Below are 65,463 nucleotides of genomic sequence, written 5' to 3'. Positions count from 1 at the left end.
CACTTGGCTCTACTCCGATTAGTCCTTATGGGCTCATTAATTTTCTTTTGAACATTCACCCTTCAAGTTGATTTGTGGTTGAATCCTCCCTCGGCATGATAGGCTTAAGAGCCCAATAGGTCTGCTGGAAAGTGAGCAAACAGAAAGAAAAGAAAAAAAAAAACCAGAAATTATCACAGTACCAAACCATGAAATTAACCATAAATTATCGGTAAATTTTGTTCGTAAATCCTATTGGCACTTGTTCTTAATCTTACCACAGTTTATCCCTTCGAATAAAAATCAAAACAATTAAAACAATCAGGGCCGGCTCAGAGAATTTGGGAACCCTAGGCGAACCTTCGAATTGGGGCCCTAATGTTCTATGATTCCCGATTCTTTATACATTGATATGTATAAAAGGAATTCACTAAATACATAAAAAAAAAAAGTTCTATTTCCACATCAAATATCATTAAAATTAATATAAAAAGTAGATAAATATACATATATTACACTTCTTATGTTTTTAGACACAAATGTACTAAATGTTTGCAGTTAAGAGTCTAAGATTAAGAGTGAAGATGAATAAAACTAGATGATCAAGAGAGTAAAGAACAATAAAACTTGATTGACAAGTATAATAACTTCAACAATGCCAATTGTTTCTTTTTGTTTGTTTTTCTAAAATCAGCGTCACACTAATGAATCGAATATTAAAAATAATCCATTGAATAAAAATTTATTGAAAAGCAACATATAAATTCATAGTCTTGATTACCTTAAAGTACAATCTTCAAGATCATATAATAGTTGATTTAAACATTCGATTGAAAGGAGAGTATGGAAAGTTGAAAGAAAAAAAGATTGCAAGGGGACTTGAGTGAATTGGGAGTTGGATAGATGGATTAAGAGTAAATTTGAAAAAACTGACTAAAAAGGCGGCTCCATGTTTCGAACTCAACACCCCAAAAAACAAGGAAGCCGAATATTTCCGCTACACTAACAAATAAATTATGATATTTTTTACGTTTTCTGTATTTATATATTAATTGCATGATATAAAAAAATTGGGGGCTCCTCCAAAATGAGAACCTTAGGCGGACGCCTACTTGGGCTACCCTCAAGGCCGGCCCTAAAAACAATCAAGACTTAGATAAAAGTATCACTTCTTGTATATGTAATTAATTTTGTTGGTGAAACATCAGAGGTGGAACTCTCCCTCCGACTAAATTATACATAACCTCATAAGTTAATTTGAAGTTAGCCATTAGGTGTTCCTAAGATATCATGGTTAACTTTTAGGGTTTTGAATAGTTCTAGATATATAGAGTTTCGAACAGCTGAAATGCTTATTACGTTGTGGAGTCACCAACTCTACTTCCCCTTAACACCTCTCCACCAGCTATCCACTAGTATTATTGTTGTACTAAAAAATAGAGTAAATTACATTTCAATCCTCAACTTTAGGTTGCGGAACAATCTTGTACTGCATATTTTAAACATTTTAATGTTATACATCAATTTAATAGACGGAAAAACTTTACATGAAATTATAAGTAATTAATTGAATTACTCTCTATATTATCATTCAATTTTATAATGTAAACTCAACTTTCTTAATTTGTAATTACAGCTTCCTTACCGATAGTTGAAGGTGGGGAAATTATGGTCCCAGATTTGTATTGTTTTTTACCATTATTCTTTAAGTATTCCAAAATCTAGACTGCATGCAAAAAGTAAAGAAAAAAATAAGGAAAAAGATTTTTTTTTCCTTCTGTGAACCGACAAATGCAGTGTCGTTTGTTATGGTAGAGGCCTACATCATAATATATTGTGGCTGACTGTTGGTGGTGAGGTAGTCTCCATCGGGACAAGTATCTCTCTCGAGCCTCTCGATTGAATTCTGAATCGATCATATTATTATTACACATTAACAAATTAAATGTGAAATGGACCTGTCCTAAAGTATGAGTAGTATTGAAATGCACATGTTACGCCTGCAGGCAAACACCCACCCATCACCGAAACACACAGACCAACCCACAGGGAGAGAGAGAGAGAGAGAGAGATATGCATGCATGCATGCATTGGGAAATGCTCATCTCTGATCGATCGATCGACCAGATTTATATCAGAGCATTACTTTTATTTATTTTATTTTTCTTCATCACTTTCCATATCCGGATTAAAGTTCCCAAACCCCATGTCCGATTCCCCCACTTCCCTTCTTTCTTTGCATGTCTATCATTCAATGTTGCAACCTTCTTACTTTGCGGGAGTAACTTCAATTCATGGTAAAAATCACATTTTGTTCAACAATAAGTAGAAAGAAAATAAATTTTGGAAGTTACGTAAAATTGTGCTTATCTCTCTCGTCACGTATATATTAAACACTTAAAAATCTCTTGATGTTGTTGTGGTTATCTAATTATGATAGCTTTAGCACTAAGTAAGACAGTTAAGAATAAAATAAAGAAGAATTTTCATAATTTGCGAGAGGTGCTTTGTGTTAAAGAGATTTTTCCTATACCCAATTCAAAAGCTCAATGACGAACACCCAAACAATTAGTATTTGTCATGTATTTAAAAAATAAACCGTATATTCAATAGAAACACTCATCACTTGATGCTTCGGTGACAAGAGAATATCTCACCACTAACCTAGTCGAGTTTTTATCCGAGGGTTACTGGATATTGATAGACGACTACAGAATCATCATGTAGCTATAGAGTGGGTCCAGGGCTGCTCTGCAAATGACCCGACCCCGCCATGCAGGCCCCATGAATGAATGCCACTTCTCCGTCACTTTCCCCAACCAAACGGTCAAATTTTACTTTGGCAAAGGGAAGGAGAGAGGAAGATTGCATATATATAAAGCTGGCATATATTTCCAAGCATCCTGAGCACAAGTAAGGTATGTTTCCAATACAAGAAATAATGATATCCCCATCAGACCCGGTGCCAGACCCCATCAGGAAGCAGCAGCCGAGTAAGCATCACACTTGGTTGTCAAGACAATTCTGGCACAATATTAATTCAAACCCAAAGCCAAATGGAAAAGTCTCCTTCCATTATTATAGCTTTTGCTGTGCGAGAGAAGTCACCATTGTCATCATCGACGTTAACAGAGATAAACTTATATAACACGAGAAAATGTTTTTACTAATATTTCGTATCAATGATAGAATGATACAATGTTATTATATATGTAAACAATGCCTTACATATTGTCTTTGTATTATTGATATAAAATATTACAATAACGATGTATTCGTGTCATGAAAATCGTTCTTCTACGTCTCATGCATGCATTAGCAAAACATGAGTTTTGGTTTTATATATTGGTGAAAGAGACGGATGGAAGGGAGACAAATTCAAAGGGTTGGTTTTATATGTTTGTCAGGGTGATGAATGAGATTCCCAAAAAAAATGGAAAACAAAGCTGTAAAGATAGAGAAAGAGAGCGAGAGATTCTTCATAATGTGAGAGTTCAAAAGGGTCGAGATCACATGTAGAATATAAACAAGTTGAATGGAAGAAAGAAAAGAAAAAGGGGAAAACAAAGATAAAGAAAACTTCCATCTCCACAAGTCAAGGTTGCAAAAACAATTTGATCCACAAAAGGTGATGAAGCACAAACACACATGATTCCCATGTACTTATCTTTATTTTTCTCCCTTCTTTTTAAACTAATTTGTATAGAATCCTTATCATAATATCACGCCTAAAGTAATCTTACTCTCAAAATTAATTTTTTCTTAGATTGAAGGTTCGAATTCTAAATGTAATCTACTCTTACTCGTCACCCTACTCACCTTGACCGCTAAGCTAATCTGAGAGGCTACTTTTGGCCCTTGGACTTAGTGTATCTTTTGTTTCAAGAAAGCAATCAAAATGTAATGATATTGGTTGTATTTTTTTCACTTTTGATGCATGCTTTTTGGATTTGGGTAGTGGTTAAGCCAAAGTATGGTCGATCGATGCAGTTGGGTTGGCAATAATAGAGCTACAATGAAAGAGAAAGATGAGGGAAGGTGGGCAGGGAATCACTCTCTCTATATGCTTCTTTTTCTGTTGTTTTCCATCTAATGACTATGTCCTTGTTCATGAGATGGCATCTTTCTCTTTCTATTTCATCAAGTTTCGGAGCGATTGTTTAATTGTATGATCGAATTCTAGGCGAATAGAATAGAACTTTTTCCTAACTTTATAGCATTTTTATTTTTGAATATTAGATAATAACGAAATAAATATAATGAGTACTAGATCAAGCTAGGTTTTCCAAATTAATTAGTAAGAGCAAAATGGAGATAGATGTTCAAACAAAAACAATATTATGTTGTAAGAGAATTCGGAATCAAAACTGTGAATTTGAATCTGTATTATTTACCTTGTTTCTATTTTTATTTTTTTAACAAACGATATTCTCTTTGTTAAGAGGTGCGGGAGTAGACTAAGTCTCATAATGGGCTAGCAATAATGTGGTTCAAATTCGCCTTTGACAAGAATTGAACTTAAGACCTCTTACTTACAAGTGAAAAAAAAATATCACTAAATCGTAGTATTAAGTGACACCTTGTTTCTATTTGAACGTTTGGTTTGTTAAGTAAAAAAGTTATAAGTTACAGAGAGAAACCTCTATCACAATAAATACAACATCCATATGATGGCCCATATTTATGATCGAATCAACTACAAACTTTGTCTCCCAAGTTATGCGATCAACCAAAATTTGATGGAATGATCTACCAAGGTGACGATTATCCTGAAAAACAGTCTTCAATCAACAGGAAGGAAAATACTTTCCTAATATAATGCAGAAATAACTAGTTTTGAGTCTCCTTCTACACACATATCTCTGTAGTCTCCTTCTACACACATATCTCTTGTATTCTTTTCATTAGCTATTTGTGGTCCAACATTTTTAATTAAAATTAAACTCTAGTGGTTAAGCAGCCTGAATTATGGCAGAGAAAACTTGGAGAGATCGAAGAAGATTAGGATGCCATGCCATGCTGTATCTATCATTACTATTAATGCCTTGTGACTCTGTCTGTACGGCCTGCCCTGCTACGAAAGAGATTACTATTACTAAATAATATTATTACCCATGTGGGTGGGTGTGAAACTATTTAATTAAGACTGATTAACTCGTTTTATAATCGTACTAAACAAGGTTAATTAATTGTTAATACTACTGTACTTATTTAAAAAAAAAACCAACAGATTAGATTAGAGAAAAGTTTATCAATAATGTCAGATTATGCCTCCTCAAATCCTCCGCAGATGAAGATTATGTGCAGGATCAAGGTGTGGAACCCTAGCTAGTTGGCCACTTTAGTTAATTAACTTTCCGGCAAAGTTTTTGGTCACTAATTAAATGACAGATATGTTTGTCATTTTGTCTCCTTGATTGAAACTACCTTTCCATCCATTTGCTTAAGTACTTACTTAGAAAATGTTACAAACTATCTAATTAGAATTATCTTCTTTTGGTGATTTGGTGGTTCATAAATTATAGTCGTTCACCATTTAATTTGGCATCAAGAATGAAGATTAAAACACTAAAAAGACGTCCACTGTTAATATTGAATTCATAAGTGAATGGCTATTTATATCTAATTTCTTGGTGACTTGAAGAACATTTTTTATTCAGTTCATGATTAAGAAAAAAAAAAAAGAACATATAGTCGCTTAGTCGTGACACATTTTACATTGAATATGTCGTTCTATAATTTATAACCATGGTTGGCTATAATGAATACAATTGTCACCCGTTGTCTTCTTAAAATGTAGAATAAAAAAACATTTATTTAATTTTTTATTTGAAAGGTACATCTTTAATATCTTGCTACAACATCAAATTCTGAACATGTGAGGCAAATGCCGCTTTAACGCAATAACAGAAAATAATTGTATTTATAAATTTTGTGCAGACTCAATTTTCACCGATATCTTTTCGTGTTAATAACTAACAATTTAATTCACTAATACTATCGTTTGTAAAATAAATAAAAAATTTATTAACAAGAGAGAGGAGTAGGGCATGCCCGCATGGGCTAAGATAACTCAAGAAGGGATAGATGCATGTGGAGACAAATTATTGTGTATTTTGGATACTAATTGAGGATTAGTTCAATGACCACCGAGTTTATAGAATATTAATTATAAATATTTATATATTACATGCATGTTTCCTAGCTACGTGTTGATTTCCTATATCTAAACTAGAAGCTAGTAGCTATCTCTTCGTATATATTAGCATGCTAGGGTTTTGTAACATTTACACATTTAATTTTTTTTGCCTAATTTAGAAGAAAGGTGGCAATGGCATGATCTAGGTGATGTGGAGGAAGAGTAGGGCGTGAGATAAATTGGTAAGCAAAACCCATCAACTTTGAATCAGAGTTTATCTTTTTATTATAAACAATCTGACGAGAGATTCTCTCTTGCAACTATTTTATATTTTCAGTTGTGTCAACTAGTCACATAATTAAATATGCCACAAGATAACATTTCCTTTTCTCGGTACTTATTTTATGGTTGTAGCTTGAATAAAAATGAAGTATGAATTGTCATTTCACGTGGCAGGGTGACTAATTCGAAAGAACCAATTAGAATTTAAACATACAATGCGTTACATAATCTGAAAGAATGAAACATAAGTAAATACTAGATACTCATAAACTCAATAAAGAAAATAAACTAATTTTTGCAAGATATGGTATGTTTTAACCACATATCTTATGACGTGAAATGAATCTTAGCAGCCAAGTTATTGTCACCCTTTTCTAAATTAACAAAACTTGACTACCGATTAACAATTATGCGGGAAATAACACCCAAGCAATTAAAGTGTAACCTGGATAAGTCTAAAACGGAACAAATTTTGTCCACTAGTTTCTACCAATCTTATACTAATTTTATCAGATGGAGCATCAACTTTGAAAAATCTGAAGAATTAGTTGGGAATGATTGTCACGCTGTCAAATTTAGCTTTGGTCAAGATCCATGCTTAAAATGGACGGGAAATAAGAAAGGTATTTACTAAATACAGCTTAATGATTAGAAACGGAAAATTATTTCTAATTGGTTTGTTAATTCTTGTTTGCCACTCAGTACTACGGTCTAGTAGTATTATTCTTCACTTATAAGTGAGAGGTCTTAGGTTCAAATCTCGTGGATGACGAATTCAATACCAAATTAGGTTGTTCGTCCACGTCCGTAGCAGTTTTGTTCCTTTAGATTTAAGATTATTGTGGTGACCAAACGATCAAATATTAATCCGACGACGGAGCAAAAAATAAAATTACAAACGTTAAATAAATATTCATTTTGATTGAAGATCCAACAGTGGAGAAGAAAGCAAAATAACAAAATTTAAATGAGTATTAATTCTCATCGATAGTTAAATTAAGATTAAAAGGTTATTAACCACGATTTCCTTGGATCATAAGATTCCAGAGGACGGGAGTGATACCATTAATCCATGGCTATTAGATAATCTAAAAAATAATGTCACATGTTTCACATAAAGAATGCGAGACGTACTAAGCGACAAATAATTCGGTTGTTTTTGTTGGTTACGGAACCAATAATTTGATGCATGCACTAACATTTGTAGAAAATGAACATTTGAACATCAATAATACTTATCCAGTTTATCCTCAAAAGGCAAAAAGTCTCCGAAAACAAAAACCATGAAATCATATCATCATCTATCAAGTTATCATCTATCAAGTTGATGTATATATATAAAGTCCAGGGGGACGGGACAGAGTTTTTTGGGTGCAACGGCTCCTTTTCTTTAGCGAGAGTTAATATCTTGTACATAATTGTTGACAAAAAGCTAATTTGGTCTCGTTTTTTTACAATATATATATGGTAAGTTTATTGGTCGTTGTCAAATTTTAAAAATTAATGTTCGGGAGTATTACATATTGTTAGGTATAACTGGTTTGTATATACCAAACTGATAAATTAGAGGAGGCCCCTAAAGCTTAAAATGTACCCTATACCTATAGAGACGTCAACATTACACGATTTATCAAACGAAGTCTTGTTCGTTTCTCAAATTTGTTATACAATTTAAGATATTCGAATCCCAATGCTTTAATGTAAGGACTTATGTGGAGTCCTATCATATTATATTATGCAAGTATGGTCACTTTGATTTTAAGAGTCTGAATAATTTTTTTCGTAACGTATGTTAACAAAGATAAATGCATCTAATTATAAACATAATTTTCATTCATAAGTAAAGCGAACGTCAATTAACATTTTGTATACATATACAATACAAAGACGAACAAAAGTAAAATATCGTCAACATTGCTTATACTTCATGAAAACCTTGACACACAAGTACAATTACCGTTAGTATGACAATTACCGCATATGCGTTGACACCATAAACGTTTTCGAATGAAAATTAAGAGTCACTTGTACAAATTCAGATGAAGTTGATTCACAACGCTTCACAATTACCCGCATACGCATTGACAACACAGAGTCACATACATGCCCTCATCAAGACTAAAATGAATTGGACGGGTGTGATGAGTCGATTAGGGAGGTTGCAGGAGAGTGAGTGTGGAGGAGCAAGCAGCTAGCAAAACCCTCTTGTGCCCTTTTATGGGTTTGGAAAATGCCAGGAGGATCCTTGTCTTTTTCTTCAATCATATACGTTTATCGTATATTGTGTGATTAGAAATTATTGTAAATTTTTTTATTTAAAATTAAATATAAATAGTATTTGATAAAAATTAACTGCACGATACACGATCTTTGAAATTCTCATAAAAAGGATTCGGGAAGAATCCTCTTTTTGGAAAATACACTGTAATAAAATGAGGATAGTGTCCAAGTGGCAGAAACAGTCCAAAGCCGAACCAAACAAAACCAAGCGTATCCATGCGATGCGCCTGAGCCTACTGTGTAGGCCGTAGTTTCTCCCCTAAAGTAAAAAAAAAAAAGAAGAAAACTGCCAAATGGGCCCACCCTCGCAGGCGTACCACCCGTACTCCCCCAGCGCCTTAATTAAATTAATTTAATCTCCGAAATCAAATCAAAATTATTTTTTATTTCTTTAAACTTTATTGCTTGACAAAAGTCAGTTCGGTAGTCCACGCTGGCTCCTCGCACGTGTTCGGAGGGATGAGCAATTGTCGTGTTCCCTGCCTAACCAACCCCACACGTCTGCAGTTACGGTTGTGAATTCACTAAATATATAGAGTAGGATTTTTTTTTCTCTTTTTTTTCTTTTTTTCTTTCATTTTCTTTTATTTGAACCGTTACAGTTAAAATATTTTAATATTTTATATTAATTTTTTTATACAAAAAGAAAGATAAAATAAAGAATATGATAGTAGGGGATGAAAAGAGGAGGGATAATAATTTTAATCTCTACTAATTAATAAAACATTCATTTTCAATCAAAATTTTATGAAATTACCAATTTAACCCTGTAATTAAAACAGAACATGAATAAGAAATATATGACAGAAATGTAATTTCACATAATCAAATTTTGCTTTTATTTTCAAAATCTCATCTACATGTAATTCTAACATATCTCTAATTAAAAAATAAAAAAAAAACTTCTCACTCTCATATTCTCTACACTCCCTTCCTCTCTCCTATTTCAAAAACAAAAATATAAAAAATTTTCTCACATACTTTGTGTGTGTCTATATGCTAGTTCCGAATATATAAGTAAAAGGAGACAGGCTCGGCATGGTGACTTGGCGCTTTGGAGAGTAGCTGTGCGTACGTGGCGCCCCTGCAGGCCTCAGCGGGCAAACTGCCGCGTGGCAGATGTCCACAATGTTAGTTGTCATCACTCTCTCTCTACTTTCTCTCTCCTCTTTATTTCACTTGATTAATCACGGGAAATAAATAGTAATTAATTATTTAACAAAAAAGAAATAAATAGTAATTAATTATTTATGTGCGGAGGACGAAAAACAGAAAGCCGCGGCGCTGGCGTTCCGTATATGCCCCTCAGTTATCGCTGAAATTGCGGACTGACCGGATCACTGTTACTGTGTCGGTTGCAAATTAGGAGTCAAGTAAAATTGTAAAAATAAAACAAGCAGAATACGGGAAGGGTCTTTGTGGTAACGGGTATCCAACATAGACAAAACGGTCAAACCACCATAATTTCTCTCTCTCCACTTTTTTATCTTTTTAATATTTTATAATTTAATTTTGTATTTTTTCTAAACCAATCCAAACCCTAAATAAACCCCACCGTCCAGCCTTGCCAGTTGCCACCTCTATTGCATGCCCTTTTGTTCATTTCCTCCTCTCACTCTCTTGTTCTCTCCCTCGCCTTAAAAGGCACCAAAAGCCCCTTTAAAATAAAAATCCAAACAAGAACCACTACCAAACTCCATAACGCTTCGCTCGCGCTCTCTCTCTCTCTCTCTCTCTCTCTCTCTCTCTCTCTCTCTCTCCACATATCTCGACACACCAATTTGCAAACCGAAAGAAAACGTTTCCTCTTTTTCCTCTGCTTTCTTCTGCCTCCTTTTTCACCATTAAAATCATGGCTGTTGAAGCCCGGCATCTCAATCTCTTCCCTTCCCAACTCATACCCAACAGGTACTTTTCACAATCTCTCATCTTTTTTCTATGTGTTTAATCATCTGGGTCTCTAAATATTGATGTTTTCGGGAAAAAGCCTGATGGGTTTAGTGCCATTTTTTTATTTTTTTTACAGGGACATGATGAATCCGATTCAGGGGAACGGAAATCTGTACAATACCCAGATTGGGTACGGAGTGCCGTTTTCCACCGGAGGAGTGGCGGCGGAGGCTCTGCTGCCGACGTACAACTCCGTGATCGCCGATTCCATAATGCCACCGAAGACCTGCGCCATGAAATCCGACAGTGGCCTCACCTACAACGTCCCGATTCCTCTCCCAAGAAAGCGGTCCAGAGACTCTGTTACCAACGGCATCAGCCCTTCGTTTTCGTACCCGGCTCCGCCGTTAACCAACTACAAAAACTGCGACCCCTTCTCTTTTCTCGGCGAGGACATTTCTCTGCACGTGCAGCAGCAGCAGTTCGACGTCGACCGTCTCATTTCCCAACACGTACGTACCCAAATACAGAGCAAAGAAATTTGACGGATTTGGACCGATTTGGCGTTTGATTATTTGATGGGTATTTTTGTATTCGGTTTTATTGATCTGGATGGCGTTTATTTGATTTTACAGATGGAGAAGGTGAGATTGGAGGTCGAGGAGAAGAGGAAGCGGCAGGCGCGGCGGATAATGGAGGCGATTGAGGTCGGGATGGCGAAGCGTCTGAGGGCTAAAGAGGAAGAGATTGCAAAAATGGGGAAACTGAATTGGGCGCTGGAAGAGCGGGTCAAGTCGTTGTGCGTAGAGAATCAAATATGGCGCGACCTGGCTCAGACCAACGAAGCCACCGCCAATGCCCTCCGCACCAACCTCGAGCAGGTCCTGGCTCACCATGCTAAGGACGACGACAACCGGCAAAACGACGCCAACGCCGCCGCGCTCATGGACGACGCCCGGTCATGCTGCGGAAGCAGCGGCGGGGACGAGGGTCGAAACGACGGAGTCGTGGGGTTAGACGGGTGGCGCACTGTCAAGGGTACTATTAATGCTAAAGCTGCGGAGGGGCATGTCGGGGATGAAGGTACAAGCGGGGCATGCAGGTCGAGTACAAGTAGGTGGTGCAGGAGTTGCGGGAAGGAGGAGGCCTGCGTGTTGCTTTTGCCGTGCCGGCACCTTTGCTTGTGCACGGTGTGCGGATCATCGCTGCATACTTGCCCCATCTGTAAATCCACCAAGAACGCTAGTGTGCATGTTAACATGTCTTAGATCAAATTAGTTTCACCTCCAAAAACTAAAAAGAATACAAATTTTAATCACTATAAATTTGTTTTTTTCCCTCCAATTTTGTCTTAATTTCTTTTATTATTTTTATTGTGAGTAATTTATAATTTTAATATTATTTTGTTATTAATCTTTGGGATTCATAGGTTGGTATCAAATGCTTGCATTAATTTGTTATTCATTTTTTTAGGTATAAATTTCACCCCACCCAAAACAAATCGTCGGTGAAAAATAGATTTGAGGGTGCAAATTTCAACCCATTCGATCTTTGTTTGCATTTTCTTTTGGTTTTTTAATCGAACAATTAGTTTTGGATAGAAAAACGGATAATGGGCGCATTTTAGCCTATCGCGGTGCACGTTAGCAATGCAGATGCGCATGTTAGCGACGGTAGTTCAGAGTTTATGGCACAAAGGCCGGACGTGTGTGTTTGTACGTATTTCGTCTTTCTTTTTTTCATTTTTTTTTATCGGCGGGTCCCGCCGCGCATCAACCCCTGCAGGCTGCCGCTAGTCTTTCCTAGACCAACTAGGTAATACGAAACGGAGGTGCGTCGCGGGGACGCGCGACTTCCGAAGTGTGGGGTCAACAAGGAAGGCGACAGGTGTGAGGCAAAAGCTGACACGTCGGACGTGCGCGCGCAAATGTTGCTGTGGCAAAATCACTCATCACTGCCTGCAAAGGGCCACTATTTCTGAAAAGTTAATAAAAAAATTAATAAGAGGATTAGTGTAAATAAATAATAAAAAATGGGGAGATACAGAAAAAGGGTAAAAAATCTGGGGAAAAGTTGGAAAAAGTCCAGGAGTGGGCAACATCATGGGCACAATCCAATTACTATTAGCATATACTTGTTGCGTAAGCGTAACCGAGACGACGACGTATAAGCACAAATATCGAGGACACATAAAAACTGTTGGGATTCCCGAAGCCCAGTGGTTGTTGAACGAGGCGTGTCCTACGAACGTTACTATGTGCCTCTCTCTTTGGTCCCTTTCATATTGCGACAAGAAGATAATCACATTGCCCTCTGCACCTGCCTGTGCCCCTATTGTTTTCCTATTTCCTTTTAATTATTTATTGCTAATTACTTGGTTTTTTTACGGTAAATTTGGAATTACACCTACGAATATTAGGGTACAGAAGGAAAAGAAGTGGGGGGTGTCCTAGTGAAGGGCGGCCTGCCCTGGATTGGAAGGTGAGAGTCAGTGGAAGAGAAATAAATGTCGTTTGTGCTGGATTTGGCGATGCAAAGCCATTGGGTTTTGGGTAAATTGGTAACCATAAGTGGTCCACCTTTGTGTAGGTTGGTACGATCCTCCGTCTAGATGTTCAGTCTGTAGGGCTAGCTCATACGGTGATGAATTAGGTCAAGGATTCGATTTCATCCAAACCGATCCAATCCGATCATAGTGATTATCAACTATAACATTATGTGAATCGTCATATCAGCAGAATTCTATTGATTCGATACGTTGAATAGTTCTGTAAGTCATAAGGATTCAGTTTTTCTCTTCGTTGAAACGTCTTACATATTAGGTTGATATAATTTAATCAAGAATTGGAACATTACCCTAAAATTGGGTTTTGCCAAAATTAGAAAATTATAATAATTAAGAGATGAGGTTGTACTTGCTTGGACATGGGGTTATGATGAACGTGAGGGGCACGTGATGCGTGGGTGGTGTTTTCCTTTTCAAGATGTGGGGAAAATAAATTGAATGATAAGATACGCAGTGTGGGAAAGAATTGTGAATTATTCATTCCCCCTCTCATCACCCACGCCAGTGATCACCTCTTGTGGGACTCTTGGAAATTAAAATTATGCTGCCCAAATATTTTAAATATTATTTTTGGGGTCCCACCACATAAAAAATCAAAATTCAAGCAAGGAATTACGTATCTGATTTTACATGCCGATATATAATTTTATTTTTTATATGCAAGTTATATAATTGGGTGGGTCGATGACATTATGCTTTGCTGTGTTTAGCATGTTTGCATATTTTTATGCAAAAGCGAAATTAGTGGCTAATTAACCTAATTAAGATTTGATCAATCACAAGCTCCACCAACCAAACTCGGATTGCCATTAACTTCTTTTTTTATTTTTTATAAATCAAATACGATATTCATTTCATTGAAAAATTCGAAATACGTTCAAATTACATGAAATTAAAAATATTTCAACCCGATCGAAGGGAAAAAGAGTCTCGTGCACGTGCACCAATATATTTATAAATTAGTTCTGTCATCGAAAAAAAAAATCACTTATTACATCAGGATATTCTTTAAACCAAATTCTTCTATCAACCAATCGTAGCCCACCCTTGCTAATCTGTGTCCGACCTATTCGGTTCCGTCGGCATGTGGTTGAGCTTTGTATGAGGAAATGAATTAATGGCATCACCATTAATTTTCACACAAAAAGATTAAAAATAAATTTTATCAAGAAATTATTATGTAATTCTAGAAACGTAATCCATCAAGTGGAATTACGAAAACGTGGGAGTCAATAACAACATAAAGGTGTCAATCATCTGGAAACGTTGGCTAAATTAAAGGTCCAAAACGACAACCAAAAGAAAAGGTCAACATATAATTATACTAAAGAAAATAAAAAATTAAGTGTGTTTTAATTTTCTAGTACAGCAAATTGATTTGGAATTTTTGTTTGAGCCCCATAAAACAATTATTGCTAATACCGCCCCTCTGGCCTTCGAACAATAATTCTCTCCATTATTTTTGTCCATGGGAAAAGACAAGTTTGAAATAGGCATCCTCTAACCTTTGCTTTTATTTCTTCGTTTTTTATATTTTGACCCTTGTTTTTTTTTTTTTTTTTTTTTTTGTTTTACATTTTTGTTTTGGTTGACAACGGAGCTTAAATGTCCAACAACCAAAAATTACCATAACACAGGCCTAAGGATTTCAACAACGTTCGTCACTAAGAGATGTCGACAAGAGGCAAAGCTTCATTAAAAATGCTAGAACAGGCTATAATCGAATTAAAAATGGTTAAGTTAACAATGTTGGTAGTTGAGTTTTCACAAGATAGACTTTAGGTTAAATCCACTTATTTGTGATACGACCAATAATATTAAAGTGACCTTCTATCTGAAGTAGTCGTGCACAGAAACTTTTCAGCTTCGGTATCATTGTTTCTCTCTTCACATGATAAGTCACGCAATGCGAAAAAAAGTGATCAAAATAATGAACCAATAATTAATGTATCGAGTTTTTTTTCTCCAATAATTAATGTATCGAGTTTTTTTTCATCTTTCTTGTTATGGATGTGGGGTATATGAGAATTTTAGGATATTGAAGGTTCCAACCTAGCTACACCCTTGTATAATACCGAGATTCGAGTTCTTGAGTCGAGTTACTTAGAAGTTTATTCATATTGCAACACATGCACATCACACGCTCTATACGTTTTAATATCTTATTAAACTCATAACACTATCCACACCCACGTACATAATTACCATGTCACACATAATAATCTTGGTTAAGTCACAAACAAACTTTAATTTTCAATACCTTTCTCGGCTTTTTGGTTAAGATCAAGTGTAGTATTTCATACATTGGGTATGTGATCCATAAAATATTTTCCGTAAGTTTAGGATGAAAATTCAAAATGCCAAGGGCAGGCGGCTAGTATGTATCAATCAGTTGGGAATATCTTCTCCAATAGTGCTGGCCACCCTTCACTTTTATTCTACGCAGCCTGTTTGTTCCATTGCTATTACTTAATTAATACCAGTAATCACCCTTCACTTTTTTATAAGTCGGAAAAGAAAGGAAATATTACATAAGAATATCACAAGGTCACTAGATGCCAGCTAAATCTGCAATTAGCAACCAGTTATAAGAAGGAGGAGCTTATTCAAAAAAAAAAAAAACTGGACTCAAATTGCATGACAAACCCAAACAAGCTAAATGATCAGCAACAAAAAATTAAAAAAAATCCCAATAAATACGAAGAATTTTATAATACCAATCATGATGCACAAGGACACGACAATTTAGTTGAATTGGCCATCTTATACTATATACTAATAAAAAAATTAACTTTCGGAAAAAATCAATATATAATTTTGTTTTTTAATACACCATAAAATTAACGGATGAGAATTAAAAAAACAAATCGCATCATTTTATCATTTTTATCGAATCTATTAATATTTTAGTGCACGTAAAAATCATGTAGTATTTAAACCGCATGTTTTTTAGTACAACGATATATTTTACAATAAAGGGGTGAGGGGATTCGGCTAAGCCATACAACAGGCAAGCTAATTTGATATCGAATTCGTCATCTACGAAATACGAACCTAAAATATCCCACTCATAAATGAAAATGAATACCATCAAATGTTAATATCGAGTGACATTCAAACTGCACGTTAAAACGTGATAGCTCCAAAAATGATAACTGGTGAGACCGAAATTAAGGGCTGTTATTAAAAGGTGCCCCATATTGTTTAGAGGTTTTTGTTTCCGGTCCAATTCAAGCAATCAAATCAACTTCAAATTTGTCCTACTAATGGTCCAATTAGGAACCATATGTCCTAATTGCAAGACACAAATTATAAAATAAAAAATAAAAAAGAGAAAAAAAAGGCGTTAGGCCCCACGAAAACAGGTGCAAACAACCAAAATTAGCATTTAATTGGAGAGAGGGTAAAACAAAAGACATCACAAAAATAATGGGAGATTTTGTTTTGTGGGATTTGGATGTTGGGGCCCACGGTGGGGGATCTGGCAGATATCAGGACCATCTGTCCCTTTATGACCAGCAGCATGCCCTCTACAACACGCGAATCGGATTCCCACCCAGTTCGGTTTCCCTTTCCCTTTCCCTTTCCCATTTTTCTTTAATTTAATAATTTATTTTATCATTATCCTTGTAATACCTTGTCTATCTTAATTAATTAATTTGATTAAGTGTTGATGATGATGATGATTTAGTTGGATTCCGTATCAGCATGAGATAATAATTATTTATTTCCACGGCATTTTTCTACTGACTGACTAGTGTTAGTGTGGATGTGACAGATAATGATGCATTAATTTAGTAATGATGAAACACCTTTTTAATTGATTGTTTAATTGTGCAAATTGGACTTAATCCAAATTTAAAAAGGTGTTTCTGCCTAGGAATCTAATCAAAAGTAAGGGAACGTTGTACCTAAAAAAAGGAATTATTCCCTTTTTCGTGTGTATTCTAAAAGATTTATCTCCTTGTGACTTGTGGTGACAAAACGCACCCATTAGTATGGCCATGGACACAATTTTGGATATGAATTTGTGTTATATTGTTGTTTAATTACTTAGAGGTTATCTTCAAAGTAAAGTTGTATCCTTACTATATGATGTTTATACATGTATAAAGTGACGATGAGTTTACCGAGTTGTGTATGTATGATGAAGATAGTTAATTTTACTTTTTTTTTTTGTTGGAATAACACATTTCTTTGACGACCTGATCTTTGCATTAAACTCAAATGTTATATTGACGTCTAAATACCTCTCGATTTGAATCAAAATAACAATCAATTTCATGCTTTTGATAATCCACGATTAACTTCCTTTCACAGTACCCTACCAGGGGAAGTCGAATCCCACTGTCCACTTGAAAGAGAGATTTCATGAACCACTAGACGATAAAGACATACTTACATTAGAGAGAAATATAACATTTCAATTCTAAAAGTCCAAGTAATTCAATTTAACTGTTTGATAACATAACATATTATCACCAAAAAAACATTAGTATATGTCACTAACTATACAATGCACCCTTAAACATTTGGACAACTGTTTCCAATGCACCCTTAAAAATCGAACATAGAGATTGTACTTGCATATATGTTCATAAATAAACATTTGGCTGTACTTGTATGTAATTATTTGCGTGTTTGTATACTTTTCATGCCATCCACATGCAAATGATACAACATCAAAGACAATTTCATTCAATGGATTCATTTATTCATAGGGCAAGAAATTGACCCATTTGTTGGTTACGACGACTTCTCTGGTCCCATATTTAAAATATATAGAGAAGCGGTCATTAACACATTTATTAGCTAGTAATCTGAACCAATTATTTTTAAGTTTATGATTGAAATGTCTTCCTATAACCTAATACATAGGCAAACACAATGCTTTTATATAAAATCCTGATTGGAAGTAATTGACGTATCGTATGCATTTGTAATTTGTCCAAAAGAATCGAGAGCAACGTTACAAAGAATATTAGCTAAATAGGTCTCGTGTGGTGAAATTTCAATGACAATGCCGGTTGGGTTTTCAATTTTGATCAAGGAAAATAATTAGGTCACTCTCAATGATAAGTCAGACGGCCATCTTTCGTTGCCGTTGGGAAGACAAATGAAAAATGTCAATGAAAACTTTATTAAAGAAAAAGGAGAGAGGGAAGGTTGCCCTTGCTTGAATCATGGGAAGATATGGAAGATGGGAAGAGGGCAACTAACATATTGGCAAGCACAAGAAGTTTTCGGCTGATTTTCTTGGACTGTTGGTAACCAGCTGAAAGTGGAGGAGAATTAACAGTTAAACAATGAAATTTAATTAATGGGTTGAACAAATATATATTGGTATGGGTGTTGAGAAGTGTATTGAAAGTGCAGGTTAACTCTCTTTAGCTTAATGTTGGGTCAATTCAAGCTCAAGTAATTCCGTCATATTGCTTCAACTGGCAGGCTAATTGTGGGAAGCTAGTTTCTTTTTTGTTTTTGTTTAATAATAATTATCCTATTAGGTTTTTTTTCATTGCGAATGAGGTGAAAATGAGATAAGATATTTAAACTCTGGTCTTGGATACGAAAGTATAATTTTTTACCGTTAAAGTTACAATAATATTTGGACTTAGTCAAGCAGATCCATTAAAGGGACCATCTGCGTCCCGAGATCCTCCAAAAGATAGGAGAATGGATTGGAAGATCCCTATGCGGATCATATGGCAATATGGTATGAGATCCATTAGTGCACATTAATAGTCCGATGAAATGCATGCTCGACGTATCTCAGTAAGTGATGCTTGGTAGACTTCAACAACATTACTTGATAGATGTCAACATGCCTCGACAACACTGCTCGACAAATGTCAACAAAGGCAGCATGGCTCACTAGATGTCGATGGCTCGACAAAAGTTAAGATGTCAATCAAAATGCTTGATAAAATGCCTCAACGCTATAAATCAGCATTAATCTTACGAACTAGAAAAAAATTTATGTACACCATTAGGCATGATTTCTAGATCCGCCAAGTTAATTCCAATTAAGCTTACATAGAAGAAGAAAATGGACACATTTTCAAACCATAGGGTTGAAAACAAAAGATAGAGAGTTGACTTTACTATAAATTCCATTGTTTTTGGATACATATATACCATAAATTTCATAATTCAAAATCTTGTTTTTGTGAATTGTGACCCTTGTTGAAATTTCTATATGCTTTGAGCAAAACATGACCATATTCATCTTGATCAAATTCATTGATTAGAACATTAAAAATAAAACAAAACGTAACACATGATCACATTGAGGAATGATAATTACAATTATATCACGGGATAATTATGTATTGATTAAGATTGGTTTAAATATGGATTACACGGATGAAGCATCCCGGAGCTTAGTGCGTACTCATCATGCTGTAATGGGACCACCTTGCTGTATTGTACCATCATTTAGATTTATTCGATAGTGACTAACGACCATGTTAAACCCTTGATACAAGTTTTAATCAAGAGGATTAAGTACCTAATTATAAAATGATATTATCTTAGGAGATAATTGGGATTGTCAAAGATAAATTAAGTACTAATTAATTTTTGTCAAAAGGGCACATCTCACGGTCACGATTCATAAAGTGTTTTGCTTTTGGTTGAGTGCTGAGAATGCACATTGGACTTCTTCCAAGCTACCAAACCTCTAATTTTTTAAGAACTAGAATTCGCTGCTGCAAATTCAGCAGCAGCTGCTTACATCCAATCTTGATTGAGCATGTGCTCAGTTGAAATTGGATGTAAGCAGCAGTGAAGTTAAATCCATTTTTTAAACCAATATTTATTTTAATTAAATTTTTTTATTGTGATATACTAATTAGATTAGAATAATGGGTGCTACCAATTATGGAAAAGTGCTACCTATTACAGAAAAGTGGTCCAAAATATAATACAAATAATGTATATTATTTTTAACCGCCTTTACCCAAATGATCAACTAGGTGAATAATGGGGCACACATTTTATAAATGTCAAAGAGAGGGCGACAAACACGTATTTCTCCTTCCAATGAAAAAGATGTGTGATTAAAATAAACCTAATAAGATATCAACATTGGGCTGGTCTTGGTCCCCCAATTCCTATAGAATCACACATCAATTTCGTATGGGGTTCATGATCCATCCATCCCGACCTTACCTTGTTCCTCTCCCATCTGTTCATTGATGTAAATGCATACCAGATGGTTGCATATTTGTATTTTGTATGTAGGAATTGAATAATCAAATAATGAAGGGCATGCTCAACCAAGACTCATATGTCGACTATGAGGACAATGACACTTGGCCCAATGGGAATGGAATTCTTTTGTGGGGACTTCAAATTTTAAAAAATCACAATCGCTCTAAGCCGACGAAGGTAGGCTGCTGAAGTTGAACCAGGTTTCATCCCAAGAAAGATTAGATAAAAATAAGTAGAAGTTCGCATGGTTACGAGCAGAAGTAATTCTGACTAGTAGAGTAGTTATTATATTTAAGAGGAGAAGTAATTTCGACAAAAGTAGAGTAAATTTTTATGTTTACGAGCAAATGTAATTCCTAGATGAATAGTTTCGGCAGAGACACTTGCAAGGGCCTAACAAGTATCTACTAGTCCATGCTTGTGCTTTTTTTAATCTTTTACGTCGTTAGGAGTGAGACTTAGTGTAAAGGGATGGAGATGTGTGTGTGTGTCACATTTAGTTGTCCACTTTGGTGATACAAACCATATTCCAAGTTTAAGTTGATGAGGATTGAGGAGGGTGGGGCTGCTTAGTAATGGACGGTACAAAGCATGGGATATGGATCCAGTTAGGAGGGCGGGCATGGAGGCCATGATGGCAACCCAAAACTTTAACTCTTCCCCTGTGAAAAGGTGCACTCATCATGTATGTAAATTGCACCCACTCCACTTCATCATCTCAGAATTATGTTGCTTGGCTATTTCCTTCTTTTGTTCTTTCATCCCAACATGTATATTTTTTCAAACTTTGGACGATTAGGGACCCCCCACAGGGTCCTACACTCGCTTAAGAAAATTGATAGGACCTTGGAGAGCCTTGTCAAATTAGAATTTGAGGTGCATGGTCCCTGTTTAGCTTTACTTAATAAGCATGGAACACAAGTCTAAAAGGGAACCAAACCCTAATGAAACTTAGACTCACGATACTTTAGGGTTGTAAATTTTGTTTATCTCTTTACGTGGGGAAAATTCTGGTTGGATTTAGGGTTTTTGGGTGTGATGGATGGAAATCATGGAATGGATGGAGTAAATCTAAAGATTGAGACATTATTTATGGCATATTTGAATCCAGGAAGCCCCCACTAGGAGAAAACACAAGTTAAAAAGCAAGAAAAAAGAGCAAAAGGAGTAAAATAGTTGTATTTTGATTTGACAGATTGGTGTATGCCTGCAAGTGCAAACATCAGCCTCTTCCACTAGCATAAAATCCATGTGCTAAGACTGAAGACCGAGTCTTATTTTCTCATCACCCATTGATGATTATACATAGCAAGCGAGGTCATCGGAGATTATGGTTGCAAACCAAACCCTAGCTACCCAAGCTTGGCTAAAATCATTATGTCCTCTCTCTCTCTCTCTCTCTCTCTCTCTCTGTTGGTGTTGGTGTGTGCCCACTCAGCACTCACATCAAGCAAACATCATGAATCATTTTACTGGTGAGAACTTTTGCGGTGGTGCTCTAGTTTAGGCAACAAGGATTACATGCTACTTTAGACAAAGTACCCACTAATGGAACGGATGAGAGAGAGAGAGAGAGATGAATTTTCTATGTGAAAGGACATAATGCAGGCAGATGAAATAGATAGAAAGATGGGGTTTTGGAGTCTTTGGACGACTAGTTAAGTCTCTTGGCTTAAAATATATAAAGTGATTCTACGCAAGCATGATCTCTTTCATGAACCTAAAGAAAGTGATTCTACATAAGCACCATCTTTCTCTTTCCTTCCCACTTTTTACTATACACAAATATCATTCTCGCTCTTTTATACTTTATGATTCTAGAAAACTATCGTTATCCAATGTTCAATTTTAATCCAATAGAAGATGGTCATTTAAATTTTATTGTTGTATGTTGTCCTCCACTATTAGATTAAGATTGAATAGAAATGGATACAATTTTTTTAAATCATGAAATCTAAGACAACAAGACTCGTACGTATATTTATATAGAGATGGATATACAACCCCTCTCCTACTTTATGAAAGTTGCAGAATTTAACAATAGTGAGGTATGGGTCTTTTAATTTAAGGATCAAATCTTATTTTGCACCAAATAGTTTGGGTGAGGTTTTATTTCAATCTTTTACTTTCATTTTTTGTGATTTAACTCGTGTTTTTACTAAGTATTGCATTTCATGGATAATACGATAACTTTGGCGACTATTTATTTATTCTCTTTTTCGAAAGAAATGGAGCAAATAAACCTTTGTCTTTAAATTGATACAATTAGCAAATCATAAGGATAGTGAGAATCAAAATTATATAGACATAGGTGAAATTTGAGCCAGAGAAAAGCTAAGCGGACTCTCTTAAAAGTGGACTCTGTTTTATAATATTGACATGAGAATTGACGTTAAACTATGAGATAATAGAAACTCTGTGAATAATCTCACTTTCGAGAGAGTCCTCTCTACATTTCGCTTTGAGACAAACTACAGTGACCAAATTTGGCAAAAAAAAAAAAAAACCAAAACCATTATTTCGCCACATTTCAAGTTACACGCACTACCAGTGGAACCATAAGTACCAATTTATTGTCAGCTACCAAACCTTTTTGGTGGGTTGGAAGCTTTGCCTTATTGTACAAAGTAAAAATGGACCCATAAGAAACAACAGATCGAGACTCTGAGTTAAGATTTTGGGCCTGCTATTGGGCTCCACAATGAACCCTACTGCATGGAATAAAAAATGGGAAGAAGACGAAAAATAATTGGAAAGTGACTTGACAGGGAAGACATGTCCCACCACGTCATCATATACCAAACGAAACATGAATGATGTCTGCATAATGCCTTTGACACTCTAGTCGACGCAGATGTTCCAGTACACCAACACCATCATATATTATTGACACCAAAATATTCAAATTACTTTTTGCTTCATTTTTCTTCTTCCAATTGATGATGATGAACAGTCTACCGATACAAATGTCAACACAAAAACAAAAGAGAATTTAAAGCAAGCTTTCCAATGTGTCGCTACACTTTCCGTTTTATCGAATTTTAGATACGGAATTCTCTGCAGTGCTTCGAAACATAAGATAATTCAAATATTTAGATTTTATTGTAACTTTTGGACCAATGGATACGTCGGTCCTAGAGCGTGAAGTTACATATCTTTACATGCAATTTATATGAGATTTAGAGAGTATAATGTTAAATAAATTTCTTTTTTTTTTGTTTTTGCGTTTTTTATGAGAATTGTTATTGTCGCACTCCAAAATTTAATTTTAAAATAAGTAATGCTAGGTAGTCTAAATTTGTAAATTAAATGATTTGTCAACTAATAAGAAATAAGCGTATTAATCAACAGTTAAGTAATAATCAAATCATCAACTTCCATGTCATTTAATTTACAAAATTTAACCTATAAATTTAGTCTTTCTAGCATTACTCTTTTGAAATCTGAAATTTGAAACTTTGACGAATCATATACTCTTTGCTTTGAGGTGAAATGAGATTTTGGAGGAAACTTAAATGTGAATTGAAAGAAGCTTAATGGTTAGGGGTTATCCTTGACTCTTCATTTCAGCTTGTAAGCCCTCAAGATTAGGAACGTGATTAACATTCATAATGACTAATTAACTCGAATTATAACGCCAAGTTTGTTCTTATCATAATTAGTTAATTTCAAGTCCAACTAGGGTTTCAAGGTGTTATTCAGCTGCAAGCTTTGGTTAAGCAGAGGATCCATAAATTGCAAGGGTTAGGTCATGGAATGAGGATCCTCTCTGGATCCTCTTTGTGAGGATCCCGGGAATCCTCCAATCAAGTTTGTTCATTGTACATCATGCAGTCAGAAATCATTATACGATGAATAGACGTGATTGGAGGATCCCTAGGATGGGTCATGGAATGAGGATCCTCTCCGGATCCTCTTTGTGAGGATCCTCCCCGGGAATCCTCCAATTAAGTCCGTTCATCGTACATCGTGCGGTAAAAAATCATTGTACGATGAACATACGTGATTGGAGGATCCCCAGGATCCTCACAAAGAGGATCCGGAGAGGATCCTCATTCTAGGTCATGGGCTAAAATTCTTTAGATAGAGAAATTAGCTATGGCATCGACCCCCGTCCACCGATCCTAGACCAAGTGACCGTTGAACAGGCTACTCAATTTTCTGGGCAAATTTTAGGAGTCTTGGAGAGTTTCTTTTAATAAAAACGCGACCCTCGTTGAATGCATACCCATGAGAAATCCGACTCCTCCAACTATGAACTCGATTATGGCATTATTATCTATAATCCGCTTTCTAGAAAATGAATTATTGATATATATATATATATATATATATAAACAGGTACTTGTACAAATCCACTCATGATGCATGAAAAATGAACTTACCTTGAACATCTATGACATCTCTACAGACATCTAAATAGCACCAACACCATTAATAGACTATAACAATATGCAAACTGCTTATTTCTCGTGTTGAAACGGAATTAGCAAAGATCCATCTACGAGTATTCATTGTTCCGAAAGAGAAAAAAATTTGGAAATGCTCTCATTTTGTCAGGACAAATATTGAATCGAATGATCACAGAACAAATGATAAAATGTTGTCATCTGATTCAATTGATATATCTTTGAAAAAAATCAGCGGAAACCTGTATCCTTGCAAGTTGATGGGACCATAGCGATTCTAAACCTAGACATAGCATCTGCAGAAGATATTACTGAAATCTAATAGAGCGCAACTAATATTACCTAATTACAAATAGTCCACAGGCTGAAAAATTCAGAACATGACAAGAGATGAAGCTACTTCTTTTTTCTAAGTTTACTTCTATAGTTCAATCTTCAATGCATGTTAATTTGCCTTAGGAAGTTAAATTATGCAAAGTTTTGTACTCCGAGGGCCTTAGTTCCAAAAGTTTCAAATATTTGCATTCAAGAACACTCATTTGAGATGCAATTATCCGATCAGTACTTGTTATGTCAGTCATTCGATACAACAAACAAGGAAGGAAATTTCTATATTTCAAAGCACTCTAATTTGTAACAACTTAAACTGGAAGGGACATTGTGTGAATCAAGAGATGATATGATTGAAATGATTCTCGATAAACAAAATTTTGTAGCTTGACGAGGACAAACTCCAAACAGTTTTGTTAAGCAACATCAAGTAGGCGTTTAATGAATTCAGACATTAAAGAACCATGCTGAGAACTATATACTTTTGCAATAAATTTCATTTCGTTGTTCTTTTAAATGGTAGAGATACCGTGCATGATAGTTTCAATGACAAATATCACAAAAGAATCCAAATTTACAATTTCAAGAATAAAATCTATGAAGAATGCATCACATTACATGGATTGGTCTCTCTTCTACCGCTAAGCTCTACAAATTTATCGTGAAATGATAACAGGGGACATTTGCTCATCAAATTCAACCCATCATAAGCTTCTTTTAGAAAAACAGTGCTCCTTGCACCTTTATTAGTTATGTAAAAGATACCAGGATGTTTTATCAGGCAAAGGAGCAATTTAGAGGGTAAGAAATACTCTGAATGAAATGCTTCCAGTTGAGCAGATGTCATCCTCTTCTGCATTGTCAAGCTGAGGAGCTCATGAAGCACCGCCACCACTCGCTTCCTCGCTTTGGGATCAGCAATGTCAAATCTCCTGGCACTCAAATATGGAGAAGGGAATTCCGTTTTCTGCCACCTTTCAAGTTGCTCAAGATAACTAGTGTTTGGCCTAAAACCAGCAGGAAAATTCACTCGAAATGCATGTGGACCTTGAAAATTACCATCCTTCGATATCCTAACCTTCTTTCCAAATCCACAAGCAGCGGAAATTCCTTCACCAAACAAATGTTCCTCACGAGCTGTCACAGCTAGTGAAGAATCCCAATTCTCCAAATGCAGATAATCTCTGCCACTGACATCTTTAACCGAAAAGAATTCAGGATACTTCGGAATCAATGATTTCTTGAAATCATTTGGCAAACCCAATTCGGATTCGATGAATTCAATGTTTTCGAGAGGAACCCGGCAATCAACTGACAACATCAACAGCTTCCTCAAGTTTTTAACCAAATTGGGTTCCATCAAATCCTTAGCTGAAGCTTCTTCAGCAGCAACTTTCTCAGCTTTTTCAGTGAGTGTAACAAAAGGGGGCGTTCTGTTGCCACCGCAAACGTAAAATATTGAAGGGTATTTTTCTATGACGGCCATGAAGTTCCACTTCTGAACAAACCCAACTTCTTTCTCGAGGTCCCTGAGAAGGAGAGATTGGTGTTTCTGTGACAGGATAATGGATTTCAGCTGTAAAATAAAGGCGGGCTTTTTCTGCAAGTCCATGACTTTGTCGAGCTCGTGGACTCTGTGGTATACTTTCTTCTTAGGTCTACTCCCTCCGCTGGATTTGTGCTTCACTGGGACCCACATAGACGCTAATCTCTGACATGGGATTGGAGAAGATGATGCGTACGCTTCTGTGTTACACAGATGAGAGGTTTTGAGAAGCTGATGAAAGCGCGGTACCGTGGTTCTCCAATGCATTTCGCGGGAACGGGTGAGTGTCTCTGGCGCAAAACATCGAAGAGTTGGCGTGCAAGATCTACCCACCGGTCACTTTATATTAAGTGCTCTGAATTAGTAGGAGGTGGGAAGAGTAACGTGGTTCGTATCAGGCATTGCAAAGAATGGCCCTTGAGATATTCAGACAAAAGGAACTGGACCATGAAAGGTCAGCCCATTCGGCCCACATCAAAATGGTAGCGTTCCAAATGTAATTGAATAATTCTAGCCCAAATTGTATTTCCACGATTCGAACAATCTGGTTTTTAGCCTTCTCTAACTCTCTATAAATAAATCACTTAAATCGGAAAACAAATGACTGTTAGAGCATCTAATGCCTGCAAACTAGTCTAGGCAAAAGTGTGCGTAGCCTCAATGACAAAAATCAATTTCTAATGGGACAGATCTAGCCTACGCTAAAATAGCCTGCCTAGGGCTTTTCAAAAGACCGATTTAGCATCTACTCTTGCCCAAAACTCTTGAAAGGTTAACTTAGGAAGAAACTGATAGCCAATGAAAACTAGCCACTTGACACTTTTTAACCTCTAGCCTCCTGCTATTAGAACAAAATTTTTTTGATTGGGCTTAGATTTTGAGGCCAGATAAAGCCTCTAGCTCCTATCCCTTTCCAATAGACTTGCTCTTAGATCGGTGGTCATTTAGTGTTTCTTTGAAGCATTGCATTTGTATATCTTCATCCATCCAATTGGATTTCTTAATGATTTTAGATTTGTCAAACTTTTTGCAAGGGTGTTTTATGAATAATGAAATGATATAGACGGTTTGAATTGTTAATAAAAGTTACGAAGTGAGCAAGATACCCTCTAATAGGTATTTGCAAGCGTGATCTGTAAAGCTGCTATTGACACTAAAGGAGTCACCATACAATCCTCTAAAAAATAAGAAAGATTTACATGCACGAATCTTGTTACTATTACATGGCACGAGTTTTGTTATTTAGCAAAAAAAAAAAAACAAATAAATCCTTGTTATTTTGAGATATCATCCCAATAATACAAGAACATGTAAATGTTCGCTTAGTGAGAGCGCACATATAACATGTAAATTGCTCCCCTAAAACAGAACGGCTAAAATAATCATTATTTATTAATGGAATAAAATGAAATTATGATTTTCAAGACTTTTCCCTAAAAAATAAAAAAAAGTATTGTTTTTATATTGTTAGAGGATCAAAGTCCGAAGTAGAAGATGGATACGAGAATGAAAGTGCAAGAGAATGAAAGCAGAAAAACTGAATGTAATCATTTCATGACGGAAGCAAGATTACAAGCGATTGTTAAAGAAACTTGTTAAACTATTTGTTCATAAACTAATGTTGAGTAGCTATCGACTAGCTCTTCAATTTAGTGGTACTTCTCCTCCCATAGTCGGATGAGATCCCGAGTTCAAATCCCTCTCCCCCGTTGATAAAAAATCTAATGCTCAGTCTTTACACGGCTGCACATTAGTGCAGGATGTGGAAGAGCACAAACAACAATCCCCTCAGCTAATCACCTCCAGCTTGCTCTAAAGTGTTGTGCTTCTCTTCTACCTTTCATCTTCCGCAAACTTTCATCGTCGGTACTCAGTTATCTCATCCTAATTGGACAATGAAGGTTGTTGCCACTGCTTTGTGTCTGTTGGAATCCATGACTCCGAATCCTTACTTGTACTTGCCTCAGGAAGGCATCGAAAGTACGCAGTTATCTCCCACCTGCAATCTGTTGTGAAAGAAAAGCTTACATGCCTACCCCCTGATCGATCACTAAACGAAACAAGATATCAATCCAAACCATATATAGTTAACGAACTCAGAAACAACGTAAGCATCTGTTCAGTATCCAACCAATTAAACTGAAGCGTTTGACAGAAATTTAGTACTTACTCTGGGGAAGAGCCATGGTAAGGGGTTCTGCGACAGGAAGCTTGACAAAGAAGGACTTTAGTGAGAACTCCAGGTCAGCCTCTTCCACCCTTGAGCCGTACGATTGATTCACATTGTGCTTAAACATAAATCTTTCCGCAGGGATGTTGTCGCTGTTAAAGAAAAGAGAAAATTGTAGCAACGATCCCTCAACTTTAACCGAAATGGAGCAATCGTCCCTCAAGTTGGTTAGCAACAAACAACTCATTTCAAACAAATAGTCTGCCCAACGCATTTCATCAAGTTGGTAGGTAATCTTTCTCAAACTGGACCACTGAATACTGGCATTAAATAATCTAGCAGAAATTCTTACAGATAACTAATCTCAATCCATTAAGAGGCTAATTTGTACATTTGCTACAAGCAAAGTCGCAAACTCTGGTTCAATTAGAAACACGACCTTCAAATTTTTCACCCAATTTCGTTTACAAATCATTTCTAAACATAGATGATAAGTGTTGGATAATGGCCAAATGTTTCCTTGTTTTGTGGCTTGTTTTGTAGCTTGTTTTGTGGCTTAAATTGCTCCATGTTTTGTGGCTTTTTCAAAGCCATGTTTTGTGGTTTTTTCAAAGCCATGTTTTGTGGTTTTTTCAAAGCCATGTTTTGTGGCTTTTTCAAAGCCATGTTTTGTGGGAGAAGGCTTGGATTAAGAAAAACATAAAAAGAGAGCATTTGGCAAAACAAGGATACGGATGAGAGAAGGAAAGCATCCAAAAGAGATGGTGTGAGCATTTGGCTCTATCATGGGCATGGGTGAGAGAAATCAAGAGAGCTAGAGTGAAAGATCTCTTGTGAAAGAACTCTTGGGGTAGAGTGAGGCTCTTGGGAAAATTCTGTGAGTGGGTGTACAAGGGATATGAGATTGGGTTATGTCGATTTAACTCATGTGTAACTTGTACTGTTTTTCTCATAGTGAAGAGCAATATCTCTCCGAGGACGTAGGCAGGTTTTTGCCGAACTTCGTAAATTTCTCTGTGTCTTTATTTCTTGTATTTTATTTTGTTCAACTGTGTGTGATTTTGGTGAGGTTGGAATCTGAATCTCGGTTCCGCACTAACGAACGGGCGTAGGCACAACAATTGGTATCAGAGCATCGTTGGGGGCTTTGGTTTGTTGAAGGTCCAGATTTGTTGTTCACCATGGAATTTTCAGTTGAGCAGTTTAAAGGGAGAGGCGGTTTTGCTCTTGGTAAAGGAGAGTAATGGAAGCCTGAAGAAATGGAAGCCGTGTTTAGGGATGCGTGGATCAACTGCTAAAGTTGATGTTGAGGAAGAAGACAAAGGCCTCTTTCTTCTTACCTCACTTTCAGATTTGTACGAGAACCTTGTGAAACTTTACTGCAAGGAAAGAAACAGTAAGTTTGGAGCAGGTGCAAGAGTTGGTGTGGAATGATACACACAAGAGACCATGGATGATGGTGGGCACAAGGCTGCTTAAGCTATTCAAGGTTGAAATCGTGGAAGAAAATTGGAAAGAGGATCTGAGAGAGACAGCAGGTTCGGATCCGGTTCCGGAGGCAAGGGTCCACAGTGCTACGGGTGCAAGGCCGGGTTAGCAAGTTTGTGGTGGAAGACTTTGAGTATGCCCTCTAGGTACTCGAAGCAACACTTCTCCTGGTGATGTTTAGTCTCAAGTGTTGCAGGGGTTTTGCAGCAGGTGGAGCTATGGGATTCACAGGTGATGAGAAGGTCCTGAGGTAGGAGGAAGTGTGGGAATTTTGTCTGGCTTGATGGGTTGTTGCTGGAAATAGGCGCGCTGCAGAGTTTCCAGGTTGCAGACAATGAAGAGGAGGAAAACCTGCTGGAGGAGACGAGGATGTGTTGAGATCCTGTCTGAAGCTAAATGGTGATTTTTAGCTTGCAACAGCTGCACATGCATTGGCAGTAACTGAATCGGAACAGGACCAATGAGGTTGATTCAGAGTGTGCATGCTGGTACGTAAGGCCAATGGACTTTAGTACAATTTGGCCAAGGTGGAGATTGTTGGATAATGGCCAAATGTTTCCTTGTTTTGTGGCTTGTTTTGTAGCTTGTTTTGTGGCTTAAATTGCTCCATGTTTTGTGGCTTTTTCAAAGCCATGTTTTGTGGTTTTTTCAAAGCCATGTTTTGTGGTTTTTTCAAAGCCATGTTTTGTGGCTTTTTCAAAGCCATGTTTTGTGGGAGAAGGCTTGGATTAAGAAAAGCATAAAAAGAGAGCATTTGGCAAAACAAGGATACGGATGAGAGAAGGAAAGCATCCAAAAGAGATGGTGTGAGCATTTGGCTCTACCATGGGCATGGGTGAGAGAAATCAAGAGAGCTAGAGTGAAAGATCTCTTGTGAAAGAACTCTTGGGGTAGAGTGAGGCTCTTGGGAAAATTCTGTGAGTGGGTGTACAAGGGATATGGGATTGGGTTATGTCGATTTAACTCATGTGTAACTTGTACTGTTTTTCTCATAGTGAAGAGCAATATCTCTCCGAGGACGTAGGCAGGTTTTTGCCGAACCTCGTAAATTTCTCTGTGTCTTTATTTCTTGTATTTTATTTTGTTCAACTGTGTGTGATTTTGGTGAGGTTGGAATCTGAATCTCGGTTCCGCACTAACGAACGGGCGTAGGCACAACAATAAGCTCAGAGGATGAATTTTTGGTTGGGAGTTTTCAACTTTTAAATGATTTCCCTTATTTTACAAGTGTGTGCAATTACTGGTACTTGCTTGCTTGACAGAACCCTTTCACTTTTATTATATTTATTTTTTGATAAAATAATTGAACTCGTGCTTCATTTCCGATGTCCATCTTTATTTTAAGACAATTACGGAGTCAATCTCTACCTTCCATCCAAATGGTTAGTTTTTTTTAGTACAATGATATATTTTATACTAAGAGAAGGGGAAGTTCGGTTAAGCCACACAATTAGCAACCTAATTTGATATCGAATTCACCATCTACGAGATTCGAACCTAAGGCTTCTCACTTACAAGTGAAGATGAATACCACCAGACCATAGTACTAAGTGGCATTCAAATTGCTGTTAAATAGAGGAAGACACCGCAAGGGTAGTACGGCCATTTACTCTTTAGTTAGAAGCCAGGAAAAATCGTAAAGATACATGAATAGTATAACCAAATTGCCCTCCGTGCTTCACTTTAATTATTATTTGAACAGGTAAAAGTTAAGCCTTGTCAGAGTGGACCTTAATTGTTATTTGAACAGGTAAAGTTATGTCTTGGTCCGAGTGGGGATAACATTTCTCTTCTACATGTCCATGGAGTTTTGAAAAATCCATGGAGGTAGGAATTTATGGATCGAAATATTAGTTCGAGGACAATTTGGTATGGTCCACGACCCTCATATTGCCGCACTTGGCTCACAGGGTTGAAGGGGGATGGGATACAAGCAGAATCTGGTCCATCCATCCCAAAGAAAACACAAACGGATGAACAATAAATAAAAAAACAAACTAGGATGTATATCTAAATCCATGAGTAGCAATTAATACAAGACTAATAAATTGTTCAACATTATTATTATATTTTTTTTACTATTTTATTTATTTATTTATACATCCAAAGCAACATCTAACTCCCAGATGACACAATGACACCATATAACTAGTTCCTAAACAACAATACCACACACCGATAGCTAAAGACCAAAATAATTCTGCCGCAATCTACTCAGATTATGCTATATAAATATATATATAAATGTATATATATGTATACATATTATGCTATACGTATATGTATATGTATATATCATCCATCCCTCATCGAGCAAATCGAAACTTTAGGAAGTTGTTTAGAGCTTGTCCTCGTACTCGGAGAGCGGGGTCATCTGCTCCTTCAAACCCTTCCTTTTGCGGATGTCGGCAACGAGTGTGGAAGCCTGCGTTCCTGGTTCCAGTGGATCAGACGACATCATCTCCCAGTGATCAAACACGCATTGTGGGAAAGCCTGACCGGAAGTAGAAGCTCTTAACTGACTAGAGAATCCAAAAGATTCAATGACGGGGAGGTAAGCCTTGATGTTGTAGAGCGGAGTGCCAGGCCTCTGAATTTCCTCAAAGACGTGCCCTCGCTTCTGATTAAGAACGCTGTAGATGCCGCCAAGAGCTTGCTCCGGAGTTTGGATTTCGACAAGATAAACCGGTTCAAGGAGCCTTGGCTTGGCTGTGAGCTGGGACGCGTAGATGACCCTTCGAGCAGTTGGAATGACCTGGCCACCACCCCTGTGGATGGCATCAGCATGGAGAACCACATCGCATACTTCAAAGCAAATACCTCTCATGTTTTCTTCTGCCAATGCACCTTCCTTTGAGGCCCACTGGAACCCAGCGACAACGGAATCCTTGATTTCATTAAGGTACTGAACTCCCTTACACATGTCGACCACCATGTTAGGGCCAGTGGTCTCGGGACCAAAACACCAGATTTTCTTTGCAAGATCCTTGTCCCAACCGAACTCCTCCGCCAAGATCTTGGAACGAATCTTGGGATCATCCCTTGGCCCAATACGGCCATCATCAATGGCCTCGGGAAGACCTTCCTCCAAGGGGCGTGCTTCCATGTAGAGACGGTTGTGCTTGTTGGGAGACTTGCTCATAACTGTACGGCTGGACTTCTCAAGGACAGTCTCACGGAAAGAGACGACAGGATCAGACTTTATAATCTCAGCTCCGCCCATGAAGTCTTCTTGCAGATCCTTCAAACAGATTTCGAGGTGAAGTTCACCAGCACCAGCAATTATGTGCTCCCCCGATTCCTCAATGGTACAGACAACCATAGGATCGGACTTGGACAGACGCTTGAGACCTTCAACAAGTTTTGGCAGGTCAGACGCGACTTTGCACTGAACAGCAACACGCACAACGGGCGAAACAGAGAACTTCATAGCACGAATAGGGTGAGCATCAACTTCCTTCTCATTCGTCAAGGTAGCATTCTTGGTGATAAACTGATCCAGACCAACCAGGGCAACAGTGTTGCCACAAGGCACATCCTCGACCGTTTCTTGTTTCTTTCCCATCCAAATGACGGTCCTCTGTACGTTCTTCACATACAAATCCTTCTTCTCACCAGGAACAAAATTTGGACCCATGATTCTGACCTTCAAACCAGTAGACACTCTGCCAGAGAAGACACGACCAAAGGCAAAGAATCTGCCCTTGTCAGATGCAGGAATCATCTTAGATACGTAGAGCATAAGAGGTCCTTCAGGGTCGCAGTTCCGAATAGCGTTGGCATATTTGTCATCAAGTGGACCCTCGTACAAGTTCTCAACACGATACTTCTGAGCTGTTGCAGGTGAGGGAAGGTGAAAGATCATCATTTCCAACAGGGCACTACTTGCTGGAAGCCAGTTCTGCAGGACACGCTTCATCAACGCCTTCCCCATCAATTCCTTCTCATCACTCTTCATGGTGACATTAAGCTTTGACAACATGGGCCACAACTTATCCTTCTGGTCGTTCATGCAGGTGTTGATGATCTGCCTGATGGGTTCATAACAGAACTGAACGAAACCGCGTTTGCAGGTAGCAGTTCCAGTGTGCTTGCTCGTCCATTTCTTGGTAGCTGGGTCAAAGAAGTTCTCACCCCAGAGCCTTTCCATCATCTTTGACTCATCTACTCCAAACTTGGAAGCGTACATCTTAGCGAAGTTGGTCAGTGTGAAAGCCCAACCGTGCAAACCAGCTGAGAAGGCGACAGTTCCTTTCTCTGGGTAGACTTGGACATCACCAAGAAGTGGATCTTCGTATGTAGCCATAATGACATTGGCATTCTCAATAACCCTTTGGAATGTCTGGTAAGCCTCTTCTCCATCGACCTGGAGCTCAAGGAAACACCTGTCCATCTTGTTAACAGTCAAAACAGGCCTGATCCTCTCTCCCAAGGCTTGACGGAGCACAGTCTCAGTCTGGACGCACACACCCTCAATACAATCCACCACCACAAGTGCACCATCAGTAATACGAAGAGCCGCTGTGACTTCAGACGAAAAGTCAACGTGCCCGGGAGAGTCAATGAGATTGATGAGGTACTCATTTCCGTCCCTCTCTCCCTTGTAGCTCTTCAAAGCTGCATCACTCATCTCATAGTAGAGAGAGATACCGGTAGATTTAATTGTGATACCACGCTCTGCCTCATCTGCACGGGTATCAGTCATCCGGACATCACCAGCAACTTCTTGTGCAATGATACCCGCAGCAGCAACAAGCGAGTCGGTAAGGGTCGACTTCCCTGCATATTAAAATTCAATATGATTATTTGTTTGAACAAACACGCAGGACATCGTAACAAATGACAAACCGCAATCATACATATTAACTGCTGCAATATTTTTTTGACAAACTGGTGAAACATTTTAAATTATAACCAATAGAGCAAAGTTCAAGATACAGAAAAGAAAAAAAAAATCCACCTAACTAAAATATTCAAACATTAAAAATCCTTTTTCACCAGGTTAACAAAAACACCTTGTTACGAAGATAAGAATTGTAAAGTGAAAAAAAAGAAAGATATATACCATGATCGACATGAGCAATAACAGACATATTGCGAATGTTGTGCTTGTAGTCCATAATTCTACGGAGTTCCTCTGCAGTAAACTTCACCTGCACGTATCAAGAATATCGCACCATTAAGAATTAAATAATCAATGGATCAGCTCAACAATAACCATGTAACCATGTTCAGATTGAAAGACGTTACTTACCATCTTGACTAGCCTTTAATAACCGGCAATTAGTGTCTATAAGGAGGTGATTAGCTGACAAGGAACCACCTGCAAAATTAAAACAACAGAAAGAATGAATTTAGAATTCAGCTACGAATAGAAACATTTAAAGCATTCAAACTATTAGACCCAATACATTTCGGAGGTTTTTAAAACGATTGGAAAAAACGATAGCAAGAAATTCCCCAAAGGATAATTGAATTCAGGTAAAAATCATAGGTAATTTTTAGGAAGTTTTAACAAAACACTCCTTGTACTGTTCACTTTTAACGAAAAACCACATTTATACCTTTTCTTGGTATTATTTACTATACCTTTAAAAGGCTTTTCATTAAAAGGAAAGTTTTTTTGAACTTTTCGTTAGTTTTCCTTAATTTTTATTGCATCAAGCAATGTTAATAATCAAGACAAAAGATATTCTGTAAATTGTCTTTACAAAAGAAAAGGTGATCACAAACCAGGCCTAAAAAATTAGGGTGACCTATAAATTTAGGGTCACGAGTAACACAAAATAGAAAACAAGTACACATAATTATTCTCCCCTAGAAATTAGTAGATTTTAGAAAACAAACAATTGATCTGGAAAATATGTTTTTAATTAATTCTTTGACGTGCACATGAAACAAAAAATTAGACAGAACAAGTCTCAATTGGAAATTTCATACTTTCGTGAAGAAAAAAATTTACTCTTAAATTAAAAGTAATCTTTCCACAACGAAACTATTTTCCGGGAAAACAGAGCATGTACTGTATTAGTGTGAACAAATTATAAACAAAGATCTAGCTAATACAAAACATCCACTCACAAAATATAGTAAAATTGTCATACATCACGTAAGAAAATTCAACAGTTTAAAGAAAACGTCAGAAAATTTTTCCACAGCAAAAAAATTTCACGTAAAAATTTTCCGATGAACCAAACAGAGCCTGAGAGAGTGATCGTACAGAAAACAAGGATCTAGTACTAACAAGAAAATCTGAGCCATGATCGAAACAGTAAACTAGCAAATCTGATGGAAATAGTATCGAATTAAAAGCATGCAGAACAATAGTATAATTTCAATAAAATAAAATCCATGCAGATCACTGATTTTTCAGACAAATATGCATGATTAACGCGACGATAATCAAGAAATCAAGAGAATAATCGGAGAGATTAAATCAATCAAAGGAATCGATTGATTCGAATAGTATAAGATATACGAACGAACCTGAAGAATCGAGAGGTGGAGAGAGAGATAGAGAGAGAGAGAGGAGTGACTCTCAGGCCTCAGCAGCCTAAAGGTGCGTATGGGACTGAGAGAGAAATGTGTAGGTTCCGTAGGAGGGTGTGAGTGCTATATAAGGATAGGGTTTTCGTTTCTTGGGTTGGGCTTCGCTTTTTTCACTTTGTAGTATTTTGTAGGCCCAACAAAATCAACACCGGCCGCTTTAGTCACTTCTCATAATTGCAGTTACTGTTTGTATTGAGCTTGAGCAAACCTCAGCTCGCCTCCGTCATGACGACGGAGAAATTTTTTTATTTTTTTATTTTTAATTTTGACATAAAAAATTATTTTTCATTATTTAATTATTTTTTTAATTTCATAATAATATTTAATTAAACTTGTGGGACTCACTTATGTGACACATACACACATAACAAAATTTTTGATGAAATTGTAACGGAATGATCACATTGATTTACGAAATCAATTTTCAAGGATTACATTAATCGATTTTCAATTTTAAGGATCAGTTTGATGAGGTTGATCAATTTCATGAACCATTTGTAATAAAAATTCTTATATTTTTTAATTAATTTGGATGCAAAGAGACAGCCACACAACCTTCGCCAACCAACCTAATCCACAGTTGCATAATCACCCAAATAATACATGACCATAAACATCGTTCATCGTCGTACCAAAGAACCACGTTAGCCACTCATCAATACTTGAGCAGCATTTTGTAGAACTCTTTGGAAAGATTCTGTTTGTTACAAAAGGTATTATTACATACATTGTCTTATTATAATTTTTACACGACCCTCACTTGATATGTGACCTACAAAATTACGAAATCATGTAAGATTCACATAAGACTGAAATAGTATGCGAGACGGTTATAGTGAGAAACACAATAAGAATCTCCTTCTCTTTTGCGCACGCCTTGCGAATATGGTTAACATGAAGCAATGCAAGATCCGATCGGCCAACCATTTACTAACTTCATTTGATGTGAAACCCATGAGATTACGAAATAATACAGGAAAATAAAGTTGATAGTCCTCAAGATTAGTGGTCACATAACTTTTGTTGTTATAAGAACGGGTAACAATACCCTTTCTTGATGCAAAACCCAGGCAAGGTACAAGATTGGTCAATTCCAATAGACCTCAAAAAACCTAGCGCAATAGGACCAGCAGGGTGCCAAAACCTGAATGAAAGGCCAGTGCAATCAGGATTCTGAAACACAAAGCAAATGAAGCAAAACACTAGCAAGACTGGTTTTCGTAAAAGCTTGGTCGGGTGCATTGTTTCTGCAAGGTTCATACGTTCGGTGTGCAAGCCGTCGGTTGCAACCACCACCACCTTCAAGGCTTTTCAAAATTGAAACGGTAGCAGAAGAAGCTGTTGCTGTTCCTCCAGGTTCGAACCGGTCGCGGATTACGCCTAACATCACGTATCAGGGACAAAGCAAACTAGTAATCAAAAAGTATGGTTAAGTTAAAAAATAGCAGGTAGCAAAAATGGCAGAAATTGGTCCACAAGACATAGTAAAAACAGGATATGCAGGTCTCTGTTCTGAGCAGGCACAAAACATTTAACTGGTAGCACAGACGCTGACTACAACAGTGTAACAGCATTAAACAGAAACGATTAAAATGGAAACCAAAAATTAACGCAGTGCATCAACGACGTATTATTACTCAAAGCTTGTCCTCAAACTCGGATAGCGGGGTCATCTGCTCCTTCAATCCCTTCCTCTTACGGATGTCGGTAACAAGTGCTGCAGCCTGGGATCCAGCTTCCAATGGATCAGACGACATCATCTCCCAATGATCAAACACACATTGTGGGAAAGCCTGCCCAGAAGTTGCAGCCCTCAGTTGACCAGAGAATCCAAAGGACTCAACGACAGGGAGGTATGCCTTGATGTTGTAGAGTGGAGTTCCAGGCCTTTGCATCTCCTCAAACACGTGCCCACGTTTCTGATTCAGAACACTGTAGATGCCGCCAAGAGCCCCCTCTGGAGCTTGAATTTCAACGAGATACACTGGTTCGAGAAGTCTTGGCTTGGCTGTAAGCTGAGAGGCATAGATGACCCTCCGAGCAGTTGGAATGACCTGGCCACCCCCTCTGTGGATAGCATCAGCGTGAAGAACCACATCACAGACTTCAAAGCAAATACCTCTCATGTTTTCTTCCGCCAATGCACCTTCCTTTGAGGCCCACTGGAACCCAGCAACAACAGAATCCTTGATTTCATTAAGGTACTGAACTCCCTTACACATGTCGACCACCATGTTAGGACCAGTCGTCTCTGGACCAAAACACCAGATTTTCTTAGCAAGATCCTTGTCCCAACCAAACTCCTCAGCCAAGATCTTGGAACGAATCTTGGGATCATCTCTTGGGCCAATGCGACCATCATCAATAGCCTCGGGAAGACCTTCCTCAAGGGGTCTTGCTTCCATGTACAGACGATTATGCTTGTTTGGGGACTTGCTCATCACTGTACGGCATGACTTATCAAGGACAGTCTCACGGAAGGACACTACGGGGTCAGACTTTATAATCTCAGCACCACCCATAAAATCATCTTGCAGATCCTTCAAACAGATCTCAAGATGCAGTTCACCAGCACCAGCAATAATGTGCTCTCCAGACTCCTCAATGGAGCAGACAACCATAGGATCAGACTTGGCCAAACGTTTGAGACCTTCAACAAGTTTGGGAAGGTCAGATGCGACCTTGCACTGGACAGCAACACGCACGACAGGTGAAACAGAGAACTTCATAGCACGAATAGGGTGAGCATCCACTTCCTTCTCATTTGTTAAAGTAGCATTCTTGGTGATAAACTGATCCAAACCGACCAAAGCAACAGTGTTACCACAAGGAACATCCTCCACAGTTTCTTGTCTCTTTCCCATCCAAATAACCGTCCTCTGTACGTTCTTGACATACAAATCCTTCTTTTCTCCAGGAACAAAATTTGGACCCATGATTCTAACCTTCAAACCTGTCTGAACTTTACCAGCAAAGACACGGCCAAAGGCAAAGAATCTACCCTTATCAGAAGCAGGAATCATCTTAGACACATAAAGCATAAGAGGTCCTTCGGGGTCACAATTCCTGATGGCATTCGCATATTGATCATCAAGGGGACCCTCGTACAAATTCTCAACACGATACCTTTGAGCCGTGGAGGGAGAGGGAAGGTGAAAGATCATCATTTCCAATAGAGCAGTGCTAGCTGGTAGCCAGGTCTGCATAACACGCTTCATCAAAGCCTTCCCCATCAGGTCCTTCTCATCACTCTTCATGGTGACACCAAGCTTTGTCAACATGGGCCACAACTTATCCTTCTGATCATTCATGCAGGTGTTGATGATCTGCTTGATGGGCTCATAACAGAACTGAACAAAACCACGCTTGCAAGTAGCAGTTCCACTGTTCTTGCTGGTCCATTTCTTGGTAGCTGGGTCAAAGAAGTTCTCACCCCAGAGCCTTTCCATCATCTTTGACTCATCAACTCCAAACTTGGAAGCATACATCTTAGCGAAGTTGGTCAGAGTGAAAGCCCAACCGTGCAAACCAGCTGAAAAGGCAACGGTTCCTTTCTCTGGGTACACCTGGACATCACCAAGAAGTGGATCTTCATATGTAGCCATAATGACATTGGCATTTTCAATAACTCTTTGGAATGTCTGGTAAGCCTCTTCTCCATCGACCTGGAGCTCAAGGAAGCACCTGTCCATCTTGTTAACAGTCAAAACAGGCCTGATCCTCTCTCCCAAGGCTTGACGGAGCACAGTCTCAGTCTGGACACACACACCCTCAATACAATCCACCACCACAAGTGCACCATCAGTAATACGCAGAGCAGCTGTGACCTCAGATGAAAAGTCAACGTGCCCGGGGGAATCAATGAGATTGATGAGGTACTCATTTCCATTTCTCTCTCCCTTGAACCTCTGCAAAGACTCATCAGTCATCTCATAGTACAAAGAGATACCGGTAGATTTGATTGTGATACCACGCTCAGCTTCATCTGCACGGGTATCCGTCATACGGACATCACCGGCAACTTCCTGTGCAATGATGCCAGCAGCAGCGACAAGGGAGTCGGTAAGAGTTGACTTCCCTGCGAGCATAAAAAATTTGGCATCATTGTTTTGTCACGTAGCCACAGATACAACATAACAAGAAGCAAGAAAATCAAACATCCTGCAAATTACAATGGACATCATGAAGAAAAAATTAAATTGCGTAGAATATCAGTTCTAAATCTAATTGACGTTAAGTGTGTAAAATAAGTGCAATAACAGACATATTCCTACGGAGCTCCTCAGACATATTCCTACCATGGTCGACGTGCGCAATAACAGACATATTACGAATGTTGTGTTTGTAGTCCATAATCCTACGGAGCTCCTCAGCTGTGAACTTCACCTGCACATACAAAAAATTGTCTCTCAGTTAAGAATATGCAAACAATGAAGAATTTTAGCAACCCACTGAACCAAAATAACAAAACAAGCATCGTACCATCTTGTCTCTTCTTCAAATGTCACCTCCAAAAATACTATTAATATCTGCCAACAAGAACTGTTAAAACAAGGTAATTAGATAAATAAACAAGAACAAATAACAAGATCCCATTAATCAGATACTCACAAAATTACACATCATCTAATTGAAATCCAAAGAATATTATGAAAGTAATTTCTCAGATTCTTGATGCTTGTAAAATGATGAATTTCGATAAATACAATACATACAAGTTTATGAAAGAAAACATATAAGTTACCCGTTTAAATCTGCTATGTGATTAAGCAAGTAACTCCATGCGATATTCATCTATATATCAAACGAGTTATATAACAACAAAAACCCAAAAGCACTTTTTCATCCAAATAAAGCTAAAAAGCACTTTTTTCATCGAAACAAGCTATAAACAGCAAATAAGCAGGGGAAAAAAAAAAACTCAATCCAATCGATTCCAAGACATAACAATCGAATATTAACTAATTTCGCTATATAGTTACAGATCTTGAGCAAGAAAAATCGAAAAAATGAACAGAAACTCAATCAATTGAAGTAAACGAGCATGGTCATTTCTTCAAAGCAAGTAAACGCTGAGAAATTTCAGATCTAAATATTGTGCAGAGAGAGAGAACGAACCAGGTGACAAGGTGCGAGAGAGGCGGCAGGCGAAAGAAGATGAAGCTCGAACGTCAGACCTCTCCTTTATATGCAAAAGGCTGGGAGGGTTTGAGAGAGAAAATAAAGTGTGACTGAAGGGTATATGCGGTTGTGAAGTCTAGGGTTTTGCAATGAACTGGGCTGGGCTTTGGTTTTGTAAATGGGCCTGTGGTTTTGTTTTGGATGATGGAAGACCAACGTCCAATGAATTCTTGAGATTGAGAATCGAGTTTTGAAAAAAGTTTTGTCCCCTGAAGTAACATCTTTTGTGCCACCGTTAACGCAGGGTCTTTTTATATTCCTAAAATAGTACAGACTTGAGAGAGGCCCAAAAAAAGCTCAAAGACCAGAGCCCAAAGAAGGGAAGGAAGGCCTAGGCCCAAATAATGAAAGGAAGGCCTAGGCCCAAAGGAAGAAAGGAAGACCAAGGTCCAAGGAAATTAGAATTGGGAACATTGAGCACCACATAGAACCGCTCATCAGTCTGATATGCATGCCAACAAGGAAGCCGAGCACCTCCTCGTAAAGTATTTTCCGACCGTTAAAGGCAAGTTGGCATACTGACAATTTTATAGTACGAAGTCTCAAGAGTAAGCCTACTCGAACACCAATCCCAGGCCACGTGTTGGCCATCAGTAAGAGCAGAAGCCTATGAAGGGACATAAAGATTGTCAAACCAAGTGCTTGGACATGATTTTCCTCAAACCCCAAGGCGGAGCAAGGAGCTCGGCACGCGTTGGCCTAAGAGAACATGCAAGTAAATCTAGACGAACGTCTCTTCATTGCCACTTGTCGACTAAAGAATCGAGGGGATGTAACTCAATTTTAAGGGATGAACCACTTAATCTTTGTTACCACATGCCGACTAAAGAATTGAGGGGATGTAACTCAATTTCTTTGCATTTCCCTATCTTTCTCCTTTCTTTGAAATCGGTTCAAGACTATTCTATCTGATCATGAAAAGGAAGCTGTTGGAGCAAATTTGATGGCTTCCACATTTGTTAATCATGCACAAGTTGGTCATCCTTATATAATGAGCATGGCTGCAACTTACTATATGGTCATTCATCTAGCATACTTACTTGACCAAAAAACATATTCATCTGGCATACGTTGGTGCTACATTATTGTCAAATATCAAGAAGGTTGGACTCGGGAGCACAAGGCACCTGTTCGAAGATAAGCCTTTCTCTCAAAAGTATGACATGCTAAATTTCTGTGTGGATCAAGTTGTTTATTTTGGTGTTGCTTGGATACGACATTAAGACTTACCTTATTTTAAGGCGGCGGGATGGTTAGGATCCACCAAACATTAAACTCATTAGACTTACCAAAGTGAATAGCGTATGACTGAAGAATATTGCTGGTTTATTTCTTAATTTCTTTGCAATTCTCCTTTCTACCAAATGGGTACCATCAAACTGTTGACACAATATGACAACACAACTTGAAATTTACACAAAATTAGTATAAAGAAACTCTAATTGTGTGATTGAATTATTGAATTCATCTAATTTCAGAAGATATTTCAAAACTCTAAAAAGGAAGGTTCACATTCAAATACAATCATGGATTGATATAACAATTTCATTAGATTGTAATATGACGTAGTGATATGAGTTTATTCAAATCATAATACATGTACATTTACATGTATGTAAACCTTAATCAATAAATGGTGAACCATAGACATAATACATGTTATGATTTGGATGAATATTTTCATATGGCGATGTACTATCGCACATATAAGTACGCAGCACTTTTTTTATTTTGAATATTTCATATGGTAGCACAACTATGCCTTAGTTAAATGAATCATCACGAAAGAAATTAATGTGAAACTCTAACAATTTATTTGTATTATTTGTAAATTTGTACTGTTCATTCATGACTCATGAGGTTAAATTGGTAAGGTTTGATTTTGTTCGATGTTGAACTTAAAATAAGACTTTTAACTAAGTGACACAGCAATTTAGAGATGGGGGCACGCAATGTATAAGCTATAATAAATTGAATACCTCACAATTTAAGTTTCTAAGTCCTTGAGCCTTAAATTAAGCTCTTGCTTGTTTATATATGCTATATGGAGTAAACAAATATAAAAGGTTTTTCAATATCGAATTTTCAAGCGACATGCAAACAACCAGGCTCATTTTATTTGCCGCAGCACCCCTGAGGGACGTTAACGTTTTTTTTTTTTTTCATCATGAGCCCTCGATGGCATGGGCACTAGATTTTAAATATTTACATGAAATATTTTGAACATCCAAATTTTGTAGACAAAGAAAGAGGAAAATTAATTAGAATACATATATGTGTGTGTGTGTGTAAACCAGCATATAACATGAACTGAATTGTCTTAAACTGTTTAGGGTTGAAAAAGGTCAAAGGAAAACAAAAGTAATTAACACTAATTAACCAAACATGAACTTACACTTACACACTGCATTATGTATGAATTCATTTACACAAGAAACGCCGTCGGATCAAAAGCAAGCTGTTGTGCGACTAATCTAAGCTCATCCCAATTTTCATTCAGACGATCATGATCTTGAAACAAAAAATTTGAGAACTTTTCCATGTACGGATGTGTTAAATTAGGCTGCTGCATGTTGGAGCTCAACTGGCCTGCTGCATGCACATGCAATTGGTGACTTCCATTAATAATACTGTTTATATTGTTGGTATGATTCACAACAGGCTTCTTCTCCTCGTAGTAAATGTCGGAAGCACCGAAACTGATATAAGTGTTAGATTGTTCGAGATGGTCTTGTCGATCAGTAGCAAATTTCTTGGAGTTTATGGTGTCCGTTGGATGACGTTTAGCTGCAGATAGATCTCTTCAATCTGGGGTGTACTTTTGTATGAAACATTTCTTTTGAATATCCGACACAATGTCCATATTTACCGATACAAGTGAAACCATGAATTCATCAAAATATAAGCCTTTATATATGGTCAAATGGAAAGGAAAAAAGGAAAATTTTATTTTAGATTCAGGGTTTGTCATGTGCATATGGACTTAATTACTGGTTTATGATTAAGGTTAATTTCAGAAATTGTCTTGAACTGACTTGTAAATATGTAGTTAGGTAACAAACTATCATAATTAAACTGTGAATCTGAATTACTGATCAGGTTGATTCTTCCCTAAATTCTATTGTTCATATTTGCAGCCGGACAACACAAGTCTTGAAAGAAAGTGTTGCCCTACATGAACAAAATTTTAAGTACTTAGTAAATGAAAAAGATTACAACTATGCAAATTTTTCACTTACAGCTTGTTGCTGAAGATCAGTATTCATATTCTTAGTGTTAGAGCTTCGGTTATTGTGTTCATACGAGCTAGAGGAATTAGGAAGGCGAAACTCTTGCATCATCCAATCGGTTTTGCTGCCTTTGCCTGCACTTCCACAGTAGTAAACCAATGTTTTCTTTAGGCCAATGCAGGCATGGCCCTCTCCTCCGTGGGAATGTATCGGCTTGTCGATTCCAGTTGCCTTCCAAAATCCAGAACCTGTTACTCTGTTAGGTCTGATGCTGTTCTTGTACTTTCTCCCTCTTTTACAGAAGAAGTACCATTCCTTATCTCCTGCGGTTTCTGTAAACATAAATATTCACGTTAATCACAAATTATGGTTTTTCTACATCACCCTTACATGAAAAACTGAAGTACTGCAGAATATTTTTGCTGATCATAAACTATAGAATAATTTTTCTTGATAGTATAGCTGTAGCAGTTGAATTAAAGAACTAGTACTGGGAAATAGTGCAACCAATATATTATAGGCCACTTTTATCACAGCATCTTTTGAGTTTTTGGAGCAATTTAAGCCAACTTCTTTTCTTCTGCTTTCTTTTCAAAGTACGAGAGACTTAAAGAGAAAATAGCAAAAAATAATCAGAAATTTAGCAAAAGCAATTAAAAATATGGGCATATATATGTTCATACTTGGAAGATCCCAAATGTTGACTGATATTGACTCAAGGAAATGCCACATAATCTATCATGTCATCAATATTATTGTTGAAAGTTAGTTAGGATGGTTATTAGTAGCTTACACAGTAAGAAAGGTTGTTAGGCTACTAGAGAGGTATAAAAGGCTGATTGCGGCTTAATGTTTGTATTAAGAAATCATTCTATCAATGCAATATCTCTCGTCTTCTCTCTAATTTTCTCTCTAATCTTTCAATATTCTCTGTACTACTTCCTTCTTCTTCTCTCTACAATTCTGGTTACTTTTGTTAAGATGGTATCAATCGCCTGGACGATCCTTGGTGCTATCTCTTCTGCTGACGAGTTCGTTGAAATTCTTGGTGGTTCGCTGCAGTTCTTACAAATTTGTTGATTGGTTTTCTTTGATTCTTGGGTTGTTGTACAGCGTATGAAGTCGATTACTTTTCTCCTTTATTTCTGCACACCAAGTGTTTGTGTTTTTGCATCAAAATTCTTAGGATCTCAATGCTCATACCCATAGCTCTCATACTCTCTCAACATCAACTAAGTACAATATCATTGTTGCCTGTCCACAGTCCTTCACAATTAGAGGTAATACTACCAATCTCCTCTCCTTTGGTTGAAACTAATGAAGAATCAGTTCACAATATGGTCACAAGGTTGAAGTCAGGTGCAGTTCCACGAAGATCTTACACAGGGTACATTGCTTCATTTCCAGAATTACAAACACTACAGATAGAAGATAAGTGTGCATTTACTGGGGCTTTTTCTTTCATTGCTGCAATAAAAGATTTGGAGGAACCATCAACATTCAGAAAAGCTTCTACACTCCCACAGTGGCAATGTGCAATGCGAGAAGAGTTTAATGCACTCAAAGCTCAAGGAACATGGCAATTGGTTCTTTCTCCACATAACAGAACAATTATTGGAAGTAAGTGGGTATATAAAGTTCAGAAAAATCCTGATGGAAGTGTATGCAGGTATAAAGCTAGACTTGTGGCTCAAGGTTTTTCCCAAGAACAAGACATTGACTACTCAGAAACTTTTAGTCCAGTGGTACAACATACTACTATGAGACTCATTTTGTCATTAGCAGCTATACATAAATGGGAATTGAGGCAGTTGGATATCAAAAATGTATTTCTGCATGGTGACTTACAAGAAGAAGTGTATATGAAATAACCTCAAGGGTTTGTTGATCAAACTAAACCCAATTATGTCTGCAAGTTGATTAAATCGTTGTATGGGTTGAAACAGGCACATCAGGCATGGAATTCAAAGTTCACAAGCTATTTACTAGCTTTGGGATTTGCTGCATCTTCATCTGACACAAGTCTATTTGTGAAAAGTGATGACAAGGATGTGGTGGTTCTTTTACTATATGTGGATGACATCATTTTGACAGGTTTAGATGCTGGTAAAGTTCAACAAGTCATTGAAGATTTGGCAGGTGTTTTTGACTTAAAGGATATGGGAAGACTTACATACTTCTTGGGACTCTAGATTCACTACAAGGAGAATGGAGACATATTTGTGAATCAATCAAAGTATGTTAAAGATCTTATTCATAAAGCTGGAATGAAATCTTGCAAACCTGCAAATACTCCATGCAAACCACACAATCAAATGCTATTGAATGAGGGAACACCATTGCATGATTCTACATTGTACAAAAGTTTGGTTGGTTGGTTAACTGCAATACCTCACTTTTACACGCCCGGATATAGCTTATGCTGTGAATTCAGTGTGTCAATTTATGACTGCTCCAACATATGTACATCTCACTTCTATGAAAAGGATTATAAGATATCTTCAAGGCATTGCAGAATGTGGAATTACATATTCAGCTGATACTGATATTCATTAGAAGGTCTGTGACTGGCTATGTGGTATATCTTGGGGGAAATCCAATCTCTTGGTAATCAAAGAAACAATCCTCAGTCTCTCGAAGTTCTACAGAGGCAGAATACAAGGCACTTGCACATACTGCAACAGATGTGGCATGGATTTGGTTGCTTGTGAAAGATTTGGGGGTTGCATTACCTATTCAACCAACAATATTCTGTGACAATATGTCAGCAATAACCCTTAGTGCTAATCTGGTGTATCATTCGAGAATTAAACACCTTGATACGGATTATCATTTTGTTCGAGAAAAGGTGCATAATGGTGATCTGTTGGTTGAGTATCTATCTACCGATGAACAGACAGTCAATGTTCTTACTAAAGGCCTACACAGTTCAATGTTCACCCGACATTGTTTCAATCTCAAACTTGGTTACCCTAGTTGAGATTGAGGGGGGATGTTGACTGATATTGACTCAAGGAAATGCCACATATCTGCCATGTCATCAATATTACTGTTGAAAGTTAGTTATGATGGTTATAAGTAGCTTACACAGTAAGAAAGGTTGTTAGGCTACTAGAAAGGTATAAAAGGCTGATTGCGGCTTAATGTTTGTATTAAGAAATCATTCTATCAATGTAATATCTCTCATCTTCTCTCTAATCTTTCAATATTCTATGTACTGCTTCCTTCTTTTTCTTCTCTCTGCAACTCTGGTTACTTTTGTTAAGACCAAGGATCATGTTTGTAGATGTCAATTGATTTGATGAGCTCTAAGCTGATCGGTTTCTTCTGAATCGTTCGACAAAGATAGAAGTCTACAGGTTCTTCATCTGTTGGGTGAAACCGAAATCCTAGTAGTCGAACATCATCTTCATCACCAGTATACTGGTGATCATCCTTACTGCTAGGACTATAATGTGTGTTATCCATGTGGATACATCGATTCTCTTCAAGTTCAATCTAGCACTACCTCAATCTCAATCGATCCGTAGTTAATAAGCTGTGTATTTTTCTCTCTTTCCCAGTGGCAGAATTGAACGGTGATATAACAGTTTAAAGTATGGTGCTTAAGAAGCTTCGATGGTTCATGATGAAGAGTCATGGACCTAGCTTTCTGATATTTATAAGGTGAAGAAAGTCATCGCAAACGGTTTTCTTTAGGTCAAGTCTTGAAGTTTCACTCTAGCTTAGCCAAAAGTTTTGCAATATTTTGTTTTAGGGTCATCATTTAAACTAAATCCTCATATGAGGAATGTATATAGTCAGTGGTATTCATGAATGCATCCACTCCTCTCACCCTCATTTGGAAATATAAAATTTTATCATGGAATGATCATTACAAGGCCGGCATAGAGAAAAATTGAAACATCATAGCCAGTAGTACTTACTATTGCTACATGGATAATGCTACATAGACTAAATTTACAAATTATGTGACGTGTTACCAATAAGAAAAATCATGTTAATCAACACTTACAAATTATAATTTAATTACTAACAAGCACGTCGTATAATTTATAAAATTTTATTTATATAGATGGTCTCCTAGCATTAGCCAATACTACATGCATCGATCTACAATGTTTTTTTCTTTGTTAGGCATAAAACATTTTGTAGGTAGGAAAGGGATCCCTTCCGGATCCCTTCCTCTTAATTATAGGGATCCACCAATCTAGGCTATTGAAATTTGATCCAACGGCTAAAGTTATTTTAACTTTTAAAGTAGGTCCATGTTTGTAGTCGTTGAATTAAATTTCAATGACTTAGATTAGTGGATCCCTAGGATTTTGAGGAAGGGATCCGGAGAGGATCCCTTTCCTTGTAGGTAATCGAAGTGCAATAATTGGATCTATGTGTTGTAGAGGCTGGGACCCATAAACACTAATTACCAGTCTTTTTTAACGCATAAATTAGGGATTCCCTGATATTTCGATGAGATATATTATTTTTTACAAGATTTTAAGGACTTTAATTAAAATACATTTACAGCATCACAATAAAGTTGTGACACCGTAGTGAAGTGCAAATATATGGAAATGGATCCTCTCCTGAGCAGGAGATCAGGATTCTCCTGATCCACTAACATGGGCCGTTGGATTTTGATCCAACGATTACAATTATTATAACTTTTAGAGGGGTCCCCTGTTTGTAGCCGTTAGATCAAATTCCAACGGTCTGTGTTAGTGGGTCAGGAGGATCCTGATCTCCTGCTCAGGAGAGGATCCAATTCCCAAATATATATCGTCTTAGCTATTTATGTGAGTGGAATATAGGCTTCCTCCAACTAAGTATAGAGCAACCTTAAAACCAAGACTCAAACAATTGCTAAATAATTTGATAAGACGAGGGATTGAATCATTAGTATTGCATGAACTACTTGTGCAGCTATCATTCTAGACTTCCAGTTAATGCATCACAATATTTTCTAGGTTGCATGACTTAGTTTCCAAAATATATACCGTACATATGAAGAAGTTAAAGTTTCACCATAAAATTAATTGACAATATACAGAGTAGTTTAACTTGTTAACAGAGTTGCAGAAATGCAGATAAAAAGCAAAAAAGATGAAGTGCATAAAATGTAGAGAGAGTTGAGAAAATTGATCTTTTGTATTTCATTAAATCAATCTTAATAGTTTGTACACGGCTTTATATAGCTCAGAGAGCTTTCTTACAAACTAAGCAATTCTGTTTTAACAATTTTTTCTTTTCTTTTTTTGAACAAACGATATCATCTACACTAAGGTGAAGGGGGTTGACTTAGTCTCATAGTGGGCTAGTAATAATTTAGTTCAAATTCACTTGTTTTAACAAACTTAACAAACTATCAACTAGCTAAGATAGTTATAACAATGTTAACTAACCAACTGCTCAGTCACTAATAGTCAACGTCTCCCTCAATCTTAGTTGATATTTCCAAGCATGGAATTGTAGCAATGTTTTACAAATGAAGGACTATGAAGACCTTTTGTCAACAAATCATTTGTCTGATCATCAATAGATATATAGTTCACATCCAAATCACCTCTTTGAACTCTCTCCCTCACAAAGTGATAGTTTGTATCTAGGCGTTTAATCTGAAAGTGAAACACTGGATTAGCACTCAAGACTATAATTGACATGTTATTGTAGTGAACGAGATGAGGATTAGGCAAAATACCATCCAAATCTTTCAATATGTATCTCACCTAAGCAATATTAGCAAAGCTTCTGGAAACAAAATTTTGCTCCTTAGACTACCAGGATATTGGATTATTAGCAAGAAACACTTCATTAGTTGTCATTGATCTTCTGGTATTAAGATTTGTTGCCCAATCTAAGTTTGAAAAAGCATTAAGGTTTGATTTTGTATCTGCATAATAGACAATGCCATGCTGAATTGTTCCTTGGAGGTATCTAAGTTTTCTCTTCACTACTCCCAAATGAATATCAGTTGGTGTTATCATAAATTGACAAATAAAATTTACTGCAAAAGCAATATTTGGCCTAGTGAAGGTCAAATACTACAAAGAACCAACTATACTTTTGTAGGAATTGGGATCTGACATAGGTGTATCTTCTAACATCATCATCATCTGATTATGAGGCTTACGAGGAGTGTGAGCAGGTCCCTTCATGTGTGGGATTCATATACTCTCATACAAGAATAGTGATTATTAGGGGCGGTGGATTAAGGGCGGATATAAGGATTTGTCCCTATTAATCTTTATTAAGGGCAAAAATATAGATTTGTCTCTATTAATTGTAATAGAGGCGAAACAATAAACACCCCTATTAATGTTACTACTTTTAGGGGTGAAAAAAACCACATCTACGAAATTTAGTTATTAGGGGTGGATAAATGAGCCTCTAATATATACTTATTCCATTTTTTAATTTAATAGTTTACATTCGCATTTATCGTCTTATATTTAACTTTTTTCTTAATCATTAATCAAATAAATAAGACAGTATCATATTCTAGGATAACCAACACACACATTCCCCATATTTCTCTCTTCATCTTCTTTCACAGCACAAACTCCTCATCTCCATTTTTCTTGTTCCTTCCTATTCTTCTCCTCATCTCTATTTTCTTAGTTGATACATAGCTCTCCCTTTTTCTTGTTTCTTCACATCCTTCTTCTCATCTCCATTTTTCTTGTTCCTTCATGTTCTTCTTCTCATCTCCATTTTTATCCTTCTTCTTCACTTTTTTTTTATTTCGGATCTGACATTGTTTTCTCTTCATCTCTATTTTTCTTAATTTTCTAGCTTTCAATAGTCCCTTTGATGAGTCTAAGATAGTGAAAGAGCGATTTAAAAAGGTTCATAGTAGAGAAAAAAAACTAGCTTTATTTAGTTTGATTAAAGTTTTTTTTCTTTCTCTCAACTGTTGTTTTGCAGGTAAATTTGATGATGGGGTGTGAAAAATTTGAAGTGAAATTCGTTAGGTGTGTTCTTCATACATTTTTTTTCGTTTTATTTTTGCATAATATTAGTTTTATCAAAATGATGAATTACATCATAAACCCCTATTGGCTTATTTTAGGTTTGTTTTTTTGTCTAATTTGTAGGTTTTGTTTTCTCGATGTTTTGTGAAGGGTTTGAACATAATTTCATTGTTTTACGTAATTTGTTCGTTTCTTTTCATGGATGTGAGTTCTACATAGTCTGATTGTTTTGTTTCTTATGTTTCTAAAAATAGTGTTACCCTAATTTGCTTTTACCTTCTGTGGTGTATCTACAGGACGAATCATGGAAGACACATGCTTTTAACTTTGCATCTTTTTGATGTTTGGGATGCAGAAGATTGATTAGACATATAAATTTTTTTTTAGACTACCATTTGTATCTACGGTTTAAACTTCTTCATGATACTTGTACCATTTGTATATAATCAATTGAAGTAAGAATTATTTTAATATTAATTTTTCTGTTAACAATTTATTTTTTCGTCTAGGTTGGTGGTGGAAAATAAAACTAATCGTAAATATATTTGACCCTGAAATATGAGAATACAATCAAATAATTAATGGGAGAATGAAAACCGTTTCAATTAATACATTTCCCAAAATGCAATAATAATAAATATAAATGTCATTAAATATATATAAAAAAGTATGGGCCTTAATAATCGTCCCTAATACTTTCAACATCCGCACTTAATATCGTTTGCACGTCAGACTTGCCTACATGGCAGCAAAACTATTAGGGGTGGATATGAGTGCTTAATTGCCCCTATTTATATAACAACGCTCTTTTTAGGTGCAATTCTAATATCTGCCCTCCTAACTATTAGGTGCGAAAATCCTCAATTTTTGCCCCTATTTCTAATTAATAGGTGCGAATGTATTGGCATCTACTTGTTCATTGTCTTGTAGTTATCGCATGCAAGGTCTCTCTTTTTCTTGAGGTGGGATTTATACTCGCAGCCCGTCCTTTCACATGTGATAAATTTTTAAGCCTAGCACGTAAACAATACAAATTAGGTGATGTTGAGCATGTATGACCGTTGGGCTTCATGCATGGGACAACATGCTCTAATACTATAAAGAAATATGACTCCTCCTATTAATGTGGTGAGTAACTCAATTACTTAGAAGTATATGCAATGTCCCTCTTTCAATTAATGTGAGATTCATTATTAACAGGCACCTCACGTGTAACGAATTTTCAAACATAACACGTGGACAAGACTAATTGAGTGTTGTACAACACGTGTGACCGTTAAAATTCATATGTGGGGCAACATGTTCTGATACTATGAAAAAGTTGAGATTCCATCTAAATTATCTTTTTAATAAAAGTGGAACCTACTTGTATTTTAAGATAGTTTACACATGTTCTACAAAATAAATAGGAATATTTACGAAAAAAAATATATAAATTATATTTAAATTCTCACTACATTGTGAAATTTCATCTCATGAATCTCGATTAATTGAGTCTCCCGCTCCTGGTATTATTTTGAGACGTTCCGTATACAGGCCTCTTCAAACAAGACTTATTGCTATTGATTTGATGATTCTTATAAGGTGTGGTCAGGAAGAATTAATTATTGGGGGCAGACAGAACGTAAAACAACAGTAGCCAACAAGGAAGAGCAAAAGCCTTTGAACATGTAATGGATCTCGAAGTGTACTATTTCTGAATGTCCGTGACCAAATCCACCCACATTAGAATTACTCGTTAAAGGTTGATCAAGTTTGATGAATTCACCAGCTTTTGAATAGGACAAAAAGATTGTCAAATTTTACTAATATAATATATTGCTATTCTAAAGTCAACAAATAAACCTACCTATGATAATTACTTCCCTTGTCATAAGGTATTGAATGGACCTTTTTTCTTTTCAAATAAACGCATGCAGTATGATTGCATTTTCTTGTGAAATTATAACCAAATAGAAACATAGAAAAGGCATTCTAGAAGAGTAAAAGGTGATTTGCATATGACCGCTAGAAGAAAAGTAGAAGCCCTTACATCTTATCAAGCGGCCATTATTTGTAAAAATCCCCCGTTTCAAAGGGATGAAAAAAGATATCCTAAATACTAGTCCAAAAACATACTAAAAGTAATGTTCAAAACCTTACTGCCGGTGCCGGCAATCCTCTTGATGGACGATTTGTAAAAATAAAAAAAAATAAAAAAAAATATAAGCTAAGATCCATTCTATAAGTCCTCAAAACGGCTTGTGGTACTACCCAGACCCTAGGATGGTATAGCCTCGTATCCCCTAAACTTTTTGTCACAATAATAAAATAAAAAAACCTGATTGCCGGTTAGCGTATTAATACATGCATGTTCGATTGATGAAAATACCAACAATAGTATGACAAACAAAGGCTTAATTACCAAAAATATATGCAGGCTAATGTCATGTGCTCTATCGGTTGTACTAACGACTGAATAACTAGCTCCTGGTCTAGGAGAAAATCTCATTGGTGGCTAATAATCTATGGCTTTCATTGTTGGAAGAAGTCTCCGAATCTCCTCTATTTGTTGATCTCCAAAGAAATTATTGAACTTTCATGTAGTGGTTTAAAACTTAATGAAATTTTTAGAGTTGTATACCAAATAGTATTTTGGAGTTGTGGGGGATAGTGCGGCTCTTCGCTTTACTCTTTTGGCAACCAATGTTCCTCTTATTTGGGACAACGATGAATTGGGAAGGACCATTCATCGTCCACAAGGTTCTCGGCAAGGGGGCATATCATCTTAGAGACCGGACCAGGTTAATTCACAAATTACCAATTAATGGGAAGTTTTTAAAGAAGTATTATCCGGTCATATGAGAGATGCAAGAATAGTCTATTTCATTAATAAGCTCGTAAAAACGAGTATACAAGTACATATGTCGATCTATTTATAGCTAAATACCCTTAAGGTGAGGAGGGAATGAGAGTTTCAAGAACAGCCTTCAATTCTAACCACCTCACTTCACCCATCATGACCTCGCCCTGCCGATTCCTCTTATCCATCTTCAGCTGCTTGACATGTCGCACATTAGCCGTATATTCGGTCAGGCAGGATTTACCGCCCGACTTAAAATCTCTTGCTAGCTCGGAAGCAACTGTCGATCTCCAATTTTGAAGTTCCGCAATTTGACGATCAAGGTTGGCCAGCACTTCTTTTTTCGTTTTCAGCATATCGACCCGTGGACACAAAGCTTCTTGGATGATCATCACAGCTTTCAAGTCATCTTCGGCTCGAAGAGCTTTCTCGAAAATACCGAAATACTCTCGAGTTCGTTCTAGAGCAGAAGATGCTCGAGTAATAACTTCGTTGCTTAATTGACCATCAACCGCAAGATCGTTCAAATATGTCCCTATGGAGTCGAGGCCCTGGCACTCAAGAATTTGTGACGCCAAAAGAGATAACAATTCTTGCAGCTTGATGAGGGCAGTTGGTTCGGCCGTTGATGCGGAAGGTTGTGTTGCTGTCGCTGAAGAGCCAGCCGCCCCGAAGTAATCGCAATTAAGGCGTCGAGCTCGACCTCCCATGAAGGCTGCATAGGAAGAAAAAATATCAGCAAAAGGAAAATTAGATGGAATGCATAACAGAGGGAATGTGATTCTAGACATACTGAGATGAGACTTCGGCCATATCCTCTGGTTCATTGCTTGAACCTAAAGAACTTAATAGCCGAGCCCAGTGCCTATGACCGCTTCTCAATTCACGCGGCTGATGGAGGTTATCTACACTTGATGGCCACTGAGGTGGCAAGGAAATATAGACAACACCCTTTGACGCATAGAATTGTCGGTGAAATGAACGTTTGGGCACCTGACATTTAATATTTTCCTGGGTTCAAAGGCGTCATAATAAAATTAATAAAGAAAAGGGAGTGAGCCTTACAAAAGCCGAGGTAACTTCTTGTGGAGGAATGTTGAGGTTTTCATCTTGGGGGTGGAGCGGCGTTTCTGCCGTCACCTCAGGCTCGACCAGGGGTCTCTTCCTGAGATCGACTATTGAAGGATCCGGTCGAGCAGTCGCCTCGACCACGGGAGGAAGATTAACGGAAGTATTTTTGGTTGGTCGAGGGCGACTCGATAGCGGGATCTCGTCACCCTCGTCACTCTTATCATCCTAAAATAAAAGCCTTTAGAATTGTAAACTTGGTAAAATGAAGAAGGGTCGTTAACGACATAGCCATACCTCTTCTAAGATTACCGTTGATTGTTTCTTCAGATAATTTATCCCGACGGGTGAGGTTGTCTTCTCCAGGACAGGCACAGCAGTTGGCCCCAGGACTATAGGTCCCTTGACCAGCGAAGCTGTCCCTAGATTAGCCACGACCCTAAGGACAACTTGGGTTGCTTGGCAAGATGCAGTTGGCCGTTCTTCCGTTGGGGCCGGAACGACCCGGGCAGGAGGAGAGTTACTTGTTGCGGTTGTCCTGGTAGTATGGCTGGAAATCACGTGGATCTCCCGTTCCCCTTTCATTGCCAAGATCTTGACGCGTTTTGAGGGTTGGGGAGCTTCGCCGGCCACTTCAGCTTCCGTGCGAGGTCGTTTGCCTTGTAAGGGTTGTACAGCTATTTTACTCCTATTAGAAAGAGCATATTTCTTCTTGGCCGCAGTTGCGGCGATCACGTCCGCTTTCTTCGACGATCGACCATCTGAGAAAACAAGATCACATTAGAAATGGGTAGTGATAATCGAAAAGAGAAATAGAAGAAAGGGTAGCCGTCTACCTCGGGTCGGTTCTTTGGATTGGGAGGCAGAGATTCTCCTTGGCCGATCATCGAAAATTTTGTCGGTGATGTTTTCGACCGCAACCACAAAGAAGACTCCAGTGTATTCTTCCCAACAGTCACCGAAGATGTTTGTGCCGAGAGATTCAGGAAGAGTTGGTCAGAGGTGAAATGTTTTGCACCGATCCTGAAACTCTTTCTCGGAGTCTCTGCACTCTCTCTTCGATAAGCCAGAAAGGCGTTCTCGGCTGAAGAGAGAACGGGAAGTGAGTAGAGGGACCGGACAACCTTGAAGGTATCCAAGTTTTCGGGCCGTGAAATAGGGGTGGTAAACTTCCTAACTCGCTCGGCGAGGATCACAACCAAGGGGAAGGTCGCGTGCTAGCACGATCGACCCCCAATTCTGGCAGAGGGCAGCATCTTCACTTTCATTCCAGGCTGATGATGGAAGCCTGATGGAGCAAGGGTGCTCTCGACGACAACACACTAAAAATTCGTCGTCGAAGATGACTTCTAGGCCAAAAAGGTACTTGAAGACTTCTTCGGCCTGGTGAAGAGGCGGCGGCCGAGATACCAACTGAAGGCCAAACGAGGTAGTAGGGTGAAAGGCAGAGATATCCGCCCGAAGTATGGTGAAATAGACTTGTAGCCAGAGTTGGAAGACCCAGAGGGGACCATTCTGGTTTGGGTCAACTTTTCCAATAGTCGCCTCGGCCAGGCAGTGGAGAAGGTTGGCGAGAACGGCCGAGCTAAGTGCCAGGGTGTGACCATTAGCCAGGGCCTCGGCCATCGGTATGTTCTCGACCAAACACTTGTTCGACCGGGTACAACAAATGAATTTGTTGTACCAGTAGAATAGAAAGGCTTCATGTTCTCCCTTTCTAAAACTTTCCTTGCCTCGGCCAACGAAGTAGAGGATGAGGATGTTGTAGTTGAAGAAGTTCTTGTGTAGCTTCTGAACCTCTTCTTTCGAAGGCCCTCGGCCATCTTGACTCAATGTTTCGACGGCTCGATCTTCGAAGAGCGTCTTAAGGTCGAGATTTGACGGATGCCCAAAGAGAGCGGCATCTATTGGGATGCCAGATGGAGGAGTCCCAAGAATAGCCGAGATGTCAAAGATGGTAGGGCCGAGAGGGCCCAAAGGAAGAATTATGGTGTTGGTGGCCAAGCACCAGAGACTCAGCGCTGCCATGATGAGTTCTTTATCCATGGTTAGCTTCATGGTCGAAAACTTGATGGCATTATAGATACCAAGAGTCTTCCACTATTGGCTGAAGAAGTTTTCCATTCGGACGACCCAAGCCACCCAGTTGGCATTGGTCATGGGCTAAGCTCCTTGGGGCCTCGATAGGTCCCATTTTGACCAGTCGAACCCTTGCAACAAGGGTGTTAGGCAGTGAGCCTTGAAGAGGGTGGTGATAGACGAAGGAATTACATCCTTAAAGAGTGGCCCCAATATTTGGTGGGTAGTGCTTAGGTCACCCTTGAAAAGCAGAGTTTTGATGGCGATCCGATCGATGAAGCTCTTGCATTTGCTACATTCGTCGCTGAGCTTGGAAACGAAGGTGCTGGAAGTCATTTTGGAAAGCCTGGAAGGGTTTGGAAGAATGCTTGGGAGGATTTTTGGGGTAAGAGTTTGTTTTCTGGGATTTAGAAAGCAAAATGGCTGAGAAAGTCTTCGAAGGTTTTTGGAAACGTGAATGCAAATGAAGGAAATTCAGGTATTTATAGGCATTTTGGAAGGAAGATTAAATGTTTAGTATTCAGAAGCGCTAGATTTTTGAATTTAAAGGAAAAATCGACCGGGAAATGGCCAATCATTTCGGATATCTCGGGAATCTCCAAGGATATGATCGAGGTTTTCGGGGATTTAGGACACATGATTGCGTACGACGGCGGATTTAATGCATTGATGAGGAAGAGACGTTTCGACAGGCGCACGTTTTCGAGGGCCATGATGGAGAGTTGTTAGGTTTATCGGAGATTCGACATGTGACAGGACGTCGGGAATAACAAAGATCGTGCAATCATATTCCATAAATGTGCATGGTGATGGTTATCGAGAACAGTTAAGTCTAAAAAGCAAAAGATGCTTTTGTTTCTTCAAGGTCGAGATTCGACCAAAGGTTGGCAGTCGACGACCTCAGAAGCGAGGGGGCAATGTTTGGGCCCGAAATAATATTGTTGGGCCAAGTGTAGGTTTGTGCTCGACCCAAAGCCGTTTCAAAAATACTATGGACTGTTTGGTGATCTCGGGCCATTCAGTAGGGATGGTCGAGTCCTATCACAAGAATGAGTAGTTCAGATAAGCGAAGGGGTCGATGAAGTCCTAGTGCAATTAGGATTCTCGACCAACAATGAATAAAGCCTTAAAAATGGGTGAGTTCAAAGTCCTAATGGAGGTAGGATTGGTCGAAGCAAAGTTGGAATGGAACGAGAAATCTCAATCCAGATATGATTTTAACTCGATCTTAAAAAGGAGTTTGTGCTATAAATATAAGACATTATGCAACAATTCGGGACCTCTAATTCAACACACAATTGCCCTGCGCAAAACCTCTTAAACATCTTGAGATTTTTTATTTTCTTTTTCCCGTCGACACATCTTCAGTTTGGATAAACAACACTGTGAAGGCAACCGGCAAACACCTTCAGTTTGGATAAACAACACTGTTGCCGTAGAATCAGCCGATTGAGGAGCACTTTCAGTTTGGATAAACAGCACTGCGTCGAGGCCGACTGGTTACCTATCTAAGTCTCACTCGAGAAGGGTTTTTGAATCCTTATTGGCAGAGGTCATCTTATTAGCCTTCTCGGCGAAGTAAGGTGTTACGAGTTACGATATTCGGCGTACTAGACGCCGAGTGATTTTATGATTGGATACTCACAAGTGAATTTTAAAGTTCGGCATTCTGACGACCGGACCACATTCACCATCAAGACATACATCACCTTTGAATACTTGTGTCCGTATAGTCTGGTGTCGATTCAACGTGCTTATACTCTTACGAATATAATCAATGTGACCGAATCGGGCACCGACGATTTGTGAACTTCGCAGAACTAGTAGCCTTGTCTTCAGGCTCGAGAATTTAAAGGTCGAGATTTGTTTCTTCCTTGGTCGCAGTTGCAAGATAAAGAAGTCAGCGACGCGCTCAACACAACGTCAACAAATTTTACTCCTCGGTCGAGCTCTGCCGACGAGTTGGCACGCCCCGTATTCAACCAAATGACGTAGTTAGCTTATTAGGCCATCTTCAACCGAAGGGTCCAGAGGGCCAGAGGGCCAAAAATAGCCTGAAAACCGTCTCCAACCGAGGGTTAGGCCAGATGACTGTGGAATCTGAGAGGGTCCCACAGAATCGAAGAAGGCTAAAGGGCTGGAAGGCTGGCCAGAAAAATTGGAAATCCTGTCGATTATAACCGACATGAATGCTTTGATTATTATTTTTTTTACTGTTTTATTATTATTTTTTATTTACCAAATTTTTCCTATAACTTCTATTTTTCATATTTTTTTTAAATTCTTTTTTTTTTCTATAACTTTTATTTTACAAAATTTGTTTCATATTTTTTCCTATAACTTCTATTTCACAAAATTTGTTTCATTTTATTTTAAATTCTATTTTTTTTCCTATAACTTCTATTTCACAAAATTTGTTTCATATTTTTTTTTAATTCTATTTTTTTCCTAGAACTTCCTAAGCCATTATACAACATTAAATTAAATTAAGTAACATGAAACAACATAAAATAATATTAAATTACATTAATCAACATAAAAATTATACTACATAAAAAAAACATTTAACAACATGAAACTTAAACAACATTTAAGTTGTAGTTTTTTTTGTGATAGGGCTAAAACGAGCCCTTTGGCCCTTGGTTGGAGACGAAAGCAAATATGGACATATACTGTTCATTAAAATATTAATATCTTGGAGAATCTTGGAGGGCCAGAGGGCTAAAACGAGCCCTCTGGCCAGCCATCGGTTGGAGATGTGATAGGGCTAAAACGAGCCCTTTGGCCCTTTGGCCCTTTGGCCCTCGGTTGGAGACGAAAGCAAATATGGACATATACTGTTCATAAAAATATTAATATCTTGGAGAATCTTGGAGGGCCAGAGGGCTAAAACGAGCCCTCTGGCCAGCCATCGGTTGGAGATGGCCTTAGTTACTCGGCCTGGACGCCACGTAGGCTTTGTAATTTTTAAGGTCAACAGTGTTACATGGGTGAAATTAACTTGTTTCAGCAACCTACCCGAAGCGAAAAAGTTCCTGATTGCATTTGTGACATCCAACCCCACAATGCCAATACCATTGGCAGAAAAACGGATTCATTCCGTCCGGCCCTGGTGCAATTACAAATAAATTAATGTGTGAAACTCTAAACTTGTAGAATTCATTCATGACTCATGAACTTAAATTGGTAAGGTTTGATTTTGTTGATGTTGAAATTTTTTATATTTTTTTAGATTACGATGTTCGATGTTGAACTTAAAATAAGATTTTTAACTTAATGACGGAGCCATCTAGAGACTAGCAGGGGCACGTCCCCCTCACTTATGTATAAGCTAAATAAATTGAATACCTCATAATTTCAGTTTCTAATTCCGCCCTAATTGAGCCTTAAATTAAGCCCTTGCATGTTTATATATGTTATATGGGATAAACAAATATAAAAGGGTTTTTCAATGTCGAGTTTTCAAGCGACATGAAAACAACCAGGCTCATTATATTTGCAGCAGCCCCCCTGAGAAAGGGTAACATTTTTTTTTCTCATCATGAGCCCTTGATGGCATGTGCACTAGATTCTAAATATATAAAATATTTAGAATTAAAATTTTGTAGACAAAGAAAAAAGAAAATGAATTAGAAAATATATTATATAAAGCACCATATAACATGAACTCCTAAATTGTTTAAACTGTCTACGGGCGACAAGGTCAAAAGGAAAACAAAAGTAGTTAACACTAATTAACCAAACATGAACTCCTACTAGTACACTTACAAACTGCATTCGTATGAATTCATTTACACAGGAAATGGCGTCGGATCAAAAGCAAGCTGTTGTACGACTTATTAACTAGAAATACAGAGTTTGACATTGATCAAGAATCTTAGAGAATGAAAGAAGGTCGAAGAACCAAGGAAAAAATCTCAGAAAACTCAGAGAAGAAAAAGACTCACGACTCTTGTATTGTTATTGATTCAAGAGTTATTACAAGAGAATCCAATATAAAGGACTATCACTACTTTCTTAAAGACTAAGCTACCCCTAAACATATCTCACTAAATCTTATCAAATCTTATCCAATTAACCAAATCTTACAACTATATCCAACTGTCCTTACAACCAAATCCAACTGATTCGCTGACATGGCAAATATATGTAATATTGCCATGTGACCATACTCATCACGACTGATCTATATAAGCTCATCCCAATTTTCATTCAAAAGATCATTCTCAAGATCTTGAAACGAAATGTTTGAGAACGTGTCCATGTATGGATGTGTTGAATTAGGCAGCTGCATGTTGGAGCTCAACTGCCCTACTGCATGCGCATGCAATTGGTGACTTCCATTAATAATACTGTTTATATTGTTGGTATGATTCACAAGAGGCTTCCCCTCGTAGCAACTGTCTGAAGCACCGAAACTGATATAAGTATTAGATTGGTCGAGAAGGTCTTGTCGATCAGTAACGAATTTCTTGGAGTTTACGGTGTCCGTTGGATGACGTTTATCTGCAGATAGATCTCTCCAATCTGGGGTGTACTTTCTGTATGAAACATTTCTTTTGAATATCCGACACAATGTCCATATTTCCTGATACAAGTGAAACCATGACATTCATCAAAACATAAGCCTTCATATATGGCCAAACGGAAAAGAAAAAAAAGAATTTTATTTTAGATTCAGGGTATCTCTTTCTCATGTGTACAGTGTGTATGGACTTAATTACTGGTTTATGATTAAGGTTAATTTCAAATTTTCTTGAACTTACTTGTAATTATATAGTTAAGTCAGGTTGATTCTTGCCTAAATTCTATGGTTCATATTTGCAGTTTGACAACACAAGTCTGGAAAGAAAATGTTTCCTCTCATGAATACAATTTTAAAGACTTTGTAAATGAAAGGGGTCAAAATTAATTACAACTATGCAGATTTTTCACTTACAGCTTCTTGTTGAGGATCAGTATTCATATTCTTAGGGTTAGAGCTTCGGTTATTGTGTTCATTCGAACTGGAGGAATTAGGAAGGCGAAACTCGTGCATCATCCAATCGGTTTTGCTCCCTTTGCCTGCACTTCCACGGTAGTAAACCAATGTTTTCTTTAGGCCACTGCAGGCATGGCTCTCTCCTCCGTGGGAATGTATCGGCTTGTCGATTCCAGTTGCCTTCCAAAATCCAGAACCTGTTACTCTGTTGGGTCTGATGCTGTTCTTGTACTTTCTCCCTCTTTTGCAGAAGAAGTACCATTCCTTATCTCCTGCGGTTTCTGCACACATAAATACTGACGTTAATCACATGTTACAATTAACCCTAATATTTGTATAAGAAAAATATTTATAATTGGAGCTAGCTAGTTGCACTTAGTAAAGTTAAGTTTACAGTATTTGGAAATTTTACGGTGACCATATTTTTGGACTATAATTAGTATTCGGTTTCTAGTTACTAATATTCATTGACTGAAACCTTATTAGTTTTCAGATTTTGATCCAAGTCCCTAGCATTAATGTAATAATGAATTTACATGTCAGTTACATAATTTTTAAAATAAAAATTAATAATTGATTTAGGATTTTAATACTCACACCTTAATTAAACTCCTAACTAATTTTCAATCCAATACTTCCATAATAAATAAAAAATTAGAATAAGTTTTCAATCCAATACTTCCATAATAAATAAAAATTAATAATTTTAATCCCACAAAGTATGGTTTTTATTTAAAATCTGTTTATATAAACAACTATAATTTTTAATTTTTAATTTAAAAAAAATATAATAACATACATATAAATAAATTATCACATTAAATTCAGGGACTTCAATAAAAAATTGAAAACCAACAAGGTTTTAGTCAAAGAATATTCATAACTATGGACTGCATCCAAAGTCGAATTACATAATGCAATGATTGATGATTGGATTCCTTTTTTTATTGATTTAAGAAAGGAATCCAACTATCAACCTTTACATCATGTGATGTGCAAAATATGATCTAATAAGATAATCTCTCTATCTTCACCCTTATAGTACTAATTAAAGTATGACAAAATTTTTTTGCTGAACATAAATAGTTTTCCTTGATAGTGCAACCAATATATTATAGGCCACTTTTTGCTCAGCATATAACCCTAGCCAACTTCTTCTCTTCTACTTTCTTTTGAAAGTACAAGAGAAGAGAAATTAAATAGCAAAAATTAATCATAAATTTAGCAAAAATCAATTAATAAGTACAAATATATGTTCATACTTGGAAGATCCCAAGGATCATGTTTGTAGATATCAATTGATTTGATGAGCTCCAAGCTGATCGGTTTCTTCTGAATCTTCCGACGAAGATAGAAGTCTACAAGTTCTTCATCTGTTGGGTGAAACCGAAATCCTGGTAGTTGAACATCATCTTCATCATCAGTATACTGATGATCATCCTTATTGCTAGGACTATAATATGTGTTATCCATATTGATATATCGATCCTCTTCAAGCCCGATCTAGCTCTACCTCAATCTCAATGGATCCGTAGTTAATCAGCTGTGTATTTTTCTCTCTTTCCCAGTGGAGGAATTGAAGCTTCGACGGTCTCAGATGAAGAGTCATGGGCTAGCTTTCTTATATTTATAAGGTGAAGAAGTCATCGCAAATGGTTTTCATTGGGTCAGGTCTTCAAGTTTGACCCTGTCTTAGGCAGAAGTCTTGCAATTTTGTTGTAAGGTCACCGTTTGCGACTAGTCTGTTGGAGCAATATTGTTGGAGCAATATTAGAAAATATGAAAAATAACAATATAAATTTAATGATAATAATCATAAAGAAATTCACAACATCAATTATATATGAGATTAATATAAACAACTAAAGAGAAAGTTAGAAAAACTAACAAACTTGGAGATTGAGGCTTGCATAAATGCAATGTCCTAAAGACAGAATTTCGCCCATACTCTTGTGCTTGCAGTTCGGTAGGCGTCCGTCTCCCAGGATTCAACAATCTATAATCCGAAGTCAAAGCACTTCAATCATCGGACTCTGGCGAACTTCATATATTCCATACTCTCAAAACACGACTCGGAATTTGACTAACCAAGACTAAAAGATCTTAGAGAAAAACTATTCTCTTAATAATCTCACGACTATACTAACGTGAGTTTATATAAAACCTAAGATACTGGTTGATTAAGAGATGCAAACATTCATCTATTAGATGATACCGTTTACCAAGGATTGCCTCGATCCCTTTCAAAGGGTTATGCATTTTTCATTC

At 37.4% G+C, this 65,463-nt stretch overlaps 5 protein-coding genes and 1 pseudogene across 6 annotated transcripts; 1 reads left to right on the top strand and 5 right to left on the bottom strand.

The window, feature by feature from the left end:
• Nucleotides 1-10,253: 10,253 nt before the first annotated feature.
• On the top strand, nucleotides 10,254-11,914 carry LOC137725389 (putative BOI-related E3 ubiquitin-protein ligase 3). Its single transcript, XM_068464053.2, has 3 exons — nucleotides 10,254-10,588; nucleotides 10,707-11,082; nucleotides 11,206-11,914. The coding sequence occupies exons 1-3, from the start codon at nucleotides 10,533-10,535 to the stop codon at nucleotides 11,836-11,838; spliced, it is 1,065 nt and encodes a 354-aa protein (XP_068320154.2). The 5' UTR covers nucleotides 10,254-10,532; the 3' UTR covers nucleotides 11,839-11,914.
• A 13,711-nt stretch (nucleotides 11,915-25,625) lies between these two features.
• LOC137726637 (protein WHAT'S THIS FACTOR 1 homolog, chloroplastic) lies at nucleotides 25,626-27,117 on the bottom strand. The gene has a single exon (XM_068465576.2). It carries the CDS (start codon nucleotides 26,901-26,903, stop codon nucleotides 25,686-25,688), a length of 1,218 nt encoding a protein of 405 aa, XP_068321677.2. The 5' UTR covers nucleotides 26,904-27,117; the 3' UTR covers nucleotides 25,626-25,685.
• A 5,225-nt stretch (nucleotides 27,118-32,342) lies between these two features.
• On the bottom strand, nucleotides 32,343-36,922 carry LOC137725458 (elongation factor 2-like). The gene is made up of 4 exons (XM_068464145.2): nucleotides 36,781-36,922; nucleotides 35,549-35,617; nucleotides 35,360-35,447; nucleotides 32,343-35,073 (listed from the first exon to the last, which is right to left on the bottom strand). The coding sequence occupies exons 2-4, from the start codon at nucleotides 35,549-35,551 to the stop codon at nucleotides 32,633-32,635; spliced, it is 2,532 nt and encodes an 843-aa protein (XP_068320246.2). The 5' UTR covers nucleotides 35,552-35,617; nucleotides 36,781-36,922; the 3' UTR covers nucleotides 32,343-32,632.
• A 1,350-nt stretch (nucleotides 36,923-38,272) lies between these two features.
• LOC137725398 (elongation factor 2) lies at nucleotides 38,273-42,776 on the bottom strand. Of its 2 annotated transcripts, none has more exons than XM_068464065.2 (4): nucleotides 41,962-42,776; nucleotides 41,326-41,372; nucleotides 41,142-41,229; nucleotides 38,273-40,921 (listed from the first exon to the last, which is right to left on the bottom strand). In XM_068464065.2, the coding sequence occupies exons 2-4, from the start codon at nucleotides 41,326-41,328 to the stop codon at nucleotides 38,481-38,483; spliced, it is 2,532 nt and encodes an 843-aa protein (XP_068320166.2). In that variant the 5' UTR covers nucleotides 41,329-41,372; nucleotides 41,962-42,776; the 3' UTR covers nucleotides 38,273-38,480. The 2 variants fall into 2 exon arrangements, with proteins under 2 accessions (XP_068320166.2, XP_068320165.2); XM_068464064.2 differs by having other exon boundaries at nucleotides 41,326-41,385; nucleotides 41,962-42,083.
• A 1,673-nt stretch (nucleotides 42,777-44,449) lies between these two features.
• LOC148696697 (protein FEZ-like) lies at nucleotides 44,450-48,722 on the bottom strand (annotated as a pseudogene).
• Nucleotides 48,723-62,129: 13,407 nt separating this feature from the next.
• LOC137721976 (transcription factor JUNGBRUNNEN 1) lies at nucleotides 62,130-64,794 on the bottom strand. Its single transcript, XM_068460992.2, has 3 exons — nucleotides 64,458-64,794; nucleotides 63,154-63,476; nucleotides 62,130-62,802 (listed from the first exon to the last, which is right to left on the bottom strand). Exons 1-3 carry the CDS (start codon nucleotides 64,666-64,668, stop codon nucleotides 62,401-62,403), a joined length of 936 nt encoding a protein of 311 aa, XP_068317093.2. The 5' UTR covers nucleotides 64,669-64,794; the 3' UTR covers nucleotides 62,130-62,400.
• Between the last annotated feature and the right edge of the window lie 669 nt (nucleotides 64,795-65,463).

The sequence above is a fragment of the Pyrus communis genome, chromosome 5, assembly GCF_041283825.1.
Source record: "Pyrus communis isolate YQ-2024b chromosome 5, ASM4128382v1, whole genome shotgun sequence".
Taxonomy (NCBI): Eukaryota; Viridiplantae; Streptophyta; class Magnoliopsida; order Rosales; family Rosaceae; genus Pyrus; species Pyrus communis.
The sequence above is the reverse complement of the archived record's forward strand: the minus strand, read 5'-3'. Positions and strand labels throughout refer to the sequence as shown.

Bases quoted from the DNA above. Each gene is read 5' to 3' on its own strand.
- LOC137725389 (XM_068464053.2), top strand. From the start codon at position 10,533: ATGGCTGTTGAAGCCCGGCATCTCAATCTCTTCCCTTCCCAACTCATA. The intron at 10,589-10,706 runs GTACTTTTCACA...TTTTTTTTACAG, and splicing joins TCCCAACTCATACCCAACAG to GGACATGATGAATCCGATTC. The intron at 11,083-11,205 runs GTACGTACCCAA...TTGATTTTACAG, and splicing joins ACCGTCTCATTTCCCAACAC to ATGGAGAAGGTGAGATTGGA.
- LOC137726637 (XM_068465576.2), bottom strand. From the start codon at position 26,903: ATGCATTGGAGAACCACGGTACCGCGCTTTCATCAGCTTCTCAAAACC.
- LOC137725458 (XM_068464145.2), bottom strand. The intron at 35,074-35,359 runs GTATATATCTTT...TTTAATATGCAG, and splicing joins TATTGCTCATGTCGATCATG to GGAAGTCGACCCTTACCGAC.
- LOC137725398 (XM_068464065.2), bottom strand. The intron at 40,922-41,141 runs GTAGGAATATGT...TTATGCTCGCAG, and splicing joins TATTGCGCACGTCGACCATG to GGAAGTCAACTCTTACCGAC.
- LOC137721976 (XM_068460992.2), bottom strand. From the start codon at position 64,668: ATGGATAACACATATTATAGTCCTAGCAATAAGGATGATCATCAGTAT. The intron at 63,477-64,457 runs GTATGAACATAT...TTATGTGTGCAG, and splicing joins TGATCCTTGGGATCTTCCAA to AAACCGCAGGAGATAAGGAA. The intron at 62,803-63,153 runs GTAAGTGAAAAA...CACTTGTATCAG, and splicing joins CTGATCCTCAACAAGAAGCT to GAAATATGGACATTGTGTCG.